The sequence below is a fragment of the Theropithecus gelada genome, chromosome 6 (assembly GCF_003255815.1).
Source record: "Theropithecus gelada isolate Dixy chromosome 6, Tgel_1.0, whole genome shotgun sequence".
Classification (NCBI taxonomy): domain Eukaryota; kingdom Metazoa; phylum Chordata; class Mammalia; order Primates; family Cercopithecidae; genus Theropithecus; species Theropithecus gelada.
The window spans coordinates 106,555,419-106,627,507 of record NC_037673.1 but is presented as its reverse complement, the minus strand read 5'-3'; the positions used below and the strand labels follow the sequence as shown (position 1 = coordinate 106,627,507).

Sequence of the window (72,089 nt, the reverse complement as noted above, 5' to 3'; positions counted from 1 at the left end):
TGGGGGCACAATGGGGGTGAGACCAGCCCTTCAGACTGCATGGGAGCTGGATGAGGCCTGTGACTGCTGGCCTTCCTTCAGTTCCCTGACAACCTGCATGACTCAGCAGAGACAGCCATAATCCTCCTAGGTACATAACTCCATTGACCTGGGAACCTCACCCCCATCCTTTAAAGCAGCTACAGCAAGACCTGCTTAAGGAGAGTCTGAGCTCAGAAACACCTAACCCTGCCCCAGCCTAATGGTCCTTCCCTACCCACACTGGTAGCTGAAGACAAAGGGTATATACTCTTGGGAGCTCTAGGGCCCCACTCATCACCAGTTCCTCTCCATATTACCACTGCTGATGCTTTCTGTAAAGTGCCACCTCCTGGCAGAAGGTCAACCAGCAAAAAAAAAAAAAAAAAAAAAAAAAGAGCATTAAAACCACCAAAGCTAAGAACCTTCACAGAGTCCATTTCAGTCCCCTGCCTCCTCCACTAGAACAAGTGCTGGTGTCCATGGCTGAGAGACCCACAGACTATCACATCACAGGACTTGGTGCAGACAACCTCCAGTACCAACCCAGAGCCTGGTAGACATGCTGGGTGGCTAGACTCAGAAGAGAGACAACAATTACCACAGTGTGGCTCTTGGGAAGCCACATCCATAGGAAAAGGGAGAGAGTACTACATCAAGGGAACCCCCCCATGGGACAAAAGAACCTGAACAACAGCCTTCAGCCCTAGACCTTCCCTCTGACAGAGGCTACCCAAATGAGAAGAAACCAGAAAACTGACTATCATAATATGACAAAACAAGGCTCTTATAAGCCCCCCAAAATCACACTAGCTCATCAGCAATGGATCCAAACCAGGAAAACATCCTCAATTTACCTGTATAAGAATTTAGGAGGTTAGTTATTAGGCTAATCAGGGAGGCAAGAGGAATGGCAAAGACCAATACAAGGAAATACAAATATATATATATATATATAAGAAGTGAAGGGAGAAATATTAAAGGAAATACATAGCATGAAGAATCAATCAATCAAAACTTCAGGAAACATTGGACACACTTATAGAAATACAAAATGCTCTGGAAAGTCTCAGCAATAGAATTGAACAAGTAGAAGAAAAAAATTTATAGCTTGAAGACAAGTTCTTCAAATTAACCCAGTGCAATAAAGACAAAGAGAAAAAAGTGAGAAAATATGAACAAAGCCTCCAAGAAGTCTGGGATTATGTTAAACGACTAAACCTAAGAATAATCTGTGCTCTTGTGAAAGAAGAGAAATCTAAAAGTCTGGAAAACATATTTAGGGGAATTAATCGAGGAATACTTCCCCAGCCTTGCCAGAGACCTAGACATCCAATTCCAAGAAGCACAAAGAACACCTGGGAAATTCATTGCAAAAAGATCATTGCCTAGGCACATTGTCATCAGGCTATTTAATGTTAAGAATCTTAAGAGCTGTGAGACAAAAGCACCTGGTAACCTATAAAGAAAAACTTAGCAGATTAACAGCAGATTTCTCATCAGAAATCCTACAAGCTAGAAAGAATTGGGGCCCTATCCTCAACTTCCTCAAATAAAACAATTATCAGCCAATAATTTTGTACCCAGTGAAACTAAGCATCATATATGAAAGAAAGATACAGTCTTTTTCAGACAAACAAATGCTAAGATAATTCACCACCAGCAAGCCACCACTACAAGAACTGCTAAAAGCAGCACTAAATCTTGAAACAAATCCTGGAAACACATCAAAACAGAATCTCTTTAAAGCATAAATCTCACAGGACCTGTAAAACAAAAATACAAGTTAAAAAACAAAAAACAAAACAACCAAGGTACATAGGTAACAAATAACACAATGAATGGAATGGTACCTCACATCTCAATTACTAACATTGAATTTAAATGGCCTAAATGCTCCACTTAACAGATGCAGAACTGCAGAATGGATAAAAACTCACCAACCATCTGCTGCCTTCAAGAGACTAACCTAACACATAAGGACTCACAGAAACTTAAAGTAAAGAGGTAGAAAAGGGCATTTCATGCAAATAGACACCAAAAGCAAGCATGCTTAGCTATTCTTATATCATACAAAACAAACTGTAAAGCAATAGCAGTTAAAAGAGATAGAGAGGCATTATATAATTGTAAAAGGCCTTGTCCGATAGGAAAATATCACAATGCTAAACATATATACACCTAATATGGGAGCTCTCAAATATCTAAAACAATTACTAATAGACCTAAGAAAAGAGATAGACACTAACACAATAATAGTGGGGGACTGCAATAGTCCACTGACAGCACTAAACAGTTCATAAAAACAGAAAGTCAACAAAGAATCAATGGATTTAAACTGTACCTTGAGACAAATGGACTTAACAGTTATATAAAGAACATTTCATCCAACAATTGCAGAATACACATTCTATTCAACAGTGCATGGAACTTTCTCCAAGATAGACCATATGATAGTCCACAAAACAAGCCTCAATAAATTTACAAAAATTGAAATTATATCAAGCCCTCTCTCACACCATAGTGGAATAAAACTGGAAATCAACTTCAAAAGGAACCTTCAATACCGTGCAAATACATGGAAATTAAATAACATGCTCCGATCATTGGGTCAAAAATGAAATCAAGATGAAAATTAAAAAATTATTCAAACTGAATGACAATAGTGACAATCTATCAAAACCTCTGGGATATAGCAAAGGTGGTGTTAAGAGGAAAGTTCATAGCCCTAAATGTCTACATCAGAAAGACTCAAAGAGCACAAACTGACATTCTAAAGTCACATCTCAAAGAACTAAAGAAATAAGAACAAACCAAACTCAAACCCTGCAGAAGAAAGGAAATGACCAAGAAGAGCAGAATTAAATGAAATTGAAACAAACAAACAAAAAAATACAAAAGATAAATGAAATGCAAAGCTGGTTCTTCAAAAAGATAAATAAAATTGATAGACCATTAGCAAGATTAACAAAGAAAAGAAGAGAGAAAATCCAAATAACCTCAGTAAAAAATAAAATGAGAGCTATTACAATTGACACCACAGAAATACAGAAGATCATTCGAGGCTGCTATGAACACCTATACGCACATAAACTAGAAAACCTAGAGGAGATGAATAAATTCCTGGAAAAATACAACCCTCCCAGCTTAAATTAGGACGAATTAGATACCCTGAACAGACCAGTAACAAGCAACAAGATTAAAATGGTAATTAAAAATTTATCAACAAAAATAAATCCAGGACCACACAGATTCACAGCAGAATTCTACCAGAAATTTAAAGAAGAATTGACATCAATCCTGTTGACACTATTCCACAAAATAGAGAGAGGGAGTCTTCTCTAATTAATCCTATGAAGCCAACATCACCCTAATACCAAAACCAGGAAAGGACATAAACAAAAAGAAAACTGCAGACCAATATCCCTGATGAACACAGATGCTAAAATTCTTAACAAAATACCAGCTAACTGAATCCAACAACATATCAAAAGATAATCCACGATGATCAGGTAGGTTTCATACTAGGGATGCAAGGATGGCTTAACATAACACAAGTCAATAAAAGTGATACACAACGTAAACAGAATTAAAGACAAAAATCACATGACCATCTCAACAGATGCAGATAAAGCATTTGACAAAACCCAGCATCACTTTATGGTTAAAACTCTCAGCAAACTGCCAAAAGCAATCTACAAATTCAACACAATCCCCACCAAAATACCACCATCATTCTTCACAGAATTAGAAAAAACAATTCTAAAATTCATATGAAATGAAAAAAGAGCCTGTATAGCCAAAGCAAGTCTCAGACAAAAGAACAAATCTGGAGGCATCACACTACCTGATTTCAAACTATACGATAAGTCCATAGTCACCGAAACAGCATGGTACTGGTATAAAAATAGACACATAGACCAATGGAATAGAATAGAGATCCCAGAAATGAACCTAAATACTCACAGCCAATTGATCTTCGACAAAGCAAACAAAAACATAAAGTGAGGAAAGGACAGCCCTTTCAACAAATGGTGCTGTGATAATTGACAAGCCACAAGTAGAATAATGAAACTGGATTCTTGTCTCTCACCTTATACAAAAATCAACTCAAGATGGATTAAGGACTTAAATCTAAGACCTGAAAGTATAAAAATTCTAGAAGATAACATTGGAAAAACCATTCTAGACATTGGCTTAGGCAAGGATTTCATGATCAATAACTGAAAAGCAAATGCAATAAAAACAGAGATAAATAGCTGGGACTTAATTAAAGAGCTTTTGCACAGAAAAAGGAAAAGTCAGCAGAGTAAACAGACAACCCACAGAGTGGAAGAAAATCTTCACAATCTATATATCTGACAAAAGACTAACATTTGGAATCTACAATGAACTTAAATCAGTAAGAAAAAAAAATCCCATCAAAATGTGGGCTAAATATATGAATAGACAATTCTCAAAAGAAGATATACCAATGGCCAACAAACATACGAAAAAATGCTCAACGGCACTAATTATCAGGGAAAGGCAAATGAAAACCACAATGTGATAGATACTACCTTATTCCTGCAAGAATGGCCTTAATCAAAAAATCAAAAAAGAGTAAATGTTGGCATGGATGTGGTGATCAGAGAACACTTCTACAGTGCTGGTGGGAATGTAAACTAGTACAGCCACTATGGAAAACAATGTGGAGATTCCTTAAAGAACTAAAAGTAGAACTACAATTTGATCCAACAATCTCACTACTGGGTATCTACCCAGGGGAACAGTGTCAGTATATGAAAAAAATACTTGCACACATATGTTTATAGCAGCACAATTTGCAATTGCAAAATTGTGGAACCAACCCAAATGCCTATCAATCAGCCAGTGGATGAAGAAACTGTGGCATATAAATACAATGGAATACTGCTCAACCATAAAAAGGAATGAATTAATGGCATTTGTTGCACCCTGGATGAGATTGGAGGCTCTTATTCTAAGTGAAGTAACACAGGAATGGAAAACTAAACATTGTATATTCTCTCTGATATGTGGGAGCTAAGCTAGGAGGACTCAAAGGCATAAGAATGATACAATGGATTTTGGGGACTTGGGGAGAAGAGTGGGGGGGGTTGAAAGACAAAGGCTACAAATAGGGTGCAGTGTATACTGTTCGGGTGATGGGTGCACCAAAATCTCACAAATCACCACTAAAGAACTTACTTATGTAACCGATAACCTATGGAAAAAAAATTATCTTCCAGGGTAGTTTTGAGGAGGAAGGGGTGCTGTGAAGGATTTTCCCAAAGCCACCATACCCTTAAAGGAATACTGCTAGCAGGCACAGGAAGCCAGGTGGGACAACTCCAAAAGTCACCATAAAAAAAAAAAAAAAAAAAAAGCCCACCATCACTAATCATCGGAGAATGCAAATCAAAACCACAATGAGATACCATCTTACAACAGTTAGAATGGCTATTATTAAAGAGTCAAAACATAATAGACACTGGTGAGGCTGTAGAGAAAAGAGGATGCTTATACACTGCTGGTGGGAATGTAAATTAGTTCAGCCACTGTGGAAAGTAGTTTGGAGATTTCCCAAAATACTTAAAACAGAACTACCATTTGAATCAGTAATTCCATTTCTGGGTATATATCCAAAAGAAAACGAATCTACCAAAAAGATACATGCACTTGCATGTTCGTAGCAGCACTATTCAGAATAGCAAAGACATGGAATCAATCTGGGTGCCCATCAATGGTGGATTGGATAAAGAAAATGTGGTGTACATACACCATGGAATACTAAGTAGCCATAAAAAGGACAAAATCATGTCCTTTGCAGGAATGTGAATGCAGCTGGAGGCCATTATCCTAAGTGAATTAATTCATGAACAGAAAACAAATACTGCATGTTCTCATCTATGAGTGGGAGCTAAACATTAGGTACTTATGTACATAAATATGGCAACAGTAGACACTGGGAACTACTAGAGTGGGGAGTGTGGGAGGGGGCAAGGGTTGCAAAACTAATTGTTGAGTACTATGCTCAGTACCACGATGATGCGATCATTCATCATTCATATCCCAAACCTCAGCTTCACAATGTATCAAGGTTACAAAGTTGCACACGTACCCTCCAATCTAAAATAAGTCGAAAAAGAAAAAAAATTCTCTGTAATACATCTCTTGGCACAGCCATGTAAACCAAGAAGAATTTCTTCTTCTTATGGGAAGAGAGACAATTAATAAATTATGCTTGAAGCAAGGTTGACTAAATAGTCTTATACTTTTTAAAGTTTATATCACAAGGAAATGAGTAATAGTCAATTATTTTTCAATTAAAATCCTTTTAAATTAGGAATATTATTTTCTCTTTTTCATATACATGGCTAAAAGAGATGTTAGTCAATACTTTGTTACTATGTGTCCATAAGGCAAAAGGAAATTGGAATTTGCTTACATCATCAGTTTAAGATTTCTACCCCAGGACAGCATTCCCTCTCATTGCTAGAGTTCCTGTTTATTAAGAAGCAAAGCCATTAATGTGGCCAAAAACTCCCTTCTTTAGGCAGAGAGCTGAAAACACTGCAAAGAATATCTATATGTTTTAGATATTGAAATGGAACAGAGAACAATAGACATAATTCTAGACTAATATGTGTGTCTGCATTTTCCTTTTTTAAGAAAAAAGTTCAAAAGTAAAAAAATTAAAATAGGAAAAAAGCTTATAGAATGAAGATATAAAGAAAGAAAATATTTTTGTACAGCTATAAAGTGTGTTTGTGTTTTAAGCTGTGTTATTACAAAAGAATCAAAAAGTTTTAAAAACTTTCCGAAGTATTCTGTCTTATTTCCGTGACCAGTTTGTAGTTCTCCTTGAAGGGGTCCTTCACATCCCTTGTAAGTTGTATTCTTAAGTATGTATCCTCTTTGTAGCAATTGTGAATGGGAGTTCACTCATGATTTGGCTTCTGTCTATTATTGGTGTTTAGGAATGCTTGTGATTTTTGCACATTTATTTTGTATCCTGAGAATTTGCTGAAGTTGTTTATCAGTTTAAGAAGATCTTGGGCTGAGACAATGGGGCTTTCTGAATATACAATCATGTCATCTGCAAACAGAGACAATTTGACTTCCTCTCTTCCTATATAAATACCCTTGATTTCTTTCTCTTGCCTGATTGCCCTGGCCAGAATTTCCAATACTATGTTGAATAGCAGTAGTGAGAGAGGGCATCCTTGTCTTGTGCCAGTTTTCAAAGGGAATGCTTCCAGCTTTTGCCCATTCAGTATGACATCGGCTGTGGGTTTGTCATAAATAGTTCTTATTATTTTGAGATACGTTCCATCAATACCAAATTTATTGAGAGTTTTTAGCATGAAGGGGTGTTTAATTTTATCAAAGGCCTTTTCTGCATCTATTGAGATAATCATGTGGTTTTTGTCATCGGTTTATGTGATGGATTAGGTTTATTGACTTGTGTATGTTGAACCAACATTACATCCCAGGGATGAAGCTGATTTGATTGTGTTGGATAAGCTTTTTGATGTGCTGCTGGATTAACATTCCACACTCATGGATAGGAAGAATCAATATTGTGAAAATGGTCATATTTCCCAAAGTAATTTATAGATTCAATGCTATCCCCATCAAGCTACCATTGACTTTCTTCACAGAATTAGAAAAAGGTACTTTAAATTTCATATGGAAAGAAAAAAAGCCCATATAGCCAAGATAATTCTAAGCAAAAAGAACAAAGTTGGATGCATCATGCTACCTGACTTCAAACTATACTACAAGGCTACAGTAACCAAAACAGCATAGTACTGGTACCAAAACAGATATATAGACCAATGGAACAAAACAGAGCCCTCAGAAATAATGCCACACATCTACAACCGTCTGACCTTTGACAAACCTGACAAAAAGAAGCAATCGGGAAAGGATTCCCTATTTAGTAAATGGTGTTGGGAAAACTGGCTGCTCATATGCAGAAAGTTGAAACTGCACCCCTTCCTTACACCTCATACAAAAATTAACTCAAGATGGATTAAAGACTTAAACAGAAAAAGTAAAACTATAAAAACCCTAGAAGAAAATCTAGGCAATTACATTCAGGACATAGGCATGGGCAAAGACTTCATGACTAAAACACTAAAAGCAATAGAAACAAAAGTCAAAATTGACAAATGGGATCGAATTAAACTAAAGAGCTTCTGCACTGCAAAAGAAACTATCATCAGAGCGAAAAAACAACCTACAGAATGGAATAAAATTTTTGCAATCTACCCATCTGAGAAAGGGCTAATATCCAGAATCTACAAGGAACTTAAGCAAATTTACAAGAAAAAAAAAATCAAAAAGTGGGCAAAGGGAATAAACAGACAGTTCTCAAAAGAAGACGTTTATGCGGCCAAAAAGCATAAAAAAAAGCTTATCATCACTTGTCATTAAAGAAATACAAATCAAAACCACCATGAGATACCATCTCATGTCAGTTAGAATGCTGATCATTAAAAAGTCAGGAAACAACAGATGCCAGAGAGGATGTGGAAAAATACAAATGCTTTTCCACTGTTGGTGGAAATATAAATTAGTTCAACCATTGTGGAAAACAGTGCAGCAATTCCTCAAAGATCTAGAACCGGAAATACCATTTGACCCAACAATCGCATTACTGGGTATATACCCAAAGTATTATGAATCATTTTACCAAAAACACATGTATGCATGTGTTTATTGCAGCACTATTCACAATAGCAAAGAGTTGGAACCAACCCAAATGCCCATCAATGATAGACTGTATAAAAAAAAATGTGGCACATATATGCCATGGAATACTATGCAGCCATGAAAAGGAATGAGTTCATGTCTTTTGCAGGGACGTGGATGAAACTGGAAACCATCACTCTCAGCAAACTAACACAGGAACAGAAAACTAAACACCTCATGTTCTCACTCATAAGTGGGAGTTGCACAATGAGAACACATAGACACAGGGAGGGGAATATCATAAACTGGGCCCTGTGGCAGGGTGGGGGGCTAGGGCATAGCATTAGGAGAAATACCTGATGTAAATGATGGGTTGATGGGTGCAGCAAACTGCCACCGCACATGTATGCCTATGTAACAAACCTGCATGTTCTGCACATGTATCTCAGAAGTTGAAGTATAATTTTAAAAAGTTTGTAAAGCAAAAATATTACAGAAAGCTAAGGGAAATGTATTGGTAGAAAATTATTTTTAAAATAAATTGAATATAGCCTAAGTGAACCAAGTGTATACTGTTATGAAATCCACAGTAGCACACAGTCATGTCCTAGGCCTTCATATTTACTCACTACTCACCCACTGATTTATCCAGACCAACTTCCAGTCCTGCAAGTTCCATCTATGGTGAGTACTATAAACAGGTATATTATTTTTAAGCTTTTATACCATATTTTTCCTGTGTCTTTTCTATGTTTAGATATGTTTAGATACCTAAACACTTACTATTGCATTATAATTGCCTACAATATTCAGTACAGTAACATACTGTGCAGGTTTGTAGCCTAGGAACAATAGGCTATACCGTATAGCCTAGGAATGTAGTAGGGCATATCATCTTTGTGTAAGAACACTCCATGATATTTGCACAGGGATGAAATCACCTAAGGGTGTATTTCTCAGAACACATTCCTATAGTTAAGTATTGCATGACTGTATATGCATATTTGTTTGTTCTAACTTCAATGGAAAGAAGTACTGATACTTCTTACCTGTGATCCCAAGATATTTGTTAACTTGGCCAAAACTGAGACCACTATCCCTTTTTAATATCTTATTAAAATAACTTAATCTAACTGGGTTTTCTGCCAGGTTTTGATTGAATTAGTCTTAACTTACCCTGCAACTTGCTTAAAAATCCAAACTTCTTTCAGGACATGTGGTGTGTGTTGGGGGGAAAGGAGGAAGCATGTTTAGTAACTTTTATTATAAACATTCAATCATGCAAGCAATATATGAAAATATTTTCTTCATAAAATATTGTTATATTTGAAAATTGTAGCAGTTGCCTCTGTTGTATATTCTTCCAAACATTTTCTATGCATTTGTATGCAAAAGTATAGTTTCTTGGGCAATATATAAATATAAATATACACGTGTATATATAAAATATAGTTACATTTATGTTTGCATGTGTGTGTTTTAGAGTGGGTTTATTCCTATTTTCTTTACAAATAATAGTAAATGCTGCATCCCCCTTTTAAAATTGCTTTTCTTCTCCCTTCTGCATTGTATTTGATAATCTGGATATAAATTAGTTATAATGTTGTAAACTTCCAATTATTCAATATTAAATATTATTTTAGTATTGCAAAATTATTCCTATATATGTCTTTTTGTAAATATGTGCAAGTGCTGTTTCCAGACTGTAGATACCTAAAAAAAGAATTCCTAGGTTTTCAGATCAGTGCATTTAAAAATTTCAATGGATATTGCCAATATTTTCCTTATATATTGTACCAATTGGTCCCATCTCCAGAAGCATGTAAGAATCCCTTTCCTCCTGCAAACTGCCAATACTTTTTATTATGAATTTTTAAATTTTTTTACCAATATGAGTAAAAGATGGTATCTCTTTGCTGTTTTAAATTTCAGGACATTTTTTCATTGTCAGCTTTGTTGCTTTGGAAATCCAGATCAGGTTAGGTATTTTATCCATCTACATTATGGGATGTCTAAAAGCAAGGGTATGACAGGGTATAGGATTTCAAGACAAGGCACAAGAGTAAAGGGAAAATATGAGAATAATCTAGAACTAGGTTATTCTAGAACTCAAGTCTAGCAACAGTCCACACCCTATCTACATGCAGACTATGAAACCCTAGCAAAAAGCCTCTCATTAAAATTGTGATGGGTAGGGAAATAACACCACCATAAAAGAACCATCTCTAATGTATCTTATGTAAAAGTTGAAAAGTAAATGCAACTATACAAGGAATGGGAGAACAGACTAGACTTTGATTTCTCCTTTGAATAAAGAACCTTAATTTCCAATTCAAAACATGTTGTGCAGAGGTCATATTTTCCCACCAAAGTTTGCTGTGCATACTTTTTGCTTACTTTCTCTAAAATGTTATATCCATGACTCATGTCTCTTTATCAATTCTGTAAAACTCTGTAGTTTTCTGTTTCTACATGCTGACTTCCCTGAAGAGTAGATTTTTATCTTTTTAAATTTTCTCTCCCCAAATTACATCACTAGAAATAAATTTACCACAGTCATCAAATACTGTTTATCTTGATCCACGTAATCCACAGAAAAGTTAAAATTAATTAAAGTCACAGTCACCACAAGTGACTAAGTGGACCATTACAAACTACAAAAGCCAAATCAAATGAATGCCCGTCTTTGCCAGCCACTGGTGCAACAGCTATTAGTACAAGGCAAGGCTAAGCAATTGATACACATCATTACCATTAGTCAGATATAGTCTTTAACACCACATCTAACCTTTTGTATTTGTGCTAATAGGCTTGCATGTGGTAGAGTGAGTGGGAGGAAGAGCAAACACTTGTAAAGACAAAATAAACTCACATCTACCCTAACAGTGCCAAAAAGATGACTTATCTCTAAGGAAGTTATGTTCCCAAACTCTAAAGTTTGTCAGACTAAGTCTAAAATCATAGGGTTGGGTTACAGATAAGACAATTACAAAACTCTGGGCTTTTTAAGCTACTTGAGGAGCTCCTTGTGTCTATAAAGCTTGAGGACTTAGTTATTGAACCCTGTGAGAGTTTTATATGGGAGTTTTTCCTGGCAATTCAAGCCATTTGTTAGCATTAGTACTCTGTCAACAAATAATTATAAAATTTTCTTCCTTGGCTAACCTACAAAAGTAATGATTGAACAGCCAATGGGAGTAAAAAGATAGATAGCATCTCTACTCACATTTGAAAATTCAGAAATGCTTTATTTCCTGTGAGTCAGCCTTAGGTAGCAAGTTACAGTGAAGTTTCAGAGTATTTACTAAGTGGGAAAACCTCCAAGGTTCTGGCAGTATGTTGACTGACAGTCCTGGTTTTTATTGCTTTGAGTTTTCCTTTTTGAAAAAAAATTTCTCTAGAAGGTACTTCAATAGGATATTAGAAGAGACTGTTTTATAGATATATTCCTTAATCAGCAAGGCATGTTTCAAGTAAGTACCCTCAGTTGACCCCTTTAACCACAGAGGCAAAAAGAATTAAATCTGTATTTGCTTGAGGAAAGAGACCAGGGAAACCAAACTAAAATGACATTTGGAGATGTGAGAAGAGAGAAAATAGCTGCATGATTTTTCATCTAGGACAAGTACTGTCTCATGAGATATATACACAATCAAATTTTACTGTAACTATGCAATGAAGAAATGGTTATAATTGGAAAGAGAAAATCCAGAAAGAAACAAAAGAGAGAAGAGAGAGTTTATAATTTTTAGAAGTGATAGCATTAGCAGCAAAGAAGATGTAATAAAATAATAAGAAAAGAGATTAATGAACAAAGAGAATTCAATTTGTCAAACATTTATCAGGTACCTCTTAGAGCAAAGAAATGGACAAAATGCCAAGAGTTCGAAAATTAATAAGATCAACTTTCTTATAACAGTTGCCTTTTATTGAGAACCTATTATACATCACAACCTTACACACATTTTATTACATTTTTCAACATTTTTGTTAGGTTAGTATATTACTATTTTTGTTGGGTGAGGTATATTACTATTTTTATTTTATCAAAAAGAAAACTGAAGATCAGTATTTAAATAACTTTCCCAAGAACAAACCAGTCATGAAGAGTGCAGGTGGCATTCACAACCAGATTTATTTAATTCCAAAATTCATTTTCTTCTTATTACAAACTTCTCAAAGTCAGGCACTAGGCAGTTTACAAATGAAACAAGAAGTGATCATGAGGACAACTGAGAAGGAACTAAGAAAAATGAGAATGGGAAGGTGTTATAATTTGGATGGTTGGTGCTTTCAAAATCTCTTCTTGAATTTTGATCCCCATTGTTGGAGGTGAGGCCTAATGGGGAGGTGTTTGGGTCATAGGGCAGATCCTTCATGAATAGATTAATGCTCTGCCTTTTTGTGGTGGGGGAGGTGAGTGAGTTCTCACTCTATTAGTTAAAAAGAACTTGGCCCCTCCCCTCTTGCTTCCTCTTTCACCATGCAATCACTGCACATGTGATTCCCTTCACCTTTCTCCATGAGTGGAAGCAGCCTGAGGCCCTCATCATGCTTCTTGTACAGCCTTCAGGACCAGGAGCCAAATAAACTTTTTTCTTTATAAACTGCTCAGCCTCAGATATTACTTTATAGCAACACAAACAGATTAAGACAGCATGGGAACTCCAGTGTGTTAGTCCAAGTTCTCTAGGGGAGCAGAACCAATAAGATATATGAACATATAAAAGGAAATTTCAGAGAGAGAATTGGCTCACACAATTATACAGCAAAGTCCCAAGACAGGCCATCTGCAAGCTGGGGAAAGACAGAGGCAGTAGGGGCTCAGTCCAAGTCCAAAAGCTTCAAAACCAGGGAAGATGACAATGCAACCTTAAGTCTGCAGCTGAAGATCTGAGAAGGAGTCCACTGGTACAAGTTCTAGAGTCCAAAGGGCAAAGAAGCTGGAATCTGATGTCCAAGGTCAGGAAGAGAGGAAACAAGTGTCCAACACAGGAAGAAAGAGAGAGCTGGAAGATTCAGTAAGCAAGTTTATCCCCGCTTCTTCCATTTGCACTGTTCTAGCTGTGCTGGCAGCCAATTGGATGGTACCCACCTACATTGAGAGTGGGTTTTCCTCTCCTAGTTCACTGACTCAGATGTCAATCTCCTCTGGATATACCCTCACAGTTATATCCAGAAAGAATACTTCACCAGCCATCTAGGCATCTCTCAACCCAATCAAGTTGACACCTAGTATTAACAATCATAACCCCTGTTCAGGTATATGGTATTTCAGTCCTATCCTAGTCTTATTGAGGCACAGACAGGAATTGATGATTATAATGATAATCCCAAACCATAAAAAAGCTGTTTTGATTTATATTCTCTACTATCTAAGGAATATAAAATATATTTTAGAATGTCTTATATAATTTATTCAATTTCCTTCTGTCGCACTTCAAACATATTTAGGATTGTGCCCTTTCTTATTTCTTTTTTACAGTATCAAAGGAAAAAGTTTCTTCCTAATTTCTTCTCTCATTGAATGTTTCAGTCCATGACAGGAACTATGCTGAACTTTAGAGAGAAAAGAAGAAGAGAGACAGGATCCTTGCCCGTCCATATGGACTCACATTCTGTAAGAGGGGACAGTTAACAAAGAAATACGTAACATTTTATCAGTTGGGATTTCTGCCAAGAAAAAAAGAAACAAAGATCTGTGATAGATAATGTGATGGAGAGCAAATTTAGTTCAGGAAATTATTTCGTTTAGCATTAATTCTCCTAGTATCAATTTCTGTGTTAGTGTTTCTAGTTGCAAACAAAACCTCTGTAAGTAGTTTAAGAAGAAAAATAATATATTACATTATATTACATACTTTGCAGCATATCTGAGTGAGAGCCAATGTTTGTGGGCCTGCTGCAAGAAATAACAAACAAGCCACATCATACCATGATTTTGGCAATGATCCTAACATGCCACCACTGCAAACAGACATCATAGTTCATAAAAATGATTTTGCTCCATCATTACTAATCCTGGAAATAAAAACATCCCTTTGTGGGTAACCTGATGTTTCTCTCTGGCTGCCCTTAACATTTTTTCCTTCATTTCAACATTGGTGAATCTGATGATTATGTGTCTTGGGGTTGCTCTTCTGGAGGAGTATCTTTGTGGCGTTCTCTATATTTCCTGAATTTGAATGTTGGCCTCTCCTGCAGAAACCTTACAAGCCAGAAGGGAATGGGGGCCAACATTCAACCTTTTTAAAGAAAAAAATTTTCAACCCAGAATTTCATATCCAGCCAAACTAAGCCTTATAAGCGAAGGAGAAATAAAATCCTTTTCAGACAAGCAAATGCTGAGAGATTTTGGCACCACCAGGCCTGCCTTACAAGAGCTCCTTAAGGAAGCACTAAACATGGAAAGGAACAACCAGTACCAGCCACTGCAAAAACATACCAAATTGTAAAGAACATACACACTATGTAGAACCTGCATCAACTAACGGGCAAAACAACCAGCTAGCATCATAATGACGGGATCAAATTCACACATAACAATATTAACTTTAAGTGTAAATGAATTAAATGCCCCAATTAAAAGACACGGACTGGCAAATTGGATAAAGCGTCAAGACCCATTGGTGTGCTTTATCAATGGGTGCACAGGAAACCCATCTCATGTGCAAAGACACACATGGGCTCAAAATAAAGGGATGGAGGAATATTTATCAAGCAAATGGAAAGCAAAAAGAGCAGGAGTTGCAATCCTAATCTCTCATAAAACAGACTTTAAACCAACAAAGATCAAAAAAGATAAAGAAAGGCATTACATAATGGTAAAGGGATCAATGCAGCAAGAAGAGCTAACTATCCTAAATATATATGCACCCAATACAGGAGCACCCAGATTCATAAAGCAAGTTCTTAGAGACCTACAAAGAGACTTAGACTCCCACACAATAATAGTGGGAGACTTTAACACCCCACTGTCAATATTAGACTGATCAATGTGACAGAAAATTAACAAGGATATTCAGGACTTGAACTCAGCTCTGGACCAAGCGGACCTAATAGACATCTACAGAACTCTCCACCCCAAATCAAGAGAAGATACATTCTTCTCAGCACCTCATCACACTAAGTCTAAAATAGACCATATAATTGGAAGTAAAACATTCCTCAGCAAATGCAAAAGAACAGAAATCATAGCAATAGGGAAAGGATTCCCTATTTAATAAATGTGTTGGGAAAACTGGCTAGCCATATGCAGGAAACTGAAACTGGATCCCTTCCTTACACCTTATACAAAAATCAACTCAAGATGGATCAAAGACTTAAACATAAGACCTAGGAAAAATCCTAGAAGAAAACCTGGGCAATATTATTCAGGTCATAGGCATGGGCAAAGATTTCATGTCTAAAACACCAAGAGCAATGGCAGCAAAAGCCAAAATTGACAAATGGGATCAAATTAAAGAGCTTCTGCACAGCAGAAGAAACTATCATCAGAGTGAAGAGTCAACGTATAGAAAGGGAGAAAATTTTTGCAACCTATCCACATGACAAAGGACTAATATCCAGAATCTACAAAGAACTTAAATAACTTACCAAGAAAAAAACAAACAACCCCATCAAAAAGTGAGCAAATGATATGAAAAGACACTTCTCAAAAGAAGACATTTATGCAGCCAACAGACATAAGAAAAAATGCTCATCATCACTGGTCATTAGAGAAATACAAATCAAAACCACAATGGTCATACAAATCTTACCATCTCATGCCAGTTAGAATGGCGATCATTAAAAGTCAGGAAACAACAGATGCTGGAGAGGACGTGGAGAAATAGGGACGCTTTTACACTGTTGCTGGGAGTGTAAATTAGTTAAACCATTGTGGAAGATAGTTTGGCAATTACTCAAGGACCTAGATCTAGAAATACCATTTGACCCAGCAATCCCATTACTGGGCATATACCTATGGGATTATAAATCATTCTACTATAAAGACACATGCACATGTATGTTTATTGAAGCACTATTCACAATAGCAAAGAGTTGGAACCAACCCAAATGTCCATCAATAACAGACTGGATAAAGAAAATGTGGCACATATACACCATGGAATACTATGCAGCCATAAAAAAGGATGAGTTCATGTCCTATGCAGGGACATTGATGAAGCTGGAAACCACCATTCTCGGCGACCTATAACAAGAACAGAAAAACAAACACCGCATGTTCTCACTCATAAGTGGGAGTTGAACAATGAGAACACATGAATATAGGGAGGGGAATGTCATACACTGGAACCTGCTGGGGATTGGGGGGGCTAGAGGAGAGATAGCATTAGGAGAAATACCTAATGTAGGTGATGAGTTGATAGGTGCAGCAAACCACCATGGCACGTGTATACCTATGTAACAAAACAGCACGTTCTGCACATGTACCCCATAAGTTAAAGTATAATAAAAAAAACTTGGTTACATCCTCACCAAGGATGGATTTTGTGATATTTCTTAATTTTCTGAGCCAAAGTCTCACACAGGTACATTAACTATGAATTCTAGGTCGTGTGTCTCTGCCTTCGATGCAAAAGATCCTGGAAAAGTGATTCCTGGCTTCTATGTTGGAGAGACAGGATTCGGTATGTGAGGCGGTACACAAATACAAGAAGGCTATTCAAAAGATGGTGAGCACCATGCTACAATACCAACAACAATGGCAGGCACTGCTAGCTGCCTCCCCAATTTCTGGTCTCCACTTCTTCCTTAAGGACACAAGCCTCAGTAACAGGACCCAGGATGTCAACGTGCTCAGCTATAAAATACTTCCTTGCTTTCCCCAAATTCCTTAAAGTGAAGAATCCCCATCTGACATAATTGGAGCCAATAAGACTAGGGAAATTCTGCTGGGGATTTCAAGAAAAGATTTTCTATCTTTTACACAGCTGGCGCCCCATTAATTTCTCATTTCTCCTTTTTCCTTTCTGTTTATAGTAATTTGACATTAGGATGGAAGTACAGTAGCTATGTTGCCACCATGAGGCAACAACCATGAAGTTAAAAGCTCACATGCAACAGATGGCAAATTAGAAAGGTAGAAAGAACTGCTGCCCTGTCCCTAGATGCTCTATCTTCAGACTTTATGTTATAGTGAAGAACTCCATTATTATTAATATTTTTATTATTTGAGGTACTCTATTATTTAAGATACTCTTGGCCAAATCAGTCTATTTCTTGTTACCAAATATTTTCCCAACTGAAATAACCACAAAGAACTTAAAATTGATATTCATTTTAGAAAGATCCAAAAGTCATTTATAACTTCATCAATTACTTGAGGTAGATTGACTAATTCATATATTACTAAATAAAAATAGTATAGCTATAAAAGAAGATGTTCTCCCTATGGATTAGAATTGAAAAGAGATTTAAAAATTTTCCCAAGAAAGTTTACCTTAATATTATATGTATGTAACAATTTCAGTGGAGTGTATGGAATGCACTCTTTTGAATTATAGCTTGACTTGTATTGTGTTAATGGACTAATTGTGTTCCCCCTAAAATTCATATATTGGAGCTCTAACCCCAGGTGCTTTAGAATATGTCTGTACTTGGTGATAGGACCTCTAAAGAGGAAATTAAGTTAAAAGAAGGCAATTGGGATGGGCCCTAGTGCAATCTGACTGGTATCCTTATCAGAGGAGACTGGGACAGACAGAGACACCAGCGAAATGCATGCACAGACAAAAGGCCATATGAGGAGACAGCAAGAAGGCAGCTATGCCTTCTGCAAGCCAAAAGAGAGAGGTTTCAAAAGAAACCAACCCTGCTGACACCTTGATCTCTGACTTCTAGCCTCCAGAACTGTGAGAAAATACATTTCTATTAAGACAGTCAGTCTATAATGCATTATTATGGCAGCCCAACAAAACCCTAATGCTTATTATTATTCATATAGATAAAGATAGCTATAGAGACATAAAGATCAATAGAGAGATTGATACACACACATATGTAGTGAGAAGATAAGCTCCATGAAGACAGGGGTTTTGTTTGTTTTGTTTAGTGATATCTCTTAGTCATCTGGAACAGTTATTGACACAGGGTTGGTGCTCGATAAATATTTCTCATTGAATTGGTTAATTCTGTTGGACTTCTTTGTATAACGCTTTAAAGATTTTTCTGAAGACACATCATTATCTTCAGAAACTGGGTTCAGATAAAGTGAAGAGATGAGTTGATGATCTCCTTCCTCTTGATCCCCAATGAGATCTAGTCTGGTTACCCTTAAATTTCTTAATTTCCAGACAGGTTTTTGAGATGCAGTGGAAATATTAAGATGTTCCCATATGCATATCTCTGAAGGAGGCATGGGAGGGCATCAGCCTATTACCTGGAGGTAACCAAAGCAGGCCTAATAGCTCTGGAGGGATGGAACAAATATGGATTGAGCCTTTCAGGTAATAGATAACATATCATCTCAAATCATTTCAATGACAAATATTTTCTCTTTCCCTAAATGTCTGTTTATTTACTTTCTTTTCCTTTTATAACTGAGACATTTGTACTTTTATATAACAGAAATCACACCACATGAAGAACATTCTCATTTTTTTTAGAACTGTATATAACTCATATGGACATACTATGGTATATTCAATCATACTTCTTCGTAAAAGCATTTTTATGGTTTTCAATATTTTACAATTACAAACAAAACTGAAATAAATAACCATGGAAATACATATTTTAATTTCATTCAAGGTGTATCTTTAAGGTAAATTACAACGTTTAAGAGATTGCTGGGTCAATAGTAATTGTGTATCTATTTTTTGTTAGATGTTGCTAAATTCTCCCCCAAAAGAGTTGTATTAGTTGTATTTCTACCAGTAATGGATGAGACTATTTCTCCATTACCTAGCCAAAAGACGTTGTCGCACTTTTAAATTTTATTTAATCTCATTTGAGAAATGGTATCAGTGTTGTTTTAATTTACATATCTCATTATGAGTGAGGTTGACAATTTTATTCTATACTTACAGGTCATTTTTATATATTGTAAATAAATTTTCTGTGCTATATCTTTTGTCCATTTTCCTATGAAATTCTTTTTTTAACTTTGTTCCATCAATTTTTAAGTTTTTTACATGTTAGGAATAATAGATCTTTACTATGTTGCAAATAGCTGCTTCTAGTGTCAGTTGTATTTTGAGTATGTTTATGGGTTTTTTGACATTTAGATTTTAAAAATTTTATATAGCCACATTTTTTAATCTTATATTTTACGGTCTCTAGATTTCCAAACATAGTTAGAATACATTTCTTACATCCAGGTTATAGAGAAATTCACCTGCATTTTCTTTTAGTACTTATACTGTTTGTTTTTTCCTTTTCCTTTCTGGTTTTTTTTTGTTTACATTTAGTTTATTGATTCATTTAGAGTTTATTCTTGAATGTAGCCTGAGGTATATATTTAATTTTGCTTTCTGTTTATTTTGTTATAATTTTTCTTTTTTAAAGCTTAGAATTGAATTAATTTATTTTGAATATTTTGTTTTATTGATAAAATTATGTAGTACTATGAGTTTTTCTTTGATCATGCTTTAAATGTATTCCATAGATTCTAATATGTAGCCTTATTATCAATATTTCAGATTTTATGTCTTCTTTACCCAAGAGCTATTTAGTAAAGATATTTATCAATTTTTAGGGAAAAGGACATTTTAAAAAATTTTTGTTAATAATTTCTAGCTTTTTTTTTTTTAAATTAATGGTAGTTAGAGAATACTGCTTATATTTCTACTTAATGGAACTTACTGATACTGACTTTGTGACCTAACATATGATCAACATTTGTGAGCATTCTATTAGTACAAGGTATTTCAATGATATGCTATTAAGATATAACATTTGATCTATATTCATAAAGTCTAAATGATGGTTTATGTTGTTTAGTTCTTTAATATCAACACTTATTTTTATCTATTTTATCTGTCCTCCTAAGAATAGCATATTAAAATATTCTGTCATTGGCTTCCATCTGTTTCATTACACCCCAAGTAGTTTTGCTTCATAAATGGTTGCTGTGTTATTTGGTGCATGTATATTCATAGGTATCATATACCCTTTCACAAATTTTGATTCAATATTTAAATGAACTCTTCTGTCTATAAGTTTATACTGGTATACATAAACAATTGAATAAACTGCAGAAAAGGGAAAGTTCCTTCTTACAGTTTTCCAACTAGTAAATTTAAAAGATAGAAATAGAGAATTAACATTGAACTAACACCACAGTAATAATTTTTGCAGGCAAAATCCATCAATGGATACCAAAGTTAGTGGGTAAAATTTGAAGATAAATAGAATTTGCAGTTTCAAAGTATATCTTTTAAGATATTTATATTAACTACAAGGGAAAAGACAGTAACTTTACAGAGGAGAAACTCAGCTGACACCAGCTTCCCTGAGTGTTTAAGGTTTAGGTCACCAGTCATAAGACGTAGCAACATATGAATCCCTTGATGAGAAAAAAACACGATACTATTTCTGTGGAAATTGTGCAAAAAAACAAAAAACAAAAAACCACACACACACAATCTCATTTCAAGCATAAGAAGACATTAGACAAATCCAAATTGAAGGGTAAACTGTGAAATAACTTATTAGTACTCTTCAAATTCTCAAGATTATGAAAGACAAAGATTGACTGTGGAACTTCGACTATTAAATGTAATGTGAGATCTTAGATAGGGTCCTGGAACAGACAAAAGACACTAAAAAAGGTAGGAAAAGGTGAAATTTAAACAAAGTCTCTGGTTAATAATTCAAATGTTAATTTTCTGTTCTTGTTTATTTTACTGTGATTATGTATGCTATTTAACATTATAGAAAATGAGTTTAGAAATCAAATAGTTTTTTAAATTAAGAGACTTCATTTCTTAGAGCAGTTTTAAATTTACAGAAAAATTAAGCAGAGAGTACAGAGTTTTCTCATATACTGCCCTGCTCCCTGCTACATTTTCCTCTATTTTGCATTTATATGATACATTTGCTATGATTAGTGAACTGATATTAATGTATTTTTATTAACTGAAGTCCGTACTGTACATTAACTTATACTGCTTGTATTGTGCAGTCTATGGGTTTCAATATATGTATAATGTCATATATCCACCATTATAGTATTATACAGAATATTTTCAGTGCCCTAAAAAGCCCCTATGTTTTACCTATCCATTCCTCTCTCTCTTCCTTACTTTTTAACCAGTGGCAACCATTGACCATTTTACTGTCTCTACACTTTTGCCTTTTCTAGAATATCATATAGTTGCAATCATATGGCATATTATCTTTCAGACTGATTTTTTTCTTTTAGTGTATACATTTAAGTTTCTTCCATGTCTCTTTGTGACCATTTATTTTTCATCACTGAATAGTATCCTATTGCACGTATGTACCATAGTTTGTTTATCCATTCAATTTTTGGCAGTTATGAATAAAGCTGCTATACACATTCATGTGCAGGTTTCTGTGTGCACATGTTTTCTACTCAGATAAATACCTAGAAGCATGATTGCTTAATTGTATGATAAGACATGTTGAGTTTTAAAAGAAACTGTTAAACTGTCTTCTAAAATGGCTGTACCATTTACATTCCCATCAGTAATGAGTGAGAGTTTCTGTTGCTCCACAACCTTAACAGCATTTGATGTTGTCAGAGTTTCGGATTTTAGCTATTCTGCTAGGTATATAGTGTCATTTCATTGTTATTTTAATGTTGAACATCTTTTCCTATGCTTATTTGTCATCTGTGTGTCTTTTTTGTTGAGGGATCTGGGTGTCTGTCTGCTCAGATCTTTTGCTCACTTTTTGATTGGACTGTTTATTTTCTTGTTATTGAGTCTTAGAAGTTTTTTTTGTATATTTTAGATATATGACCTTAATCAGATTTATGTTTGGCAAATATTTTCTCCCAGTCTGTGGCTCATCTATTACTTAGGTTTTGAAAGTGAATACTTTAAATAGAGATCAGAGATTGGAAGAATTATCAAATGTTGCCTTATTTGGCTATACGGTGTACATAGATGTATGTCACTATCAATATTCCAATTTTATTTTAAGTGCGATCAGATATTTTTACAGATTCATCATAAATAGAGCCTTTTTGTTGTACTGGGAAAGAACCTAACCTTCAGGATCTAATTAAAGAAAATGCTGCCGTCAAAAATAGGCAATGGATATCATTTTCTTTTTTTTTTTTTTTTTTTTTTTTTTGAGACGGAGTCTGGCTCTGTCGCCCGGGCTGGAGTGCAGTGGCCGGATCTCAGCTCACTGCAAGCTCCGCCTCCCGGGTTTACGCCATTCTCCTGCCTCAGCCTCCCGAGTAGCTGGGACTACAGGCGCCCGCCGCCTCGCCCGGCTAGTTTTTTGTATTTTTTAGTAGAGACGGGGTTTCACCGTGTTCGCCAGGATGGTCTCGATCTCCTGACCTCGTGATCCGCCCGTCTCGGCCTCCCAAAGTGCTGGGATTACAGGCTTGAGCCACCGCGCCCGGCCATGGATATCATTTTCTATTTACCTTCTCTTTGGTTTATTGAAGGCTGAGAATGATGTCAGTGTTGTGGATTTTTCTGTAGCAGTCATGGCAAACTTTGTAAATGAGAATGAACCTCTCTCATTATTCAATGCGTGAGCATACCAAGTTTATCCTTTCCCCAAGATCCAGGCCCATACATCTTTCTTCTCTGCCTGGCTCGGAACTAATTCAGCTAGCCGAAAGAAGTCATGTGCTCATCAGTTGCAGCACATCATAAGCCTTTTTAAGAAAATAAAATGCACCTGGGCCCTATGTTTCCATTGTTGGATACAGAAATCTTGTCACTAAACCAGTAATTAAAGAAATCACTATTTCAAACACATATTTTCCTTGGGCACTGTGTGTTGGAGGGAGACATGGAAAGTTTCCCTTTATCAACAGGTTAGATCAGGTGAATTAGATTTTACAACAGCCAAAAATGGAGTTTGCTTAATACACTTGATACATTTGTTTTAAAATCATTTCAATCAGATTCCAGTAAAATCTGACTTGGAGGCAGAGAGATTCTCTGAATAGTCTTACAAATGTAGGTTTATTCTGAGACTGTTAGCCATCAGTCGAGACAGATCTCTGGATGGTTCCTAGCTTCAGGTTAAATTTCAGGCTGACAATTCTAGAAGTTCTGAACTCATTTGATAAATATGAGAATATGATTATCAAAAGGACCTCTTCTACACTGTAAAATTATAATCTACTCTTAAGCTACTTGTTTGTAGTAAGTAAATTCAATTTGTACTTTTGAATATTTATATCTACCAAGAAATGTGCTAAATGCTGGAGTGAGATGGGGTGATAAATTTTTGTTATAATATTGTTATATTTTTAAGTTATATATATAAGTTATATTTACATGTAATAATATATAAAATAAGAATAATAATGTCTACCTCATGGGGTCCCAGTGAGGATTAAATGACATAATACTTACAATATTTGTAAAGCATTTAGTACAGTGTTTGGCACACATCTGACATTCCATAAAACCTAGCCATCATTATGTTGGAGATTACACTCTTGTTGAAACAATAATAAACGTAGTTGTTAAATAAGAATCCATGATACTTGCCAACAGATGTGATCAATAAGACTTTGAAGAAGAAAATATCGATGTGAATAGAAGCAGCCTGGGAAAGCTTGGCTAAAAGCCCTTTGTGCATGTGATAGCGTCTTATTGATAGCTCCCTCCTGCCATTTCATCAGGGTGTTTAGGATATAAAAAGTGCTCAACGAACATTTGCTGTTTGAGTGACTTAAGATTTGAGTTGCAAACCCCAAAGATGGGAGGACTTGTATAGGTAAGATGAGAGGATACATTCTGGGTAGGAGCAGAATTTTGACAAAGATGTAAAGGTAGGAATAGGAGTGGTATAAGTACTGATGTAGCAGCACTAGCCACTGCTTATGTAGGGCGGCAGTGAGAGTAGTCAGAGAAAGGCTGGGAAGAGACAGCAAGACTTGAGGAAGGCATTAAGAGCCTGGAGGGATATTATGAACTTAACAACTATTTTATGGGCATTGGGTGGTCACTGAAAGTAACTGAGCAGGGGAAGCAATGCTAATGAAATGATAATTAAAGAGAATAATATTACTGTAGTGTAGAATTATCAAAAGGTAAGGCTGTAGGGAAGACCTATTACTTACATGTGAGATAATAACAACTTATGGTAGAAAGGACATTGGAAAAGTGAATATTTTCAGTATTGTGGGTTTTTAAAAGACACTCTCATGTAACCTTCAGTGAAGCAGGCTTTATCCTCATTTTACATATGAGAAAACTGAATATCAGAGCTCTCATTAGTGTGGCATGTAACCAGAATTTGAAGCCAGGTTTTCCAGGCTCCAAAGGCATGGTCTTCTTTTATAATAGGACTTAGATAATTGACTATGAAAGATCTGGGGAGAAAATGAAGATGATTTCAAATTTTGATTGTATATGATTGGAAAATTATGACACTATAGGAAAGGAAGAACCAGTTTACAAGAAAAATAATAAATTTAGCTTTTAATACATTGAATTTGAGGCAGCAGTGGGGAACACATACCAATGCAAATGAAATAGGGATATGAGTCTGGAGCTTAGAGGTGATATCAAGACTGAAGATACATATCGGGGAGTCAACTGAAGTAGTACATAGTGGGAAGACATGTTCTAGGTACAAAATAGTAAAGACTTAGAACAGAGTTTGGAAAATGCTAAGGACAATTGAGAACTGAAGCCAGTGAACAAGACAAAAGATGGAATGAACACAGAAAGTAGCAAGTGAGATAAGGAAAGTATAAATACTTTTCTGTTTGTTTTTGAAATAGAGTTTATCAAGTGTCACAGAGTTCAGAGTTTCAGGTGTTTCTATGTATAGATATGTATAGAAAGGAGAGACTCAGTGACAAATGAAAGAGAAAAGGCAGGGTGATGTAATGGGGAAAAAGACTAGTCTGGGAGTGGGAAGAACTGGGTTGCAGTAGCAGCTCTGTTATTCTGTGACCTTAGTAAACTCACCAAACATCTCTAGGATTCAGTTTACACATTTATGAAATGAGAGGTTTAATGGGAGATGACTTCTAAAGGTCACTTGACACTTGAAAGTGCGGAAATCCTTAGCTAAAAGGGAACACGTTTGAAAATATGTAGACAAGAATGAGTGCACAATTTTATGGTTGATTCATGTATTCCACATTTATTATGTCCGTGTAATTTATCTATATCTATGTATGCATAGTGAAAGTGGGGGAGAAAACATGATCTCTGGTGTAAAATTTAGAGAGCTTGAGAGATGCTCACAAACTACAAGGTCCCTATATTACAAAGAATTGAGACAGGTTTTTACCAACTTGGAGAAGGAAAAGGAATGCAGAGGACTGTGGAAAGACCTACCAAAAACTCTCAGAAGCCTTCCATTGTAGGCTCCAGTAAAGATTAAGCTAAGAAGCAATTTGTCAGTGAGAACATGGTGCTCCTAGCCCTTCTGTTGTATGTCCTTGTCTCTTGTAACCACTTTGACTTAAAATCTATTGTCTTTGATAGTATAGCCACCCTGTTCTTCTCGTAATTTACATAGAAAATCCTTTTCTTTTTCTTTCAAACTCTTTGTGTCTTTATATCTAAAATGAGTCTCTTGTAGACATTGTACAGATACGTCATTTAAAAAAATCAATTTTGCCACTTGATGGCTTTTATTTGAAGTACAGATGATAGACTTTTGCCATTTAGCTATTTTGTTTCTGTCTTTATGCTTTTTACTTCTCAATTTATATATCACTGTCTTTTTTGGTATTAACTGATTTGTTTGGTAGTGTAACTTTTTTTTTTTTTTTTTTTTTTTTTTGAGACAGAGTTTTGCTCTTGTTGCCCAGGCTGGAGTGCAATGGTGCATTCCTGGCTCACTGCAACCTCTGCTTTCCAGGTTCAAGTGATTCTCCTGCCTCAGCCTCCCTAGTAGTGTACCATTTTGTTTTCCTTATTCCCTTTTCTGTATGTTTTTAAAGTCATTTACTTGGTCCTACAAGGGCTACAACTAACATCTTAAACGTGTAACAACCAAGTTGAATATCAACTTAATTTCAATAGTATACAAACACTCTGCTCCTATATATCTCCATCTCTCTTGCTTTATATTGTTCTTGTCATAGATTATATTTTTATATATTGTGTGACCATTAAAATAGATTCTACTTTTATGCACTTGCCTTTTTAATTATACAGGAGAGAGGAGTTACAAATTAAAAGTACAGTAATACTGGCTTTTATACTTACCTATATAATCACATTTACCTGTTATTTCTTTATATGACTTCAAGTTACTGTCTATTGTCTTTTCTTTGCAGCCTGATGTACTCCCTTTATTTCTTGTAAGAAAGTTCTATAATAACAAACTTCACTAGGTTTTGTTTATCTGGGAATGTCTTAATTTCGCCTTCATTCTTGATGGGTAGTTTTGCTAGATATAAAATTATTTAACTTTTTAAAGTAATTACTTATTTCCACCATTATAAATATGTCACTTTCCTCCCTTCTAGCAAGTTATATCTGTTCTATTCCTTCTAGAGCCAAGAGTCAGGTCCCACACTGGGCACCCAAGCTGCCGTTTTTTTAAGATCGCCATGCCACGATCCAGAGAAGATGGGAGCCAAGGTAAGTCAAAGCCACAAAGCTTTCCTACCAATAAGTTGCCTTTTTCTTGATATAACATTCACATGGTTGCTGTAAACTTTTGACTGTTTTCCAGAGTCTGACAAAGTGGGTTCTGACAGTTTCTGGTTGTTTTTTTCTCTTTCCATGGAGGGATGGGAGTCTCGAGCTGCCTACTTGTCATTTTTCTGTTGTTACTCTCCCAGTTGCGAAATGCAGGACAAATCACCGCCTCTCTGTATCTATTTCATTCTTAATCAAACAGCACAACTCCAAAACTGTCACAGGGATGTTGTGAGGAAGCTATAGAGATTTTTAAAAACAGTGTGCAAAAAAGTTTAACTTCACATATTTTTGTTGATCTTCATTTCTACCTAAAAAAATATAATTCATCTCTAACCACTAGCCTGAATAGTTCTCTCACATCAGTAGGAGAAAAACATTGGTTTTATTTCAACATTTTATTGAACTTTTCATATTACACAATTTACCCAAAACATTTAAAGTAACAGTAAGACAAACTTAAAAAAAAGAAAAAGTTATACAGACAAAACATCTCCAGGTGAGGCAATATGTAAATTTAATTGTCAAATCATGATTTTGTTACTCTGCTATACAACTTGGTACCATTATCACTGATACTAAATGACTCAAGAGTAAGACATTACACATTCAGTTTATATGAGAAAAAGAGATTATTTACAACTACTCGAAAGAGAAACAGAAATGCCAACAATGGTATCATTCAAATTCTAGTGCAATGTGAATTGTTACCAACAGATTTTATCTGCTTATATAAATTTTGAAAATAATTCAAACCTGGCTACCTTATTAGAAGCTGACAAAGTAGTCTTTTCTGTTTCAAAATATCAGTGGACAAACATCCTCCACAACCTCAGTTGATACAACAAATATAAAGCATCATTTTTTTCCTTCATTTCATGAACAGATATACTAACACTTAGTTAGAAATACTACAGCATTTGTACTCAATAAAGTGAATGCTTTGTGCAGTTTTAACAAAGCTGCTGCTAAAAAGACAGTTGTGAGTAGTCAGGTACATCTGCCAAAGTAAGCAAGTTCTCACCTCTCCAGTTCTGTATGTTTCTGAAAACACCAGCTAAGGTATCAAATACCCATTTTCAAGTTACTTGTTTCTACTATTTCATATTTATAACATCTCGTGCTGAGATTTTGGAGGCTTTAATAGATAACCTTATTAACCCAGATAATTTTTTTAAGAGCCCACAAAATAAAATTGAGAATGGCATTTCAGGAAGGTCTACACACATGTATTTAGTCAGTTAATTCATAAGTTCACTTTACACAGTAAATTAATATTTACCAGTTTTTAATTGCTTTCAGTATACTTGACTCAAATTAAGAAACCCTACAATGTAAGGCAAGTGTATCACAAGCTCATTGGCCAAAATCTGGCTTATATAAGAGGACCAATGGGCCTGTGGAATATTTAATAGAATCTTTTTCATAATGCTCTTAGTTCTATTGAATTAAAAAAAATACTATTTTGAGCTGTTATTATCTTAAGAAGTGTAGCCCATGGATATTTGATTTGGCACCTACGTTAAAGAAAAATAACAATTTTAAAAAGGGAAAGAGTGTATCTTATGGTTATCTCACTCACTCTTTTCAAAATTCAGTGCAACATATTTGGCTAGCTTAAATTTAAGTGCTTGACCGTTCAAGATTTTGTTTCAACTAATTTGGAATGGTAGTAAAAAATTACTCATATTTTACTTCCTATGTTTCAATTTTAATGTTAATTTGTATTCCCTTTCTCCAAAAAGGAAAATAAGATCAACCTTACTTGTGTGTGGTTCAGCCTATCGTTCTGATAATTATTCCACAATAAAATGAATTTATGTAACTATTTTCAGCTAACTTCCAACAAATATCCTGAAATATTTAATTTTTAGCTAAATAAAGCATCCTATGGATTTTCGTTAGTAAATACTTGATTCTATTCAGATTCTTTTCTAGAAATTTTTTAAACTTGAAATTTTCTGGTTTACTCTTATCTGAAACTATCTTAATTGAAAGCAATTTAAATGCTATTGGTTCGACAAAGTAAACCTTAATCTAAAATATTCACCATAAAATATAAAATGTGATCAGTGGTGTTTATTTACCCCCTCTTGGTGAATTTAAAAATGGAAAATGTAGGTGTTTCAGTAACCACACACACACACATAGGAGAGATTTGCTACTTATTACTGTTTTTACACTTTTTGCATATCACTTTTTTGTTCCAACACTACTATTTGCAAAAAGTAACTATTTCTGTGACATTTAGCAAGTACAATTTCAGTTACTATGCATTCTTGGTTGGACAATATCAGTGCAAAGTCACTGTGTTCAGAGAGCTAAATGGTTCGTGATACAACTGTGATTATTCATGTGAAGAAATAAAACTTTAAAATGTCTAATGATACAGCAAACACATGTCATTTTACTATACAAAGTGCTTAACCCACCAAATTACATTTAGGAACAGACAAAATGTTTTTATTAAACTGATGAATTTTTTTTTTTGCTTATTATATGTTGAAATGTACTTTTTCCCCACCCATAAAACACAAGGGCATATTTCCTTTAAGCTTTGGATTTTTCTTCAGTATTCATCTAAAGAAGTTTAAATAAAAGGTGATAAGAATAATTGCTTTTCCCTCCATGTACATCTATTTTGGAAAACAAAATTTAAAGCAAAAACTGAAAGAAAATAAAAACGGAAGGCATTATCTAGTGATGACTATATAGTAGACAAGAGGCACAAATTCCCAGATGAATTTTAATTTTGTTTCCTCTCAGACAAGCCATTCAGACATAAAAGGTAAATGAGGTTCACTTAAGTACACAATTTGTAAATGTGGAAACAGTAGTAATTGTCATGATTTTTTATATTCTCTCTTAAGAGTGGCTCTAAAAACAGTCCGATGATTCATACAAGTAGCAAAGCAAACCAAACTCTATAAATGTATGATAAATTAAGTTGCTAGCACTGAAACACTGGGTTTGGATATGGACAAGGATGTTGTCTCTGACTTGCATCTTTTGGGTACCTTGGCTTTTGATATTTTGATGTTCAAGTAGAAAGTGCATGACTTCGTTTTATGCAATAAGGTGATGTAAGTGTAGAAAACGTGTAGGGATGAAGGAAATTCCAAGTTACATGTGTCTACATAAATGGCTTTATAAAATCAATATATATAGCCATTAAGATAGTTATATAGGGACAATGCAATTGAAAACCTTTTTACTCCTGCTTACAGATTGCCAAATCTAATCATCCCTTAAGTCTTTTTCAATAATGATGTCATTTATTTGCTTAAAGGTAAAAATCTCCCGATTGTATTAAGGATACTATACCAACATCAATCTAGAAGGTAAAATAAACATTTAATGAATATTTAAGTCAGATGAAATAGATTCAACTCTATAAAGTTTTTAGATTTTGTAATAAAATTTTGCTTCTGCCTAGGATCATGTTTACTTCACCATGAGTGCTACACTAACTAGAATTTAATAAGTGTTATTTTTATTGAGTTTTCAAATTTGGAAGAGTTTTGATCCAAAATATGTACCTATGCCTTAAAAAACAAAGTCAAGATAATCAGCATGGGCTTTTGTACCAATTTTACTTTCCAATCCATTTTCTTCCCCAGTATTTCACTTTTATCCCTCATAACTTTATAGCAAATTATCCAGATATCTTCCAGACTACTCAGTGAGGGAACCTAAATCTCAAATGTTATTTTGAAGAAGTGTAGAGTAAATAATTTTGGTAATCTGTAAAACAGCTGCATGCAGTGTGTACTGTATTATAACAGCACCAAACCCTTTATAAAAGCCAAACACTCCTTCCTCCTGCCTTATGGTATTGATACAGTCTCTCATTCCCTCATACTGTGTATTAATTGGAAGCACTTCATAGCCAAGGTCTGTATTGTCAATTATTGTGCGTGTTCCTTGAATGTGAAGGCGGTGCAAAACTGTTTCCAATGGGTAAAGTATAACGTCAGAACAAAGACTGGCAGCAAAGTTAGCAATAAGTTCTGGAAAATAAGCATCCAACATACTCTGCACAGGGCTAGTGCTCTCAGCTAGGTGGCTATTGTAAGTCTTTCTCTTTAGAATTAGTAGGACAAATTTCTGAATAACTGAGCTGATGATGTAATGAAGAACTCCATGAAGCACCGTAGGGAAGATCAAGGAAAGAAGCGGAAGAAGTCGTTTGCTGTGAGGCACTCCCATGCCTATCACTCTTCCAATTCCTTCTTTAACACATTCCAAAATGCCAGTATTATCTCGAATTATCTCACTCTGAAATAAAAATGAATAAGTAAAACTTAACATTTGCTTATTTTGCCACAGAAAAAGGACTCTTTCTAGGTTCCTTTTAAATCCTAACATAGTGACGGAAGAGGGAAACATCCATGATTTGCAGACTTTAACTGTTATCTAGGCATCAGATTTTTTTTCAAATAAAATCTCATAAAATTGCTATCAGTGAAGTTCGGAGTTAATCTTATTGGGGTAGGGAGACTAGGGAGATATGTAGGTGGATACATCTCAAGAAACTTCTTAGAACTTGTGGAAAGGCAATAACTATGTAATGCTTAAGGAGACACTATGGTGCTTATAGTTCTTAAACATGTTTAAATCCTGCCTCCATTACTTACTGACTATGCAACTATTGTCAAGTTACTTAACTTCTCCTAAGCAGAGTTTCCCATTCTACAAAAATGGAAATGACCATTATCTACTTTTCATGCACAGGGTTGTTGTGAATATTAAATGAAAAAAGGCTTGGCACTTAGGAGTCACTCAATAAATGTTAGTCTCATTATTACCTGCAATGTCTGCTTTTATAGAATTTTGGGGATATGAATAAGAAAGTTTGATATGGATTACTGAGGTATAGACAGATAGAAAAGAACTTGCTAAAAGGCACTTTGGCTGCAGCAATGACTGCAGAAAAGTAGCAGATGAAATTTATAAGGTAGCCAGGGGCTATATCATGCCTTATAGACTGCTCTGTAGACTCTGGCTGCTAGTCAGATGGGAAATAACGGGTTGATTTTAAGCAGAAGATGGACATGACATAATTTATATTTTAAAAGAATACTGGCTGTTATGCAAAGGAGGACAAGATCAGTTGAAAAGCCAGTTCAAAAGTTACTGGAATCATCCAGTAAAGGGATGATGGTGGCTTGGACTAGAAGGTGGCAACAGAAGTAAAGTGGTTCAATTGTGCTTTTGTCCTAAAATCAAAGTCTATGGGAATTACTGGTGAATTGCATTTGGGGTATGCAAGATAAGGGTCAAGGATAACCCCAAGGTGGTTGTACAGAGGAACTGGGGGGAATGGCATTGCCTTTTATTGAGTTGAAAAACTGCCAGAGTAGCAATCTGGTGAAGATCAAGAGTTCAGAAATGTTAAGTCAATTAACTCCAAATGGAGTTCAAAATAGAAATTACAGGAAAAAGGTACACAATGGACCTACAGATGGTTTCGACGATATCTCAACTTATGTTTTCAAATTTATGACAGGTTTATTGGGATGTAATCTCATTGTAAGTGGAGAAGCATTGTATTATAAATGTGGGTGTCTTTAGTAAATAGATGATATTTAAAACTATGAGACTACAATGAGCTTGCCTAGCCTTCTAATCCATCTTCCTACTTCTGACCCTGACCTCCTTCCCGCTAGTTTATTTTTAATACAACAGTCAAAGAGATCCTAATAAAGATGTAAGTCAGATCACACCACCGTTCTCCTCAAACCTATCAAAGACTTTCCCTCCTTCCCAAACAAAAGCCCAGTTATTACAATGATTTACCATGTCCCATATAATCTGGTCCTCTCTTACCACTCAGGCCTCATCTCCTGTATTCTTCCCTTGCTTAGTTAGCACCAACCATAACAGCTTCCTTTCTACTTCTCAAGCATGCAAGATACAACACACATGACACAGTCCCACTTAACAGTTTTTGCACTTGCTTTCCCTCTAAATAAAACTCAACATTTGCTTATTTTGTGCTTAGTTAGCACCAACCATATCGGCATCCTTCCTACTTCTCAAGCATGTATGACACAACACACATGACACAGTCCCATGTAAGGGTGTTTGCACTTGCCTTCCCTTAGAATATTCTCACAAATATCCATGTTGATCTTTACGCAAATGTCACCTTCTCAGTGAGGCCTTTACTTATCTTCTTAAAAAAATATTAACTGCCCCCCCCCACCCATTACACATCCTATTTGCCTTCCTTTCTTTATTTTTGCTCTCTTTAGCAGTTAATCACCATGAAATATACCTTATATTTAGTTGTTTATCTCTACTTTCCCCATAAGAATATAAGTGCTATGAGAGCAGAGCAATTTGTTTTTGTTTGCTGTTGTATCCCCAGGGTCTATCACAGTACGTGATACAGGCAAGTACTCAATAAATATTTGATAATTTTTTTTTTTTAAGTTTAGCAGTTAAGGAAGATAATCTGAAAGGTAAAGTGATGTAATTAAAACCTTTATTTAAAACTATAATAAGTCTGAAGTTGATTTTAGGGAATATGAGTCAATATGAATCCTTAATCAGTAAAAGGATATATAAGCATTGCAACTTAAAAACAATCTTGTATGAGTACACAGAATTGACTTTTAAAATGCAGGGACTAGTACAAGGAGTATTTTTTTTTTTTTTTTTGAAAAGACAGAGTCTCACTCTGTCGCCCAGGCTGGAGTACAGTGGCGTGATTTCGGCTCACTGAAACCTCTGCCTCCCGGGTTCAAGCTATTCTTCCACCTCAGCCTCCCAAATAGCTGGGACAACAGGCGCCTGCCACCATGCCCGGCTAATTTTTGTATTTTTAGTAGAGATGGGATTTCACTTTGTTGGCCAGGCTGGTCTCGAACTCCTGACCTCATGATCCACCCACCTAGGCCTCAAGGATTCTTAATGAAGAAATAGATCACTACAAAGTTCATGATGACTGGGTAATTATGAAGGATGAAAGAAATGTAAAAATAAAGTCTTTCCTAAAACAAAAACTACAGTTTTGAGTCTTTAGTGTGAAGATAACAATAGTATCATTAATATATTGCCAGGGAGAAGAGGTTCTAAAGGAGGTTAATTTTTAGAGGGACAGATGAGATTATTTTTATAAGTTGAGTCTGAAGATTTAACTCACATAAGATTAGAACTAAAGTGATTCCTGTGAATAAATTAGCTCTTCCAGAATAATGAGTATAGGATAAAAAAACAGAGGGTCAAGGATTGAGCTTTAAGATATAACAGAAGAGATGGCAAAGGGGTTATTGAAAAAAGATGTTCAAGAGAGAGAAATCTCAAGAAAAAAGAGTTCTAGAAAAGCAGACAAAAGAAATCAAAAGACGTTAGCAGGTGGAACTTGAAGCAGGAAACAAGAGGTGAATACTGGGTTAAAAAAAAAAACATACACAGAACAAACCCTATCACATAGTGAGCCGGGCACTTACATAAATAACTCATTCAATGTTACACCTCAGTTATTAAAATACTATTCACAATTTATGGATAAGAAAATTATAAAGGTAAGAAATCTGTCTAAAGTCCCAGGTCTAATTTAAGCAGAGAAAATGTGATAATGGGTCTGTCTCAAGCTAAAAGTTGTTTTCCCCAATAAATCATTCTGCTTAGTTGTTTTTCCTTAAATAATTACTTTCCTGACATTTTTTCCCTTATCTTTAAAATGAAGCTATCTCATACAAGTGACAACTCTCTAAATTCTATAGCACCATACAAAAATTGTATCATTTATTTAACACAATGCCAAATGCAAGGGGAAGGAGGGAAAGTATTATTTGGGTCGTAAGACATTAACTTCAGTTAACTGAAGTTAGTTCTAACAGAAATAATAATAATAATAATAATAATAATAATAATAATAATAATAAATAATAAATCAAAGATGAATGATACAGCCAGAAAAGATACAAGGTAGAGAAGAATAATTAGAAGAGCAAAGGCTGATCCAGTGGGAGTTTCTACAGAGAGGGCACTCACATATACTAGAGAAAAGAATATGCTAGAGGATCTGATGTGGAAATAGAAGACATATGTAAAAATAGTGGGATTTTGTATACAGGTGAAGTAAAAACTACCTTCATCTTACAGTTTTAAGTGTAGGAAAAAGGGTAAGACATTTAATTAAATGTACTTGAAGCACCACCATGTGGTTAGGAATAGTAACACAAGCAAACAGAATTTAAAGTGCTAGCAGAAAATTGCTTCAGCTTTGTAGTATTTACCACACCCAACAGTATCAAATGTTACTTAAAGGCATATTTAAAAACAATCCTGTCAGTAAACTACCTGTGGGGACAACCTGCTTCCTGTTTGGATGATTATCCAACATGTTTATTCTCAGGTAATTTTTAATTTACTGTCCAATGATAAGCCATAACCATCTGAGTTGTATGTAAGGGCCTTAAAAAGTTTATAGATTCTTTGTTTTCAGAGCAAGTTATAGGCTGTGTTCTGAGATGTCTAAATGAAGAGTATAGTTGCCTACGGAAAGGACAAAAGTAATTAAAACTAGCAGTGTGACTTAAGATGGCAATGGAAATATACAGACAAGCAATGTATGATATAACTGTGATATTTATAAAATAAACATTTTAAGACATAGTCTTAAAATTTTCTGCTGAAATATTAGATATATACAATATACTGAATAGTCCAAAAACTATTCTTAAATAAAAAGAATGACAGTAAAAAAAAAAAGCTCACCTGCACTGTTTCAATCAGACTTGCGGAATAAAAAGGCATTGCCACCACATAAGTTAGGCTATAGAAATTAAAACAAATTTATCAGTATACTGAAACAAGATGCTTATACGAATTTTTTTAATATCTGCTTTAATATGCCAACATAATTTATAGTCAAGCTAGAATAATCTTTTTAACGTTTTCAACTATTAATACCTATAGCCTAAAAATTCTAACTTCAGAAACCTGTAACATAGGATGCTTTATTCAACAGAAATGAAAAAATCAAATGACAAAACAAGGACAGCCTGCAATGAAAATAGATTGGACATCTACCTACACATAGCTAATGCAGCCTATAAATCTAAAACGTAAAATTTAGGATGAGGGATCCATTCCATAGTTTGCCTTTTTAATGATATTTGAGCAAGTAAACTTTTCTGTTACTATCCTCTTATATCAATTCCCAGATTTCCCATCCAGCAGAGTTAGGCCAGTCTTCAAATGGTGAGTGAAGTCCCCTTTTATTATTAAAAAAACAACATTATACAGCTTTGCAAAGTTGTTTTCTATCACCAATATTTAGACAGAGTAATATTACAACTTTGCAAGCCTGCAAAATATAGTTATTCAAAATAATATCAAGGTGGGACTTACCTAACCCTTATGGGCCAGGTCCTGGCAAGTAGTGGTTTTCAAGGTGAATGGAACATCACTAAGTAATAATGTGCTGGAATGTCCCATTGAGGGAGCCAGCAAGCTGGGGGATTTCCAATTCACAATCTTCAAAAAAAAATTAAAAAGTGAAGAATAAAATTCTAATCTACAAAAATGGTTACCGTTGTAAAATCACTAAGTGCCTTTAGGACTACATTTCAATGTCACTAACGTTTTTTGGGTTTGCTCATCACCATACAAATACATTTGTATCTCTGATTAACAATAAAATAGTTATACTTTCCTTGAAAATCTGGGCTAAATATATTGAAGACCCATGCTAACTTCCTAAGAATACACACACAAAATTAGTCTGTGATTCCAACCTTTCAAATTAGTAAGATTTATTTTAAAGATAACATATATTTCAAGATTTATTCCTAAACTCTGTTACTTGTCCTTTGAAGTTCTAGTCCCACAAACATTTCACTGCTCTAATTTCCTTCTTTACAGTTATTTAATAAGATTTGTTTCCAGTTCTAATACTATAAAAATTAGTGAAAATGTCCAATAAAATTGCCATTTTTTGATACTTACGATTTCAGTAGAAGGTGTTCTCCTATTTGTTTAGGACTCCATTTATGTAAAACCTCCCTAAAACATAAAAATAAACTTAAATAAAACAAAAGCCATGTTACTTAAAACATCTGGAATTAGTGCAATTTTCAAAACAGTAATCAACTTCTAATTTTTTTTAATCTGTAGGAGAAATATATTCTAATGGTGAACATTTTCTTTTCTGGAACACAGTGTAAACAATTCTGATGGTTTAACAGAAAAAAAAATACAAGGTGTTTTCGTATGTGCTGATAGAAGGGACTGGCAGAGAAGCAAGAGGCACAACTGATTATGAAAGTAAACAAGAGAAAGTGAAGAAAATTAAGATGACAAGTTAAAAGAAAGAGAATAGATATGGAAACAAAGAACAGGATTTTAAAAGGCTTTAGAAAGTATGTAAGAATGGGATTTTTTTTTTTTAAATTAAGTAACTCTAATGCAGGCTGACACATTACATTTATGAGTACTTAATTTCCAAAGGATCTTTACTTAGTACAATTACATAATTTTGTGACCATTATATTCTATTATCTTTGTGAGCACCTACTAAATGCCATTACTATGCAAAGTGCTTTGCATGAACTATTTCTAATCTTCATAATAACCCTATTTTCTCCATTTCATCGATGAGGAGATAGGATCAGAGGGGATTAATAACTTACCAAATCCAAGTAACCAGTTACTGTGGAACTGTGTTCTAAACCTCTGTACTCTGCCTGTACTGCCTCTCATCTTATTTGATACAGAGAAGAATCTTGTGAGATAAGCAGAGGAGATACTGTCACACTTGTCTTACTGGTGAGAAAAATCAGGGTCAAAAAGATCACAGGGAAATGTTCAAAGGAAACAGGCAAAACGCCAGGTCTGGAACCAAGGTCTAAGATTGTGTGCATTCTGTCTGTTAGTTTGGGTACTTTTGGAAAACAAGAAAAGAAAGAACAAAAAAGGAAGAAAGAAAAAAAAAAAAAAAGAAAGAAGGAAGGGAGGGAGGGAGGGAGCCAAGCTGAAATGAAATAGAACCAAAGGGGAAAAAAGGGAGTAAGTTCTATCAAGAGAAAAGTCCAAAAAGAGTCAAGATTACAGAGAGTAAAAAAAAAAAAAAAAAAGGAAAAATGTAAATAAGAAAAAAATAAAAAGGCAGCAGAGATAGGAGAAAAATGAAAAGAGAGAGAGAGAAAAAAAAAAACCAGAAAGGGAAGTGCAAAATAAAGATAAGACTTGCTACCACCAGTTCCTCTGATGGAATTGGTACTCATTCCATCATGGCTACAACAGGACTCTAGAAAAATGTTTTCTATTTCAAATGACTGCATTTGAAAAACAACAGCATATAAAGCAGTACGTACATCAGAGACTTTCAGACAATAGAACAACTACCCCTGATTTCTAAGACCTTAGAGCACCTTCTGGGCCAAACTCTGATTAAATTACTATTAACATATTTATTTGGCCTGAACAACACAATGTACCTGAAATCATATTATTCAATGATTAAGTCGAAAAATATAAAAAATAGATTAGGCCTCTCATCTTCTGGAAAGTTACTTTATGATTATAAAACAAAATATGTTACATGCTTTGTAAATCATCTTGGCATAGCTAATACTCATGGCCTCAGAAAGTATTACCACAGTTTATGATGACATCAATTTTAAGTATAAAATTGTGGTAAACATTAAGGACTGGATAGCCTCTCCTTTAAATACAACTGTCAATTCTGAGTTACTTCCCCTTTGATGACTACTGCTAATTATTAAGATCATTAAGATAAAAGAAAAGGAGATTTAAAACCAAGTATTTAAAAAATGTTTTGGGGACTCTTCCTTGTATCTGTTCTCTACTACTTTATAAAATGGGTAAAATTTACTGTTACAGCTCTAGAAATTTAAATAAGCATACTTAAAAGTGTCAGTTGAGGGTAAATGTAAAATCTTGTCATTAAACCTTTGTATAATTCATTATCAAATACCAAACATATAAATACATCTAAATGAACTATTTTCAAGCAAAAGATACCCTCGCTAATATGCACACACACAAAAAATCAATAAAATTTATTCGAGTACCTTTTCTCAAAACAGTCTAGTTTTTCATTTAACAGATCAAAATACATACTCCTATGCATAATCAACACAAAAAGCAATAAAATTCTAAAATAACTCTAATTTAGCAGTCTTTAATTTTCAAATGGTCGAATAGCTATCCTCATTAAATTAAAAAAAACCTAAAAAAAACACTTCCCCCAACCTACCCTAAACCCCTCATCTTCCAGTTACCTCTCTTCATCAATCCTAGTTAGAGACAATGTTCTAAACTTGCTGTTTCCATGTCCGTACTTTCCCATTCACCTCTGAACCCACTTCAGATTGGTTTTGAACAAAAACAGCTCTTGCCAAAGTCTCCAGTAATCTCCATGTCATTAAATCTGATGGACGTTTTTAAGTCTCTACCTTATCTGACATTTCAGCAGCCATCAGAGCCTCGTGTTCTTCTCTCCTTGAAGCACTCTTTGCCCCTGTACTCCACTAGCCCATTCTCCGTTGGTTTTTATCCTGCCTTCTTCTGGTCTCTCCTGACTCCTTTTCAGGATCACCTTTCTTAACCCAGCCACACCTTGTTGGAGTTCCTAAGGTTCAGGCCCTCTTCTTCCACTATAGGGTACCCTTCTTCCCTAGGGACCCTCATACCTAGGGTTAGAACTACAAAATCTCCAAAATTAATTTACCTTCAGTTAAGAATTCATCATATGCCAGCCCCGTATCATGTGCCTACTCCATGTGGATATGATAAAAGCACTGAAAATGCACTTGTCCTAAAGTCCAACTTAAAATCTTTCTTTTCTACTTAGACTCTTTCAGTGTTCCCTACTCAGGAACTGTTAATCAGAAAGGAAATCTACTGAATTTGAGGAAGATTTCATTGTGTTTAAAATAACATGTGTTTAAAATAAGCAAATTCAGAGGGAACTGTTGGAGGAAGAATATAAGATGTTTACAATGGTATAACCACAAATGTGTGATGAGTCAAAACTAAGTTGGAGTTGAACCAAATGGGTTTTGTGAGAGACTGAACCACACAGGTGGCCTTGGTTACAGGAACTCCTACCTCACGTTAACAGTATGAAAAAAGCCACATGTAAATTAAGTAAAGGGTACTGTGGGGTAGAATGACACATGGTTTAACTCATTCCAACTGGGGGAGAGGATTGGGAAGGGTTTAGCAGTAGATAAAGAGATCACACATGATGATCCTGGATAATAAATAATTTGTTAAAAAGTAATACTACTGAGAAATTATAAATTTGCTGATTTAATGAACACTAGAGATCTGCTGTTTTTCTCTCTGATTTGATCATAAACTTTATAAAAAAACTAAATGTTGGTGTATCTATACTATCTCCCCTGTTCTACCTAGTAATTGTTATGCAATTAAAAAACCCCAGGCTAGGAGACCTCAGAGCTCATCCTCCTTATGTAGTAGCTTCTGTGAACTGCTTTTAATGTTTAGTGACCTTGTTTGCCACAACTCTGCCTTCTTCCCATTAATAGGAAAGGTCAAATCTGCCCAAAGAAGAATAAATAATTTTTAAAAAGATATTCACACTATACTTCAAAAAACAGCTTCATTTGACAACTAATTACACAAGCCCAATACAAGAAGTCATCCTTGATACTGCCTTCTCTCTCATCTCCCATTCCTAAAGCATCACCAAATTCCCTCAATTTGACCTAAGTATATTTCAAAACTATCCACTTACCTGTATCTCAAAAGATACCACCCTGATCTTAGCCACTATCATTTCTCACCTCTACTATTGTAATAGAATACTAAGATGTCTCCTTTTATTCACTTCAGTCCTTATGCAACCTTTTCATCTACAGTTACAATGACCCTTTGAAAACAAACCTGATGTCACTGACCTTACTGAACCTCTTCAATATTCTTATAATGGCCTGCAGGGCCACACACGTTCTGGCTCCCACTTGCTCTGTACCTTACCTGGCCAGAGCTCCAGCCATGTTGAGCCTTCTCTCAGTTACACCTGAATTCTCTATGCTCCCCACTGCAACAGCATTTTTATACAAATTGATATGTACCTCCTAATTACCACTCTGATCTACCTTAAGTGTCATGTTACTAGGGACACTTTCTAGCCCTTTAATACTTTCATGGAACTATATTCTTTTCTTTCAGAAAACAAATTTCAATTTGCAATTATTCATTAAAGGAATTATGGTTCTTAGTGAATGTACTTTTATTAGATTCTGAGCTTCCTGGCAACAGTTACCTTTTATTTCCTTTCCTCATTGTAAACCGGTTTTTAGCTTAGAACCTGGCACATAGTAAGTACTCAGGAAATGTTAGCTAAGTAAATGAATGAATTAATGATTGGGGCTTATCACCAAAATTATCCAAGTAGAACAATGCAATAGAGGTTACTATTTTGTCTTCTTTAGAAAGATTCAAAATGATGAAAATATATTCCCACTCAGTTGACATGTCTGTCTACTAAGAAAGTTAGATGATAAAATTTTATAAAGTCCTATGCCTTCCCATTCCTATTTTTGTCTTCCCTGTAACCTGAAATTAACGTTATTCCTTCATCTCTGCTTTACAGAGGCAACATTACTTGCCTAAGGTCCCAGAAATAAAAAGTGAAATAGCCAGGACCTGAACCAATAGTGTTCCGGTTGCAAATATAGTCAACCCTCCATACCCATGGGTTCCACATACATGGATTTGGGCAACTGTGGATTTAAAATATTTATTTATAAAAGAGATAGTTGCATCTGTACTGAATGTGTACCGAGTTTTTTTTTTTCTTGTCATTATTCCCTAAACAATACACAACAACAACTATTTACATAGCATTTACATTGTATTTGGTATTATAGGGAATCAAGAAATGATTTAAAGTATACAGGAGGTTGTGCAGAGGTTGTATGCAAATACAACACCATTTTATAAAAGGGACTTCAGCATCTCTGGATTTTAGTATCCACTGGGGGTGCTGGAATCAATCCCCCAGAGACACGAGGAACAACTGCATTGAATTTTTTTCACTCTACCAAATGGAATTTCCTGCATTTTTGTTAATTTTTTACAGAACTGTTTGTTAGAGAATTTCAAGAATATTTGACTATAAGTACTAACTTGAGATCTTACCTAGTGATATAAAAGCAATAAAGTGAATAGTTAGCCAAACAAAGAAATACAGATTTTTAAAGAATAAAACAAGAAACTGAGCTACCCAAATGTTGCTGACCTTTCTAATCTTTGTTTTGTTTCAAACCTTTTAGCAAAGCTTTATTTAAGGAACTTCAGGACTATGAGGTCCTTCAAAAGAAATCACATTGGAAAAAAGCTTAATATCATTTTCTCTTGCTTTCATTTCCTTCCCTATAAGGACTAAATCCCAACATTGGGCATATGTGTTACTCTAGTAGCTATGCCTTCAACTATCTCACTTCTTTAACAATCCAAAAAATCCACCCTGCCAGACAATAAATTTGGATTAACAAACCATTCCAAAGCCTTTAATATTATCAATAGGATGATAAACAAAAATATAGTGCCGATACAGAAAATCACAGAGTAATGCCAAATAGCCCCTTAAAAATTTTAAAAATTTCTAATTTCCAATATTACCTATTAACATTCCTTTCATATACTCTTTGTAAGATTCCTTTGTTACCCATCATTGTGATTGTCCCAAATGTGTATCATTCCTCTCATGCTTTTCTACTACAATATCAGTGCTTCATTTTTTCACCAAATAACCCTGTATCCTGCTTCACAGAGAAAAGAGACACCTGAAAGCAAATTTCCCTAATTTCTCTACCTCTCTCTCAAATGTATCTGCAGTTCTAATTCTCCCATTTTTGGTTTCAAGAACATGATTGTCCTACATCTTATGCTATTTCCAATTTGTTCTGAGGACCTCTCTAATGTCTCTCATTATCTCCCCCAACTACCCCTCCACCCCCGCCCAACACACACACGGCACACATGTACGCCTAGGATTCTGTCCTTGGTCCATTTTATTCATTTAATCTACACTTTCTCCTTAGGTGATTTCATCTATCCCAAGCTTCAACTGCTACTTTTATACCACAATACCCAAAGCTCTGCCTCTGCTTCAATTTTTTTTTTTTTTTTTTTTTTTTTACTGTGATCCATGGTTCCAACCAAATATTAGACATGTTCCCCTCCCTCGATGTCTTGCAAGAATTTCCAACTTCATTTATTGAAAGATAAATTCTTTATCTTCTTCCCTACTCCAACTTTTTCTTCTTCTTGAATTCTCCATCTTGGTTAACATTTTCCAATCTAGAAATCTCAGTCACTACTGACAACTCATTGTCTCCTATCTCCAATTACCAAGCTAACACAATGACCATCAATTATACTTCAGAAATATCTAGCCAGCTCATCCCTTTCTGTTCTGCTCCACAGTTCAGAACCTTCTCAGTCTCGCCTAGATTATTACAATAGATCTCCATAAATCTGTCTATACTATTCCATTTATTTTACACTGCCATTTGAATATATCTTGATCAGAACATCTATATATTAAAAAAAAGAAACATATTCCAACCCCATAGAGAATAAACTTACAAAGGCACAATTGTATTGTAATGTAGCACCTCAGCTTCTTTTCCTCATATTCCATTTCATACATACCCAATATTCCGAGCATAAGACACTTCTTTTTATTATCTAGACTGTCCAACCCCATGACATTGGACATGTTACCTCTTCTTGCTTACATGTGTCTCCTTCACTAAACTGAATACTTAAAGAGTGGGAATTGCTCACATACCCACATTTGTTCCTCATCTGGCAGTTGCTGGCACATAGCAGTAGAAGCTGAAAGATACATCTCAATAATACTAAGCCAAGGCACATTTTCTTTATCACATACTAATTTAATAAGATATAATTAATTTTATTCTTTGTTTCTTCTTTTAGTTACGTCAGACAAGTTTTCAGATTCAAGACATTTTTTACTTACTTTTAAAACAATATAATAGGGGAGGGATGGGGACAAGGGTTGAAAACTACCTATTGGGTATGATGTTTACACAATTGGGAATTGTTGGATGAGAGGATCATTAGAAGTCCAAACTTCAGCATCACACAATATACCCATGTAACAAGCCTGCACATGTACCCCCTGAATCTAAAAACGAATCACAACATGAAACTAACACTGAAGAAATGCTAAAAAAGGTACCTTGGCAAAGGTGTAAATTCACTAATTATGCCTTCTGCTCCAAGTGTGACTCCCTGGACAATAAATGTACTTCCCATTCCTTTCCACAGGGCTCTAGGTCCCTAAAATGAACAAAATTCATGGTTATTTCTGTTAATACCTACATCTGAAACAGAAAAGATCTTAATAAAACTTGATATTGTATAGATATTTTCCAATAAAACATTATTCTAATAGAAATATTAGTAGAGAACTATAATTAAATTAATTTTATATCATTTTAAAGTTATATTTAGGCCGAGAAGAACATTCCTATTAATTAAAAGCCCTAATGATTAACTAATTTGTCCCTAATATCTATATATTCAACTCCCCACTAGTCCTGTCCTGTGGATGACACAAGGTAACTTGAAACTTACATATCCACAACTTAACCCAATTATACTCACTCATACCACACCAATTCTTTCCTTCTCTGCTGTATTTCCTATTTCCCTAGATAGCAGCTTCATCACCCTTGTGTCCAAATAATATATCTAGAAAACATTTTTCTCTCACTGTTCCTATCTAATCAGTCCCCAGGTTCTACAAATTCTACTCCCTTAGTATCTTACAAATCCATGCTCTTCTCCATACTTAACACTATTACTTTATATCAATTTGACTACAAGTTTCACTGTCTCTGGTTTTGCCCCTTTGCATAATACTATCAGTAATACCCCTATTATTTATCTATGTTATTAATAGATATACATGATAGAATTAAAAAGAAGCAATAGGGTATCAGTTGAAAGTCTGTCTCCTTTTCATCCCAGTCCTCAGCAGCAGTTTCACAATTTATCCTCGAGATAATCCATGCATATACAAGTATATCTCTGTGTGTATGTTATAGAAATCTGTTTGTTTTGTGTATTTTTAACAGGTGGTATTATCTTGAAACATAAAAAATATCCTGGAGATCATTCCACATTAGTATACACAGAGCTACCCTCTTATTTTTAAAGGTTACAAGGTGTTTCACCATAATATACCATAATTATTTCACTGGTACCCTAGTGATGGACATTTAATCATTTCCAGTCTATTATATGCAATGTCATAGGACATCCTTGTATATATATTTTTGCATATATATGTGCACATCTATGTGGGACAAGTTCCTGGAAGTGAAATTAGTAAGTCAAAGAACACATACATTTTAAATTTTGATAGATATTGCCAAACAATCCAAAGCTCTTCAAGATACTTTGGTCATGGCTAAAACACCTTCAACAGTACTCTTGTAGCTTTTAAGATCTAGTGTGCAGTTCTTAGAAGGTGCTTTAGAATCTGGATCCTGCTTACTTCTCTGGCTACTTTTTCATCTTTCTGTTAGTCTTCAACCCCCACTTCAAGTTCCCATTGTACTCTATTAAATCCATTCTCAAACATTATGATCTCTCTTTGTCTTCGGCCTTCACACATTACTTTAAAAACCTTTTCTCTATCTTCATCATGAAAAGTTAGCCTTCTCAACAAGCAGCACACAATTCGGGCCTTTCTTTTCCCAAAGTTTTTCCCAGGCATACACTGAGCCCAAGCCCAGTTTTGATAAAATACTTCTCTTTTGTATTCTGACAGCATTCTGTACTTCTAATATTGCCTTTATCTTACTGCAGCACAATCTTCTGTTTAAGATCTTGTCTCCATGAATAAATATGAGCCTCTTGATAGCAGAGACATCATCTTAACACAGCTCTTTGTGGTTTTGCTAAATTAATTAATTTGTACTTTTGCTAAATTAAATTTTGAAAGATTCAAAAACATATTGTTGTGCTACTTTAGTTTTACTACAACAGTTAAGATGTTTTATTGACCAAATTGAAAGTAATTATTATTGCTTTAATGATTACTAAGCCCAAATGACACTTATATAAACCTTTAATAGAATCCATAGACAAAATTCTCACCTGAGTTTTGTTGAAACTGTACATAATATTGATGACTGTAAATGGAGTGAGGTGGTAATGCTGGGCATGGTAATTAACCTGTAAAAAAGATATTTCATGATTTTTTTCTGTTAATGTTTTGTCAAGAAATAACAGAGCCATGAAAGATATATGGTAGAATTGCAGTATAAACAAAAGTTAATTCCAAAGTCAACATAAATTACACATGAGCAAAATTACTCTTAAAAGTGCTTTAAATAACCTATTAAAAGTACAGTATGTACGGTTATATAAATACAATCTGAAGACCAATGCATAATACACACAGTACTGTAGACTATATAATAAAGAGGGTCTTATTTGATATTTGTATTGCCTTAAAGAATTGAATTACATCTCCCAACTCATGTTCGTTTTAGGCAAGCATTTTTCAAACTATACGTGGTAACTGGTATATGAAATCAATTGGGGGAGTGTCAAAACAATATTATGTGAAATAATAAAATATTAGAATGTATTACATTCTAATGGTATTATTTCATAAAACATTTAAAAATAATGTATTTGTTACTTATATATAACGTGTCCATTGGATCTCCATGTTAATATTACTACAATGTAAATATATATCGGAAATACACTGTTCTGTGGCACACACAGTCAATGCTATTTTAATGGTATTTCTGTATACACACTTTTCAGTGCTAAGCATGAACAGATTAATTTATAATGATTTATACTGTTTTGAACTCTAACAGCAAACAAATATAGGAAGCATTACTTTACAAAGAAAGTGGGTTATAACAGGCCGGGCACGGTGGCTCACGCCTGTAACCCCAGCACTTTGGGAGGCTGAGGCAGGCGGATCATGGGGTCAGGAGATCGAGACCATCCTGGCTAACACGGTGAAACCCCGTCTCTCCTAAAAAAATAGAAAAAATTAGCTGGGCGTGGTGGCGGGCGCCTGTAGTTCTAGCTACTTGGGAGGCTGAGGCAGGAGAATGGCATGAACCCGGGAGGCGGAGGTTGCAGTGAGCTGAGATCGCGCCACTGCACTCCTACCTGGGCAACAAAGCGAGACTCTGTCTCAAACAAACAAACAAAAAGTGGGTTATAACAGAGTTTGCAAGTGGGGTCCACTGACTCCTGAGAGTCCCATTACCCTTTCAGTGGCTTGACAAGTTCAAAATTATTTTCCTAATGATTACTAAGATATCATTTGCTTTTCTCACTGTCTTGATATGTTCACTAATGGTACAAAAGCAATGGTAGGTAAAACTCCCAGCTCATTAGCACAAATTGAGGCAGCACCATCAAACTGTATTTTCGTACTTACAGTATTTTTCACCTCATTTACCCATAGGGAGAAAAAAGCAACCTTCATATAGGGATATCCTTGATGATGAAGTAACAAAATGTTAATTTTATGAATCCTTGACCTTTGAGTACACATCCTCTTTCTAATTAATATTTTGTGTGTTACATAAGGAAGTAAGATTGCTGTCATGAGGAAAGCACTTGTATGATAGAATTGCAAGCTGAACTAGCCACTTTTTTCCACGGAACATCATTTTTACTTAGAAAAACTCATTGACAGACTATACCTATTCACCCTTAGGACAGACATATTTTAAAAAATAAACAAAGTGAGATTGTTGATTAAAACAAAAATAACTAACAGTATTTATTGTCAATGATAAGTTTGAATTTTCAAGTAAAACTCAGAATTTTGGAAAATCTATATCCATCGTCAAGAGCCGACAATACTTAAAGACTTTTCTAGTGAGATCAGTAGTATTTTTAATGAAGATGATTTTTTGATATTTTATAATCAAATGTCTTAACATCAGGAAGATCTATATAACTCATTTGGTCAATATTTTTCAAATAACTTATGCACAATTATACAGAATCATGCATAAGTAAAAATATCTATTCAAGATGCAGTATAATTAAATAGATTTTTTAATGTAACAAAGTGTAAAAAGTTCACTAAAATGATTTCTGATTTCACATTGCAAATAACCTTTAAGAAACTACCACACAGTGAGTTTTGGTGCAATTGCAAAGAATACCCACAATTATCTCAAAAGAATATAATATACTCCTCTCCTGCTTTCAACTACACGTGTACAAGACTAAACTTCCTTGCTTCTTTCAAAAACCACATGATGCAACAGATTGACTGCAGAAGCATATGAGAGAAACTGGCTCTCTCCTATTATGTCAGGTGTTAAAAATATTTGCAAAAATGCAAAATACTTTCATAAAAATATATTATCTTACTAATAGATGTATTATTTTAATGAATTATATAGATACATTGAAATTTTCCCAATTTTAATTTCTGAAATGGTAAATATCAGCAGATATGACCAAAATAAACCAAAGTTATTTAGGATCCTCAATATTTTTTTAAGACTTTAAAGGGGTTTTGAGACCAAAAAGTTCGGAACATTTCACATGAAGTAACAATTACCTGGTTTCATGTCATTTATGTAAGTTCTGCCCTTCATATTAGGGTCAGAAGTATTGCTTCAAAAGATCAAAGAAATGACATTTACCTGACATTGGCGGCGTAGAACAATGCAAGGATGTGCCAATACATTTTCTGTAAAGAGACTATATAAAAATAATTTATATATATGTATGTCTACATAGAGACAAATTAAATTTACAACATGTATCTTTCTGAAATTATTCTTGCCTGAAGAATCATGCATTACTTTGTTTTCCATTCTTAAAAAAATTAAACAGATCTTTAAAAATGTCTAGAAATGTTTGCAAATGATTCTACCCATAACAAAATTCAATATGAAATGAATGAAAACCAGATCTGCATACTAGTAAATAAGGGAAACAATACATAATAGATAATAGTAATGTCTGTAGTGTAAGATGAAACTAGATCTCTGTTTGTTTAATGTGGGAAATGACACATCAGTTAAATGGCATTTAATGCTGCAAATTATTTCGTTCAGAAAATATCCTATGAACAACATTCCTATCAGCAGAGCCATTTGATCTTCATGAACCCCATTCTAAAAATGTTGGTTTTCATGCACTTCAATTATAAGGTTTAAGTATAAATTTAAGTATAAATCTTAAATTATAAGATTCTTAATGACCATGTTAATTGACTAATATTTATGTATCAAATTTCTGATTTGAGAATGTGCCCCACAAAACAATTATAGCTGTGGGTTTCAGGTCTCAGAGTGACATATAAATACATGTACACACATATTTATATGTAATAATAGTCTATCAAATGAATCAAAGCTTTAAGTATAAATATTGAAGCAAAAAACAACTCCAGCAGAATGGAAAACACAGATTTTATTTACATTGACATTAACACCCTTGGGTTCAATAATGCATTTTTCTTAGTTAAAATGTTTAAAATGATAGTGATCATTATGGCATGAAATGTAAGCTTTGTTCAATTCCAATATTTTTGAAAATGGTTTTCACTAAGGATCACAATAATCAAGACTAAAGGCTTTTCTTAAAATGATCGTTAGATATTAAAAAAAAAGTAATGCTATCACCAAACGCTGATTATGAACACAATCTAGATGCTATGCTGCTAAATATCTTATAAGCATTAGAATGTTTAGAGAGAAGCCTCCATGCACAATTACTTTTTTGATGGGAGAGAGACAGATTACATTTCATTTTATTCTTTGGATAGACCCATGAAAAGAATGAAAACCAGATCTGCAAACAGGTAAGTAAGGGAAACAATACATAATATTAATATCTACAGTATAAAATTAAACTAGATCTCTATATGTTTGATGTGGGAAATGCCATGTCAATTACATGGCATCATTAAATGCCATGTAATTTTTATTTCTTTCAGAAAATGTCCTATGAACAAAGTTCCTGTCAGCAGAGTCATTTGATCTTCATGAACCCTATTCTAAATTACTTTTTTTGATGGGAGAGAGATAAGATTACACTTCATTTTATTCTTTGGACAGACCCATGAAAACAATTACAATACTCATTACAAAATTACTTTGTGTTTATAAAATTGGATGACTAGTCTATCCTTACTGGAAAAACTATCAAATTATATGTTTTAAATCATGATCATGTTTTTTTTCTGCAAAATATTATTCAAAATTTAAGCTGCTGCTTCAAAGAAACAACCTAAAGGAAGCAATAATAATCATTTAATATTATAAATTAAAGAAAAACTCTAAATTAAATAAATAAAAGCTTTAAACATCTTTAGATAAAACATTACCTTGCAAGTCCAATACCAAATCCAGCAAATCTATTCAGCTGTTCTAAAGTAAAAAAAAAAAAAAAAAGAAATAAAAAAATAAGATTACTGATAACCAATATTTAAGTTTAGTCTAAAAATAATTTTTAAAAAATTATTAACCTGCTGTTCATTTAAACTTCAAAGTCAAATTCTGATGGGGCCAGGGAAATAATTTAAATGAATGAAGGACTCTGCTGGGGTTTGTGGCAAATTGCAAGGTGTACAGCCTTTAAAGCACAATTACTCTTTAACTCCAATTCATTGTTGCCACATGAGAGTGTGGGCCCAGGGTTTTGAAGCTGTAATTTTTTCAAAAAAAGATATTCTCATTTTATAGAAAAGCTTCCAATTTTGAAGTCCTGGAAAACTATTTCAGAAATTGTTAAAACACTGTCTGGGCCTAATGAAACAAATATGCAGACAGAACCTAAGGGCTAGCAGTTTTCAGCTTCTGATTCCAATCAAATAAAAAATTTTCTATGGTTGGCCGCAGCTGATATTTTACCTACGACTTTACCTCCTATGCTGTAAAAACTAGTTATTCACTGTTACTGATGGAGAGCACTTTATTAAACCAATAACTGCAAGTAAAGCACCTCTAAATTATTAATTTGAAAGGGTACTTAGGGATAACCAAAATGGGTAAATACAGTTCTCTTCTTCCCTGTCTCTTCAAGTTTTAAATAGTTTGAGGCTAGCTGTTTAATTAATCAGAGTAGGTTACCGGATATGTATGTGCTACTACAGATGGTATGTCTGTTGTGTTACTGGAAAAGTTCACAGCTGGAAACATTCCTATGCATATGTCAGAAGAGAAAAGCCTTTCTTCCTGACTAAACTCAAAGTCATAGTGGTGAACTATTACAACCCCAGGGAACCAGACATTAAATTCTAACTATAATACAATATTCACAAATTACAATTCTTTCTTCTCTTTCAAATGAAGCAATTGCCCTCACTATTCCCTTTCAATCAGAACAAGGCCACCTAAGCATGTTCCTGGGAAACTACGCGGTTCACCCTAGAAAAATATACAAGCTAAATAGAAAGCTTCTTTTACCTACCTAAGGCACTTTTACCTTAGATTTTACCCTTTTGTTTTGTTTTGAGACTGAGTCTCGCTCTGTCACCCAGGCTGGAATGCAGTGGTGGGATCTCAGCTCACTGCAAGCTCCGCCTCCTGGGTTCAGGCCATTCTCCTGCCGCAGCCTCCCGAGTAGCTGGGACTACAGACGCCCGCCACCACATCTGGCTAATTTATGGTTTCACCATGTTAGCCAGGATGGTCTTGATCTCCTGACCTCGGGATCCGCCCTCCTCGGCCTCCCAAAGTGCTGGGATTACAGGTGTGAGCCACCGCGCCCAACCTTACTCTTTTTATATGTAGAGATCATCCCCAAACAGTAACAGAAAATGCTACTAACATTTTCTGGAAGGTGTTAGGAAGATTTACTCTTGTTTACTGTGTAAATCTCTTTGGTGTCTAAGTTTGTTGCAAAATTAACATTCACACACCTGTTACGGCTGCAAAATTAACCCGTGGTGTGTCAAGGAACTCTTCCTCATTGTAACCATCAAAGCATAACTTATGAAAAGATAAAAACATAAACTTTACTGCCGAAGAAGATAACTGTGTAGCAACGGTATATGCATTTTTGAATTATTTGATTTATAACTTGTAAAACCTTTCCAGTATTCTTCTGGACTAGTATTGGGACTAGTACGACACAACGGGAAAAAAGCAAAAACCAAAAAACAGCGAAGAGTCAAAAAGCTAATTGTATGACAATTAGCTAGGTAAGTCATCTATCCTTCTTCACATCCTCATTTACTCACTAGGCATTCGTTAAAGTCTATTCTTCCTAGTTGAATAAATATTATTTTATTTCCAAGTCAAAGTCGAGGAAATGAGAATAAAGCCGATACCTACAATAAATTTAATATTAAATAATACCATTAATCTATTATTCTAACAATTGCAGGAGAATAGAAAGAGGTAGCTATTATTCTTTATGAATAAAAAAGGATGTTGAAAATATGTACATTATGCAGTGTTGCAGCTTTTCTGATATCCCATAGAGAATAATTATGTCATGATTCCAAAGTCCTATCTTGAAATTGTATCGGTGTTTCTAACTTTTATATGTAGTTTTTAGGTCAGAAGAAAGAAAGCAGAAGGGAAAATTATAGGAAGGAAACTTTCTAGACTGGGGATCTGAAAAGCAGATAAAACTCCTGTGTTTAAAAAGGAAAAGGAAGGAAATTTTTTTTTTTTTTTTTTTTTTTAGCCTATGTATCCCATACTGGATTCTTCTACACATCTTAAAGATGAGAAAACTGAGGGCTCACAGAGGTTAAGTTGTTCAGATTACGAGTAGCACAACCAAGTTTGAACCCAAATTTGCTTATGCTGAAAGGCTTCTCTCTTCAGAACACAAAACTACGAGTAAACACATTCATTAATTAATTAAATCGAGAAAATACAGCTGCCAAAGTTAATCAGGTAACAGTAAATAATCCAAACTCCTTTTTGACTCTGGCCATCACTAGGGACACCAAAACCTCTAAAAATTCCTACTATGTACCCCATAGCTAAGGCAGATGTCTTTTTTGGAATTGATCCAGGAGAATTCGTTTGCGTGAGGAAGAGGGAGAAGGCCGGCTTCAGGGGCAGAGGACGAAGGAGGGCAAAGGAGGGCAAAGGGTGTGGCGCACGATAGGATGAGAAGGAGCAGGAGGCGGGACCCTCTGCGCCGCTTCCGGGGTCTGCAGGCCTCAAGCCGCCGCCCCACTAACCCACCATCCCTGCGTCGGTCCCCGTGCTTCTCACCACTGCTCTGCCCCTGCACACCGCCGCCGCCGCCAGTGGAAAAGGGTTCTTCCGTGGGGCCTTCGTACGGGGTGGAGGTGGTGGGCACGCCGTAGGGGGGGCTCTTCTCGCCCCAGTGCAGGTTGCGGCTGCCGGGGATGTCTGGGGGAGTCGTCACCCAGTGGCCCAGGTCCGCCCCGGTGCTGAAGGACCTTGCAGGGAAAGCGCCGCCAAAGCCCTGCTCGTCCCGGGCACCGCCCCGGTAGCCCAAGCCATCAAATCCGTCCGGGCGCCGCGGATGCATTGCAGCGGGGGCAGGATGACGCGAGCCCGCCCGGAGCCCACCACCACCCGGGCCACCGCGACCTAAGACCACACAGTTTCCCCTAGGCAGCCGCCGCGTCTGGGGGATATTCTGACAACCGGAAGTCACGTTAGAAACCCGGAAGTCTTGGGAGCACGTGATTATAGCCTCTTCCGGCAACCATTAGTGGGCACGGTTGCTAGGGAGACACGGCGGTAACCTATAACTTAAAACTTTGTTGTCATTAGGGAATAGGTGGGAATATGGTTGTGGGATTAATGAAACACGGTACCAAAGAGATTCAAGAAAGAGAATTGGTGTAGGAATAGGGCCTACATGGGAGGAGGTCAAAGATGCTTCTTGGAGGGAGCCGATAACCCGCGAGTGGAGCTTACCCGGTGAGATCTCGGCCAGAAATACCCCATGTCACAGCTACGCCCCAGATCTCAGTGTATTCTCACGGAGCTGGTGCCTCACCTGCTCCGAGGAAGCTAGTAAAGGTTGGAGTTGTGGAGGGTTGGTAACCTTCTACCTAGCTTTGTCTCCCGCACTTGCGGTTTTGGATAAAATCTATTGAGAGATATGGTACCGCCCAGTGAGCGCGAAAGTGCTATGGACCACCAGAACAAGCATTTTAAAAGTTCAGGTGAACGTCGGGGGAGAAAGAAACCCACGTACTCGAATACTGCCCTCGTGGAGTGAGGAATTACGGGTTTTACTTTTCTAAGGCTGTAAAGAAACTAGTTTTCTGTCGTATTTTTCCCGATGTATCTAAATCACTCAGGGTATTGAAATCCCAGTTGTATCTTTCAAAATCGGGACCTCTAATTAAATAACTGAGAAGAGTTCTGTAGAGGGTCCCCTACTACCTGTTTTCATTAGGTCCACGGGCTCTTGGGGCAGGCTCCCTCCTCAGATCTGAGGAAGCCTTCCATGGGTTCATCCTATGTTCCTTCAACTCGATGGACGCCCAGGATTCCTAGAGCTTTTCCAAGAGAACTCTGACGTGCTGTTCTCGACCTTCCAGATGCGAACCTTGATTGAAAGTGATAATCAGCTTTGTTTTGAGCGAACTGACATTTTTGTTTACAGTTTTATCACTACTTTTATTTTTTGTGGGTATGTAATAGGTGTATATATTTATGGGTTACATGAGATATTTTGATACAGCATGCAATGTGTAATAATAACATTTGGGTAAATGGGATGTCCATCACCTGAAACATTTATCCTTTCTGTTGCAAACATTCCAATTACACTCTTCTTCGTTATTTAAAAATGTACAATTAACATTTTTAAATAACGAAGAAGAGTGTAATTGGATTGTTTGTACAATTAACATTTTTAAATAACGAATTGACATTCTTAAATTTGATTGCGATGCAGCATGGACAAAGGTGTTGAGTCTCTTGATAATACTCAAAGGTGTTGAGTATTACTGGTGTACTAATACCAAATTACTGGATAGTTAATATCAAACATAAAAAATATTTATCTATTCCTTTGGAATGATTGGCTCAAGGATGGTATTGTTTCAGGTCCTAAGCTATTTTTTTTTTAGGAGAAAGGTAAGAAGGTCTAATTATGTCTGTACTTTTAATATAAAAACAGTGGCATCTCAGAATTTCACATCCACGTGAGTGGAGAAAGGATGAATTATTGAACGGAGAGCAGCTGGGTAGCCAGTTGAGGGGGAAAGCAAGGCAATAAGAGCCCTACCTCACAGCTTACCCTGAAAGTAAAGCTGCAATATACTGTATTTTCCTTAAATTTTTAAAAATTAAATACTAGAAGAAAATAATATAGGCGAATGCCTTTTTTTTTTTGGAGACAGAGTCTTGCTCTGTGGCCCAGGCTGGAGTGCAGTGGTGTGATCTCGGCTCACTGCAAGTTACACCTCCTGGGTTCATGCCATTCTCCTGCCTCAGCCTCCCGAGTAGCTGGGACTACAGGCGCCCGCCACCACGCCCGGCTAATTTTTTTTTTTTTTAAGTAGAGACGGGGTTTCACCGTGTTAGCCAGGATGGTCTCGATCTCCTGACCTCATGGTCTGCCCGCCGTGGCCTCCCAAAGTGCTGGGATTACAGGTGTGAGCCGCTGCGCACGGCGAGGTGGATGCCTTTTAAACAGTGAGTTGGAAAGTTTTCTAAGAGTACAGCAAAGTCAAAAGCCATGTAAGAAATCAGTAAAAGACTATAATCAATATGACTGTATAAAATTTAAATTTCTGTGTAGTAAATTTTAAAATATATAGTAATTACAATTGAAAGGCAAATCACAAACTAAGAAAAATGACATTTTAACATGGTTTAAACAATGGATTAGTATCTTTAATGTACAAAGAGTTCATACCAATAAATAAAGGCAAATCAGAAATATGAGCAAAGGACATGTAGAGGCAATTCATGCAAAAAAAAAAAAGGAAATGTAAATAGATAATATCATATAAAAATGTCCTTTACTAATTGAAAAAAAGGTAAATCTTAATAACAATTGTCTTTCACATATTAAGATGTTTAAAAGGGAAAAATCTTTGCAGGTTAGAAGAAAGTATCTTTCATTAATTTCTGAAGTGATATAAAACATAACTTTCTGATGGACAGCAGTTTGGCACTATGTATCAAAAACTGTAAAAATAACCATATTTTTTGACTCCAAAATCTTAGAAAACAAATATAGGGTTTTTTTTTTACATGTTTCTGGCATGGATAACATACATATGTTTATGGCATGATTGCTCATAATAGGAAAAAATAAGCAGGAATACAAATAGCAAATAATTATTATTGATTAATAATTTATTATTAAAAGTATATATCCATAGAGTTGTTTAACCAAAATATATTTATTAAGCACCTATCTCGTGTCAGATACTATTTTAAGCAATGAGGATAGAGTGATAAATAAGCCAGAAAAAGTGCTTGCATTGTTAGAACTGACATTCTAGTTTAGGGAGACAAATAACAGATAAATACATCCCGTCAAATATAGTGCCATGTCAAATAATGACATAATTATATTCAAAAAGCTTAAGTGAGCAATAAAGAAACCTTTTTTAGAATAAGGAAGTCCTCTTTGAAGAAGTGACCTTTGAGCAGAGAACTGAATGAAGTGAGGGAGTGAGCCATCTGTGAATATGTGGGAGAAGTTTTCCAGGCAGAGCTGAGCAGGAGAAAGGCCCTGATAGCAAACTAGGTAGCCAGTGAGAAAGGGTGAAAGTGATAGGAAATGAGAGCTGAAAGGAGGCTAGGTGCCAGATCTTGCAAAGCCTTGCCAGTGGTGAACAAAATTTAGATTTTTTGAGAGTAGAGGAGTAATGTGACTATGTTGATATTTTATAGGAATCCACCTGGCTTCTGTATGGGGCAGAGTAAAGGTTTCCACCTACTAAAGGCAAGCAGCTGAGGCAAAAGATAGTAATAATTTCGTCTAGAGTGATAGTGTAATGGAGATGAGAAGAGTTTAGAGTGAAGACGTTTATAGATTACATTAGAGATGAATATTAAATGACATGAAAATATGTTCAATTTAAAACATGTACAATATGATCTTCCTTTTAAAAATATTAACAGATACACAATAGAAGAATATGCTAAAATGATAGTATTATATCTGAGCATGGACTTGCATAGTTTCACTTTTTATTTAATTGCTCTAAAAAACTTAGCTTTTTTTCCTAAGAAGAAAAATTATTTTAGAAAAAAAAAATAATAGAGCAAGTTTAGTTATGGGCAGACAGCAATAAAGATCTTTCTATATTACTAAATCTGTTCATATCATTTAATCAGTAGTCTCTAGAGCACTATGAAGCTCTATCATCCTGTATTTCTCCAAAATATTTCTGAAATAATTATGCTGAAATCGTCCAGAGTTTATTGCTTCAAACTAGTTTGAGAAACTCATAACACAGGAATTAAAACATGCATTTATAAAGTGGCCAATGCATTTTATGAAAACAACAGAACGTTTGTGTTAGTTTCTATTGTGGCACAACAAATTGCCCCCATAACAAATTGAGCAGCTTAAAACAACATTTAATATCTCATAGTTTCTGTAATTTAAAAATTTCAGAGTGGCTTCACTGGATAGTTCTGTCTTAGGTTTTCCATGAGGTTCTAGTTAAGACTTCTACTTGGGATGCAGTCATTTTAGACTTGACTGGGTTTGATTAGGGCTGGAGGATCCCCTTCTAAGGTCTCTTACTCAGACAGCTGTAGAAAGAATGTCTTTATTTCTTGCTGATTGCTGTTAATGAGGTTTCAATTCCTTGCCACATGAAGTTCATAGAACATCTTGAGTGTCCTTATGATGTAAGAACTCGGAGACAGACAGCAAGGAGGAAGCACAATGTCGTTTATGAGCTAATTACACCTCATCACTTCTGCCATGTTCTATTTTTTGGAAGAGGGTCACTAAGTCCAACCCCACACTAAAAGGGGAAGAGGATTTGACTCTATCTTTTGAAGGATTGTCAAACAATAGCATTTATATCGTTAAAATGACTAAAATATTAAATCACTATATAACAATTAATGGGTAGAGGATATTATTAGGTGCCAAAACTAATAATAAGGACATTTTTAGCCCAAATATTGACAGAATAATATAGTTTACTTTTTCCCTTAGTAAATAGATATAAAGGATTAATTTTCCTTGAAAATAATATGATAGAAATACATATAACCCCCCAAAGAGCTTAATACATATTTTCAAAAGTCCAGTCATTATTATTGTTGAGTTGAAATACAAATGAAAACTAGCAGATTGTTTCAACAGTTTTCAAGAGTTGGCACAGAATGCTATGGTCCTACGAAACAAAAGTGCCTGTACAGAGCAAGCAAGTCATTCATTTATATTAACATTGTGCTCGAAAATTCTGATGCTAAATAAATTCAGCTCACAGGATAAAATGAAAATTACCTATATTTTTTATTCAGTAATTCACTCAGCAACATATATTAAGCATATACTATGTGTAAACCACTGTATTGGGTACTGTGATGCAACTATACACTATTTTATTTATATCTTTTTTAGAGACAGGGCATCACTGTGTTGCCAAGGCTGGTCTTGAACTCCTGGGCTCAAGCAATCTGCTCACCTCAGCCTCCCAAGGTGCTAGGATTACAGGAGTGAACCACTGCGCCTTCCCTGGTAAGTATTTTAAAAGGTGAAATTTAGTAATATTTTAAATATTTTACGTGTAAAATAACTTGAAATAAGCAATTTAAAAAATATCTTTCCAACAATAGAGGTGTTTTTGTTTTGTTTTGTTTTTGTAAAATGATATGATATAACAATCCACTATGGTGCATTTGATCCTGATTACATTGCTAGGGAAGTTAGGCAAAGCACATTTAACATCTAAACACTTAATGGGACACACACAGTAAATGGAAGCAACTGAGAATATTTTAAATTGTGAATTGAGTATAAATTTTCTAAATTGCTGAGTTTATTCTTTTTCTACTTGATAGGCTGTGCCATTTATGTTCAGAAGATGGTGATGCCCAAATTATTAGACTCAATTTTTCGTCCCTCTATCATAGTATTATACTGTATGTCCATACCCTTGTCATGGCCTCATCATAGGCAGAGTGGACTTTCCTGCCCTTTGTTTGGGGAGTTGGTAGAGTGATATCCTTGGGCAAAAAGTGTTAGCAGGTGTGACCCGAACAGAGGCTTTGCTCAGTTGGCTTGCCCTCTTGGGCTTCTGCCATAACCATGAGAAGCACCTCCTGAATAACCACTGCCCCTTCACTCTGGGCTCCCGAAGGAGATATTTGGAGCAGACCTGAACCCAGCTGGAAGTCTGGGGACAATCCCAGGTGAACCCAGCCAACATCACCAAAATCCAGCCAACCTGCATGCAGAGGAATGAATGAGAAAAGTAAATACTTATATTTTAAACCACTAAGATTATTTTGGCAATAGGTGACCAACATGATGCTTTTGCAGAACTTTAATTGAATTTTATTTCCAAAATGTCCACTATAGGATTAAATACTATCATCACAAACATGTCAAATAACTGTGTAAGAGAAATTTTATCTTTTAGTAAGTTTAAAAATGCTGTGAAAATTAATCCATTGGTACAAGAAATAATTTGAGTAAATGCAATATAAATTTCTTAAAATCTTGCTTTATCTTCTTTAACCTCTAGTAGATTTTTATAAGTTGAATGACCATTGTAATATCATTTGGCTTTTTTAAAAAGTTTATTTTAGGTTCAAGGGTACATGTGCAGGTTTATTATGTAGCTAAATTTATGTCATAGGGGTTTGTTGTACAGGTTATTTCATCACCCAGGTACTAAGCCTAGTACCCAATAAGTTTTTTTTTTTTTTCTGATCCTCTCCTCCCACCCTTCACCCTCAAGTAGGCCTTAATGTCTGTTGTTCCCCTCTTTGTGTCTCTGTGTTCTCATCATTTAACTTCCACTTTTAAGAGAGAACATGTGATATTTAGTTTTCTGTTCCTGCGTTAGTTTGCTAAGGATAATGGCCTCCAGCTCCATCCATGTTCCTGCAAAGGACATGATCTTGTTCTTTTTTATGGCTGCATAGTACTCCATGGTGTACATGTACCATATTTATGGTCATTGATGGGCATTTAGGTTGATTCCATGCCTTTGCTATTGTGAATAGTGGTGCAATGAACATACATGTGCATGTGTCTTTATTGTAGAATGATTTATATTCCTTTGGTTATATGCCTAGTAATGGGATTTCTGGGTCAAATGGTAGTTCTGATTTTAGCTCTTTGAGGAACCACCACACTGCTGTCAACAATGGCTGAACTAATTTATGCTTCCACCCAACAGTGTATAAGAGTTTGTTCCCTTTTCACTGCAAACCTCACCAGCATCTGTTGTTATTATTATTATTTTTTACTTGTTAATAATAGCCATTCTGACTGGCATGAGATGGCATCTCATTGTGGTTTTGATTTGCATTTCTCTGATGATCAGTGATGTTGAGTTTTTTTTCATATACATGTTGGCCACATGTATGTCTTCCTTTGAAAAGTTTCTCTTCATGTCATTTGCCTATTATTCAATGAAATTGTTTGTTGTTTTCATATATATTTGTTTAAGTTCCTTATAGATACTGATATTAGACCTTTGTCAGGTACACAGTTTGCAAATATTTTCTCTCATTCTGTATGTTGTCTGTTTTCTCTGTTATTATTTTACCTTTGATTATCTTTCCTTTCTCTTTTTGACAGATAAAAATTTCAGATACTGTTCCATTTATTCCCAATAGCATTTAAAAATACTAATGAAAACTCTAAATATTTGGCAAAATGAAGAGAGGTATCTGATATGGTTTAGTTGTGTCCCCACCCAAATCTCAACTTGAATTGTATCTCCCAGAATTCACACATGTTGTGGGAGGGACCCAGGGGGAGGTAATTGAATCATGGGGGCTGGTGGTTCCCATGCTATTCTCCTGATAGTGAATAAGTCTCACAAAATCTGATGGGTTTATCAGGGGTTTCTGCTTTTTCTTCTGCCTCATTTTTCTCTTGGCACTGTCATGTAAGAAGTGCCTTTTACCTCCTGTCATAATTCTGAGGCCTCCCCAGCCATGTGGAACTGTAAGTCCAATTAAACCACTTTTTGTTCCCAGTTTTGGGTATGTCTTTATCAGCAGCATGAAAATGAGCTAATACAGTAAATTGGTACCAACAGAATAGGACGTTGCTGAAAAGATACCCAAAAATGTGGAAGCGACTTTGGAACTGGGTAATAGGCAGAAGATGGAATAGTTTGGAGGGCTCAGAAGAAGACAGGAAAACATGGGAAAGTTTGGAACTTCTTAGAGACTTGTCAATGGCTTTGACAAAATGTTGATAGTGATATGAACAATAAGGTCCACGCTGAGGTGGTCTCAGATGAAGATGAGGAACTTGTTGGGAACTGGGGCAAAGATGACTCTTGTTATGTTTTAGGAAAGAGACTAGTGGCATTTTGTCTTTGCCCTAGAGATGTGTGGAACTTTGAACTTGAGAGAGATGATTTAGGGTATCTAGTGGAAGAAATTTCTAGGCAGCAAGGCATTCAAAAGGTGACTTGGGTGTTGTTAAAAGCATTCAATTTTAAAAGGGAAACAGAGCATAAAAGTTCAGAAAATTTGCAGCCTGATGATGCAGTAGAAAAGAAAAACCCATTTTTTTTTGAGGAGAAATTCAAGCTGGCCACAGAAATTTGCACAAGAAGCAAGGAGCTTAATGTTAATCCCCAAGACCATAGGGAAAATGTCTGCAGGCCATGTTGGAGACTTTCACGGATCTCCTCCCATCATAGGCCTACAGGCCCAGGAGGAAAAACTGGTTTTGTGGACTGGCCCCAGGGTCCCCATGCTGTGTGCAGCCTAGGGACTTGGTGTCCTTGTCCCACCTGTTCCAGCCATGGCTGAAAGGGGCCAATGTAGAGCTTGGGCTGTGGCTTCAGAGGGTAGAAGCCCAAAGTCTTAGCACTTCCATGTGGTGTTGAGCTTGCAGGTGTGCAGAAGTCAAGAATTGAGGTTTGGCAACCTCTGCCTAGATTTCAGAAGATATATGGAAACACCCGGGTGCCCAGGCTAAAGTTTGCTGCAGGGGTGAGTCCCTCATGGAGAACCCCTGCTAGGGCAGTGTGGACGGGAAAGGTAGGGCAAGAGCCCTACTGGGGTACTGACTATTGGAGCTATGAGAATAGGGCCACCATCCTCCAGACCCTAGAATGGTAGGTCCACCAACAGCTTGCACTGTGCACCTGGAATAGCTGCAGACATTCAATGCCAGCCCATGAAAGCAGCCAGGAGGGAGGCTGTAACCTGCACAGTCACAGGGGTGGAGCTGCTGAAGACCATGACCTGGAGGTGAGACCTGGAATCAAAGGAGATCATTCTGTAGCTTTAAAATTTGACTGCCCCACTGGATTTCAGACTTGCATGGGCCCTGTAACCCCTTTGTTTTGGCCAATTTCTCCCATTTGGAACAGCTGTATTTACCAAATACCTGAACCCCCTTTGTATCTAGGAAGTAACTAGCTTGCTTTTGATTTTACAGGTTTATAGGCATAAGGGACTTGTCTCAGATGAGACTTTGGACTGTGGACTTTTCAGTTAATGCTGAAATGAGTTAAGATTTTGGGGTACTGTTGGGAAGGCATGATTGGTTTTTAAATGTGAGGATATGAGATTTGGAGGGGCCAGGGGCAGAATGATCTGGTTTGGCTGTGTCTCCACCCAAATCTCAACTTAAATTTTATCTCCCAGAATTCCCATGTGTTGTGGGAGGGACCCGGGGGAGGTAATTGAATCATGGAGGCCGGTCTTTCTGGTGCTATTCTCATGATGGTGAGTAAGTCTCACAAGATCTTTATCAGGGGTTTCCGCTTTTGCTTCCTCCTCATTTTTCTCTTGCTCCCACCATGTAAGAAGTGCTTTTCACCCCCCACCATGATTCTGAGGCCTCCCCAGCCATGTGGAACTATAAGTCCAATTAAACCTAATTTTGTTCCCAGTTTTGGGTATGTATTAGCAGCATGAAAACAAACTAATATGGTATCGAATAGGAATTATTTACAATTAAGTTATACACTACATGGCAAACCTAAATGATATCACATAATATCAAAAATAGTAAGAAATTGTCATCTAGAAAGTTGTTAAATTACAAAATCAATATTAATTCTAATGCAACAGTTCAAACTGATAAATATTTTTTCATGGCTGTAGTTTTTTCCTATGATTCACTTTTGATGTCAGATTGTTTTCCCTGGAAAATCAATTCTAATCTAGGAAGGTAATTGCAGTATTATGGACTAATTTGAATCATGGCAGTGAAGATGCTAAGAGCCTTGATTCTAAGCAACTGAAGGACTGAAGCTTAAGGTTTGAGAAATATGATTGAAGAAAATATAATGCATATTTTAAATTGCTTAACTTACTAATAGTTTCATCTCTTTCCTGACTTTTTAATGAGTACTCACTAAGTAGATTTCTCTAGGTAAAATTTTGATAAGTGCTATGTAAGAGTACTCAGAATGCTAGGGGAACACTGAAGGATGACTTCTAAGTTATCCTGAAAGAGAGAATGGTCATTGTGTTGGAAGGCTTCTAAAATGCAGTGTCTTCCAAGGTGAATGTGTCACTTTGGTTGAAGATAACAGAAACTCAATTTGTTAAACAGGAGATTTATTGACAGGATAATCAGGGTTTATAGAATTGATGGAAGGCTGTAAGATGAGGATTGAAATGGACAGAAAAAAAAAATGCTGTTCTAGAGGACCAAGAAGTAGGAGGTACCACAACTGTCTTTTGGCAGGAAAATCTGTAAGGGTGCTGCTGTCTTTGCCCAGGGCACCGTTATTGCTACTTTCATCTTGATATTATTTGCTAAAAATTCAAAATCTTGAACTAGAACACATACTTGGCCAAGCTTCTGTCATATTCCAACACAGAATTCTGAGAAAATGTGATCTGCCGTTTTTGACTTTTGTAGTGGATGATGAAACACCACTTCCCATTCGTATTACATGAAGAATTCCCCAGGTAGCATGGAAGGGTGATTGGATTCTCCAGATCCAAAATGTTGACAAATATCTAACACCCAAGTCTTGATACGAGAGTAAGCATTTACCTGGTGTCTGGTATTAGGGAGCAGAGGGTGGTGTGTGTTTGTGTGAGTTTGTGGCAGCAGTTGAGGAGTGAGTGGGCAAGTGTATTTCCAGACAGAGGAAGAGCATGCATGAAGTTATTAAGAAAGGAGAGCTCATGATGTGTTTAGGAAACTTAAAAGATTGCTATGAGAGAACTGTGGAATTTAAAAATATTTTTTAATTGATTACATGGCAGTAGTAAAAATTTTAAAAATAAAGAAGACTGGGCCAGGCACAGTGGCTCACGCCTTTAATCCCGTCACTTTGGGAGGCCCAGGCAGGTCAATCACCTGAGGTCGGGAGTTTGAGAGCAGCCAGGCCAACATGGTGAAACCCTGTCTCTACTAAAAATACAAAAATTAGCTGGGCGCGGCGGCAGGCACCTGTAGTCCCAGCTACTCGGGAGGCTGAGGCAGGAGAATCGCTTGAACCTAGGAGGTGGAGGTTGCAGTGAGCCGAGATCGCTCCATTGCACTCCAGCCTGGGGGACAAGAGCGAGACCTCATCTCAAAAAAAATAATGAAATAAAATAAAGAAGACTGGTAAACAAAAAACAAAAAACACAGAACAAACCTGGGCAAGTAGGCAATAATGTAGTTTTTGAAAGCATAATTATGTCATACTACGTGGTTAGGATGGTTTTGACATGCTTATTTTCCTAATTGCTAATTAATGGCCATTCAGGTCTATATATATATAATAATTTTTTTAAAACGTATTAGATTTGTCTTGTCAAAACTTCAATGTAGATGACTAATTAAAGGGAGAAAGGGGAGGTATAACTTTATTATATTTAGTTTTCATATGTAAATTTTCTAAATATTCTTGTCATTTTCTGTAATCATTGTGGGTCTCCTATTAGCTTAATTGTGCTCAACCTCTTTACAATTTTTCCCCACTGAGTTAAAATGGCAAATTTATCATATATAAATTTTATGCTTTTTCTGTAATCTTTCATTCTACTGATATATATATATAAATAAAATCAGTAGATACATATATAAAATCAGTAGATATATATAGAATAAGTAGATATATGTAATATATGTATGTATTTGTGAATTCTTCCTTATATAATCATGTTCTGTTGTCTTCAGTGTAGAATCGATGGGTTGACTTTTTTCTGTAAATGCAATATAGTTTCAATTGATTTTTATATTATGCAGAACAATTTTTTATTTGGCCTTCCTTTTATTCTTTTTATTCAGTCTTCATTTTATTATGAATAACCTGGTTAACAGTTTGTATTTTTTATGCTTTTAACACTTTTCTAGATCTCTTGAAATTAAAACAAGCAAGCCAGCAGAGTATTATTAAATACCACAGTCTTTTCATTTTTATTTTATTTGAATTATGGTAAGCACTGTTGAAATTCTAGGATTTGTTCTGTAACATATGTAGTTTATGGTCTTTGTCAATTTCATTTTTTCATTATTACCTTTAACTTACTAATCTTCTAGGAGTGATATGTCAGAGAAGCCTGAGATCAAATATTGTAATTTGTTTTAAATATAAAAATACACTCAAAAAACAAAAAAACTTAATTCTGAATTGAGGTATTTCAAGTTAAATTTTCTTTCGAAGTTTTAATTTTTTAAGGTAGTTCATTTCGCATGACAATCCCTGTACATTACATTTGAAGTTTTTTTTTGTTTGTTTGTTTGTTTTTAAACAGAGCTCCGTTTCCCAGACTGGGGTGCAGTGGCATGATCTCGGCTCACTGCAGCCTCCACCTCCTGTGTTCAAGCAATTCTCCTGACTCAGCCTGCTGAGTAGCTGGGATTATAGGCGCGTGCCACCACGCCCGGCTAACTTTTGTATTTTTGGTAGAGACGGGGTTTCACCATGTTAGCCAGTATGGTCTCAAACTCCTGACCTCATAATCCTCCCACCTTGGCCTCCCAAAGTGCTGGGATTACAGGCATGAGCCACTGCGGCCGGCATACATATGAATTTAATCATAAATGCTCTTCCCCATTCTTCCATATAGTATTTTACACTGGTGAACATTTGTAAAATATATACATTTGCTCGTTAGTAGACGTAGGAATGCTACAAGGATTTTTAAAGGACTTATATTAGATAATTCTATTGCATACTATCTTTAAAAATAGGCATTCTTTTGTGTTTAAATTCGCCCTCTGGTGGTTAGTACATAGCAGAACATTCTAGGTGCTTTGTTTACTCACTGACGGGTGCTGAGGACACTGGCTGCTCCAAATTTTCTATGTAGAAAGAACTTACGAACAGCGATTTGATTTAAAGACATAGCTACTTTTGGTATGATAGGCGTGCTGGTTTGTTTTGGGGGAGCGGCATAAAGACACTGGGGAGACATTAAAGCACTGTCAAGCCACTTCTTGCCACGGCTTCTGGCAGGATATGCAAGTATGTACAATATTAGAAACAAATCATTACTATGTTCTTTAAAAACGAATAAAGGTCTTTCACACAGCATTGCATTTATTCTTCCGAAATTGAATACAAATGTGGTGGAGACGGGGACAGGGCAGGTGGAAATTTACTTTTAAGTCCTGATTGGCTAAGCCCTGGTCACGAGACCATAAAAGAGCGACGTCTCTCTCTCAGAGCGACTCCCACAGCGTCCTTAGCAACCAGCCTTGTGGTTTCCAGCGGCCCAGAGCGCTGCGGTGAGTGATTAAGAAGTCCTGCCTCAGATCACTTGGGAGCTCAGTTATTGTCATATTCACCATCCCAGGGCAACTGGAAGACCCACGAAGATCCTCACAGGGGAATATTGAGCTTCCTTTCTCAGGGTCCCATAGCTTTGTTAGAAGAAACCTGCTACTATTTTGGTAGGTAAAGTGTCTGCTCACAAATGCTTAACATTTTCCAAAATGTGTCCTGTATGTAATTCTAGAAGATGATGTTCTAAAGATTTCTCTGGTCAATAAATTTAAAAAAAACTATATGTCACACTGCTACTCAGAGAGATTTAGAGTATATATGAGCACAGTAACACTGAGAAATAGAAAAGTACTCGCAACCCCAGACCGGGCCTGCCATTTGGGCCCCTCCTAAGAGTCTAAGCAGTCCATCCTGGAACAGCCACCAGGTCATTTGATAGGGGAAGCTTTTTACTGGGGAGAATAAAGGAGGTGGGAACTTTCTTATTTCTATGAATAAGGAAATTCATTTAATCTCCCCTGGACTCACTTATCCTGGGGCAACCCTGAATTCAGAAGACCAGTCTTCACACATCTTCTGTGGTTGGTGAAATTGCACCTTTTCGATTTTTATTTATTTAGTATGAAGACTCTTTTGAACTTCAAAAGAGAAGGTTTCAAAAATTTGGCGCTGTGTGTGTGTGTGTGTGTGTGTGTGAAAGAGAGGGGGATACACTGGAGATGTGTAATAAAACAATTTTTAAAAGCCATTAATCTTGAGAAAAATATCCAAGTTGTCTATTAGGAAAAATTTCTAGGAGGGGATAAGACTGTTGTAAGAGTCTTATTTACCTTACCATCTTAACAGTATGTCTGAACAAATTCTATCATTTGGTTGGTCAAATAATTTGCTTCTTCAGGTTAGAGTCTAAATTTTGTATTCTCTAATGCATGTTACCTTTCTAAAGTCTTGATATAATTTTAATATTATCTGTTTTTCAGAAATTGTCTTTTAAAGTATACATTTCAACCTTATTTTAATTGAAGCTTTAAAAAATGTATGAATAATTAATAGTAAAACTAAAAAAAGAAATCTAGGTCTGTGCCAGGTTGCAGATGAACTGCCAAGCACCCATGCAGACTGCTATAGCCATTTCTCTTTAAAGAGAGCTGAAGCATTTCTCTTTAAAGTATAAACATTCTTGGTTTGGGCAATCCACATACATACTTGATTCAAGGTAGCAGATTTTTATTTCACTAAGACCTATTCTGCATGAACCCTTATCATCTTAATGAGTAGTGCTATATTGTTGCTGAACATCTGATTATCAGAATCATTCATTATTATGATAAATTTGATAAGTGTTCCTGTTGTGAAGTTCATTGTCCATCCAGATCTCCTGGTAAAGTGTCTGCTCACAAATGCTTAACATTTTCCAAAATGTGTCCTGTATGTAATTTTAGGAGATGATGTTCTAAAGATTTCTCTAGTCAATAAATTTTAAAAAAACTACATGTCACACTGCTACTCAGAGAGATTTAGAGTATATATGAGCATATTAACACTGATAAATCTTAGTATATGCAAACCTACTTATTTTTGTCTAATCCAGTGGTTTCTCAAACTTATTTAACAACAGAAAACTTTTCGAGATAATTTAATCCCAAGAAGCTGTATTTTACAGAATGTATTTTAGAAATTAGTGTTCTAAACTGTATATCACACTTATTTTTGCTTATATTTCCATAAAACCAAATGAATTCATTTCTTTAAAATGTTTCCTACTGATTCATTACAATACCAAAGAAAATAAATCTCTTTTAAAAATACACCACCTTAGTAAATTATTTTATTCCTATTACTTTCATTGCATTTTCAACAGTAATATAATCACTTGCTAAATCCATATAGACTTTAGGTTTACTAGCTTCTTACCACAACATGTCAAGTTTTTTTGTTGAAACCATATTTTTAACATTATAATATTGTATATAATATGTATTATGTAGCAGGTGCTCTATACTTATCTGGTGAATGAATAAATAAAAGATAATTGATTTCTCTTTTAGAGTTCTTTTCTGCAGAAGACCAGTTATTTAACTATTTGGTGAATGAATAAATAAAAATAATTGATTTATCTTTTAGGATGCCTTTCTGCAGAAGGCCAGTTAAATGATTTTAACAGTAGTCCACCAGAAAAATGATGAGAACCTAATCTCATGGAAGTGGCCATGACCTAGGATTTGATTACTGATTGTTTTGGGAAGTTATAGAGAGCATGGAATTGAGAATAACTCTGAAATTCCTAGCTTGTCAGTTTGAGTGATTATATTAACTGAGATTTATTAAAGTAATACTGGATTAAGAGTAGTGTTTAGGGACCTGAAATGAGAAAATAACCGGTTAAGTTATAGACAATTTAGATTTTTCAAGTACTTGTCTTTAAGCTGCGTGCCCAGAATTCAGTTGTAAAACAAATCTAGAGCTCAAGAGAGGTCAAGATTGGAGGCAGGTACTTGGGAGTCATTGTTCTACAGTGCAGTTTGCAGCATAGGAATGGATGGCATCGACTCCAGAGAGGTGAGAATGTGAAGAGAAGGGTATTCTGGCCACAGGACTGATATGAATATCAAAAGATATAAAGTATGTGAAAGTACTTTATAAACAATAAAGTACCATGCAAGAGTTATTATTATTACATCCCAGAAGCCTTACTGAAGAAATGGGTTTGAACTAGGTTTTCAGGAAGGTGTGAGATATCCTAGGATTGTATTTGATGTTATATAACAGAAACTCAACTCCAACAACTTAACTAAATAGGGATTTGTTTTTCAAATAACAAGAAGACAAAAAGTAGGAATCTCAGAGTTTTTGTGGTTCATCTCTAATGCCATAAATGTTCCAGGCTTCCGTCTTTGTGTCCCATCATTGTTGTATGTGGGTTTCATCTTCCTAGTCATCTCTTGATAGCAAGGTGACTGTTCTATCACCATTCTTATGTCTATCATCCAGGGAAGTAAAATAAATCGAGAAGGGACAAGGAAGAAGGTATTGTGCCTCTATCATGAAAGTGAACTTTACCAACATTCCCTACTAAGCTTTAGCTAGAACTCATAGGTGCAAAGAAAGCTTCAGGAGAAATGTTTTTTAGCCAGAGACTTTGCTACTCCAAACAAAATTAGGGTTGCTTTAATAAAACAATAGAAGAATGAATATTGGATAGGAAGCTAGTGGTACCAAGAGATATAGCAGTCCCCAAGAGTATAGATGATAATGTATATAGGGAGAGTTGTGTAAACAGAAGTAATACTTTGCTAATAGCTAACAGTCTATATAGATTTTGAGACTTGTAGGATACTCATTTAGCATCTAATTTAAACATAATGGTACCTATGGATGACAATCTCAGTAGGCCCCCAAATATAAATAACTTGTGATCAATGTCCTAGTCAAGAAGTAGCCACGATTTATTATATTTGAGCTCTATTACATTGATAGAAAAATGTAATAGATATTTTGCCAAACAGGAAAACACACAGCCCCACCTCTCTCTTGCACTTGAGATATGTTTCTGTTTGAACACATAGTCTTCAGGTTATGTGTCAACTGGTCTAATGCCTTAAAGGAATTTCAGTTCAAAACAATAACCACTGCCAAAAATCACAAAGGAGAAAATAGGTAATCTGAATAGACCTATAACTATTAAAGAAATGGAATCAATAATTAATAGCCTTCCAAAACGGAAAGTACCAGGCCCAGATAGGTTCACTGGTGAATTTTACCAAATATTTAAGGAAAAAATTATATCAATTATCTGCAAGTTTCTTTCAGAAGATAGAAGCAGAGGAAATACTTCCTAACTCATTCTTTCAGGCCAGCATTACCCTAATGCAAAATAAGACAAAGACATTACAAGAAAAGAAAACTACAGACAAATATCTCTCATGAAAATATACTCAAAAAGCCTCAACAAAATATTAGAATATTGAATTCAACAGTATATAAAAAGAATTAACTCTGTGTCTACTTCTGCTCCTGGATTTGTTTACTTCCACTAACATACAGATAGATAACACAAATAAGCAAATAAAAAGTATTATGACTCTGGTAGCCAGCCTCTAAGATGCTCCCAATAATCTTTGCCTCTTGACATTCACACCCTTTCATAGCCCATACTCACATTGAATCATGGCTCGTCTGTATGACCAATAAAATGTGGTTGTGGTAAAGTAATGATACAGGCTTTGCAAGGCTAGGTATAAAGGTATTTAAGCTTTCATCTTGGTTTCTTGGATTGTTCTCTCTGGGGGAGGCCAGCCTCCATGAGAGCACACAAGAAGCTCTGAGGGGACGTCCACATGAAAAGGAACTGAGGCCTGCTCCAACAGCCAGTGTTAACTTGACAGCCATGTAGTGAACAAACCACCCTGGAAGTGGATCCTACAATCCTAGTCAAATTTTTAGGTGACTGAAACCCCTAGCTGACTGACTGAACCTGCAGCTGCCATTTGACTGCAACGTCATGGGAAATCCTGAGCCAGTTATACCTAGCCACTAACAAATTCCTAATCCAGAGAAACTGTGAGAGATAATAAATGGCAGTGAGTTTTGGAGTGACTTGTTACACAAATTAGATAATTAATACAACAACCAAGGCTTTTGTGAGTTTGTTTTTCTAAAGATGTAGGGGAAAATGTAATTTCATTGTCTAAGAACTTTTATTTCTGCCATGTCCTTTCTTCTCTCATTCTGTCTTGCATTTCCACCCTACCACATCTCTATCTTCTGCAGCCTCCACT

General features: G+C 35.6%; 2 protein-coding genes across 4 annotated transcripts in view; one reads left to right on the top strand and one right to left on the bottom strand.

Moving 5' to 3' along the window:
* Positions 1 to 27,880: 27,880 nt before the first annotated feature.
* On the bottom strand, positions 27,881 to 54,975 carry SLC25A46 (solute carrier family 25 member 46). Of its 3 annotated transcripts, none has more exons than XM_025387749.1 (8): positions 54,884 to 54,975; positions 50,881 to 50,923; positions 49,190 to 49,247; positions 46,647 to 46,724; positions 44,719 to 44,819; positions 37,461 to 37,517; positions 36,228 to 36,285; positions 27,881 to 31,775 (listed from the first exon to the last, which is right to left on the bottom strand). In XM_025387749.1, exons 1-8 carry the CDS (start codon positions 54,891 to 54,893, stop codon positions 31,197 to 31,199), a joined length of 984 nt encoding a protein of 327 aa, XP_025243534.1. In that variant the 5' UTR covers positions 54,894 to 54,975; the 3' UTR covers positions 27,881 to 31,196. The 3 variants fall into 3 exon arrangements, with proteins under 3 accessions (XP_025243534.1, XP_025243532.1, XP_025243533.1); XM_025387747.1 differs by lacking the exon at positions 54,884 to 54,975 and adding an exon at positions 53,732 to 54,134; XM_025387748.1 differs by lacking the exon at positions 54,884 to 54,975 and adding an exon at positions 53,732 to 54,134 and having other exon boundaries at positions 27,881 to 31,532.
* Positions 54,976 to 67,255: 12,280 nt separating this feature from the next.
* The window catches only part of TMEM232 (transmembrane protein 232), a 306,685-nt gene continuing 301,851 nt past the window's right edge, over positions 67,256 to 72,089 (top strand). Inside the window, exon 1 of the mRNA XM_025387746.1 lies at positions 67,256 to 67,313. The gene's annotated coding sequence lies outside the window, so the exon portion shown is untranslated. The remainder of the gene's footprint in view (positions 67,314 to 72,089) is intronic.

Excerpts from the sequence above, each read along its gene's own strand:
- SLC25A46 (XM_025387747.1), bottom strand. The coding sequence starts at position 54,014 with ATGCATCCGCGGCGCCCGGACGGATTTGATGGCTTGGGCTACCGGGGC. Across the intron at positions 44,820-46,646 it reads ACAGTTTCAACAAAACTCAG|GGACCTAGAGCCCTGTGGAA; the intron begins GTGAGAATTTTG and ends TGTTCATTTTAG. Across the intron at positions 31,776-36,227 it reads GTCTGATTGAAACAGTGCAG|AGTGAGATAATTCGAGATAA; the intron begins GTGAGCTTTTTT and ends TTTTTATTTCAG.